The sequence below is a fragment of the Rhynchophorus ferrugineus genome, unplaced genomic scaffold (genome assembly GCF_030347505.1).
Source record: "Rhynchophorus ferrugineus isolate W39M unplaced genomic scaffold, kcgeb_rfMv2 rfM11, whole genome shotgun sequence".
Classification (NCBI taxonomy): Eukaryota; Metazoa; Arthropoda; class Insecta; order Coleoptera; family Curculionidae; genus Rhynchophorus; species Rhynchophorus ferrugineus.
Window position 1 is genome coordinate 19722185 of NW_027472590.1, and position 72089 is coordinate 19794273.

Genomic DNA, 72089 nt, shown 5'->3' on the forward strand with positions numbered 1-72089 from the left:
CGAAATCGCTAATTCATAAGACCATTTTACAATTTTGGCCCAAGTTAAAAGCAGAGCTCAAATTGTAAAATTTCGGTAGTCCATATCTCGGAAACTATAAGAGATAATGCAATTTGGCAATCGGCAATGCAATTAGCATGCCGAATATTACTTGGAATGTAAATTGGAACGAAATCGCCAATTCATAAGACCATTTTACAATTTTGGCCCAAATTAGAAGCAGAGCCAAAATTGTAAAATGTCGATAGTCCATATCTCGGAAACTATAAGAGATAATTAAATTTGGCAATCGGCAATGTAACTAGCATGCCGAATATTACTTGGAATGTGATTTAGAACGAATTCGCTAATTCATAAGACCATTTTACAATTTTGGCCCAAGTTAGAAACGGAGTCTAAGGTGTAAAATTTCGATTGCCCATATCTTGGAAACTACAAGAGATAATGCAATTTGGCAATCGGTAATGTAATTAGCATGCCGAATATTACTTGCAATGTGAATTAGAACGGAATCGTCAATTCATAAGGCCATTTTACAATTTTGGCCCAAGTTAGAAACAGAGCCAAAATTGTAAAATTTCGATAGTCCATATCTCGGAAACCATAAGGGATAATTCAATTTGGTAATAGACAACGTAATTAGCATGCCGAATATTACTTGGAATGTGGATTGGAACGAAATCGCTAATTCATTAAACCATTTTGCAATTTCGGCCCAAGTTAGAAGAAGAGCCAAATTGTAAAATGTCGATAGTCCATATCTATAGGAGATAATGCTATTTGGCGATCGGCAATGTAATTAACGTGTCGAATAATACTTGGAATTTGATTTAGAACGAAACTGATAATTCATTAGACCATTTTACAATTTTGGCCCAAGTTAGAAACAGAGTCTAAGGTTTAAAAATTCGATTGCCCATATCTCGGAAACTATAAGAGATAATGCAATTTGGCAATCGGCAATGTAATTAGCATGCCGAATATTACTTGGAATGTGAATTGGAACGGAATCGCCAATTCATAAGGACATTTTACAATTTTGGCCCAAGTTAGAAGCAGAGCCAAAATTGTAAAATGTCGATAGTCCATATCTCGGAAAGTATAAGAGATAATGCTATTTGGCCATCGGCAACGTAATTAGCGTGCCGAATATTACTTGGAATGTGATTTAGAACGAAGTCGCTAATTCATGAGACCATTTTACTATTTTGGCCCAAGTTAAAAGCAGAGCCCAAATTGTAAAATTTCGGTAGTTCATATCACGGAAACTATAAGAGATAATGCAATTTGGCAATCGGCAATGTAATTAGCATGCCGAATATTACTTGGAATGTGAATTGGAACGGAATCGCCAATTCATAAGGACATTTTACAATTTTGGGCCAAGTTAGAAGCAGAGCCAAAATTGTAAAATGTCGATAGTCCATATCTCGGAAAGTATAAGAGATAATGCTATTTGGCCATCGGCAACGTAATTAGCGTGCCGAATATTACTTGGAATGTGATTTAGAACGAAGTCGCTAATTCATGAGACCATTTTACTATTTTGGCCCAAGTTAAAAGCAGAGCCCAAATTGTAAAATTTCGGTAGTTCATATCACGGAAACTATAAGAGATAATGCAATTTGGCAATCGGCAATGTAATTAGCATGCCGAATATTACTTGGAATGTGAATTGGAACGGAATCGCCAATTCATAAGGACATTTTACAATTTTGGCCCAAGTTAGAAGCAGAGCCAAAATTGTAAAATTTCGATAGTCCATATCTCGGAAACTATAAGTGATAATGAAAATTGGTAATCGACAAAGTAATTAGCATGCCGAATATTACTTGGAATGTGAATTGTAACGAAATCGCTAATTCATAAGACCATTTTAAAATTTTGGCCCAAGTTAGAAGCAGAGCCAAAATTGTAAAATGTCGATAATCTATATCTCGGAAACTATAAGAGATAATACAATTTGGTAATCGACAACGTAATTAGCCTGCCGAATATTACATTGAAGGTGAATTGAAATGAATTCGCTAATTCATAAGACCATTTTACAATTTTTGACCCAAGTTAGAAACAGAGCCTTAGGTGTAAAATATCGATAGTCCATATCTTAGAAACTATAAGAGATAATGCAATTTGACAATCGGCAGCGTAATTAGCATGCTGAATATTACTTGGAATGTGAATTGAAACGAAATCGCTAATTCATAAGACCATTTTACAATTTTGGCCCAATTTAGAAGAAGAGCCAAAATTGTAAAATTTCGATAGTCCATATCTCGGAAACCATAAGAGATAATGCAATTTTTTAATAGACAACGTAATTAGCATGCCGAATATTACTTGGAATGTGAATTGGAACGAAATCGCTAATTCATAAGACCATTTTACAATTTTGGCCCAAGTTAGAAGCAGAGCCAAAATTGTAAAAGGTCGATAGTCCACATCTCTGAAACTATAAGAGATAATGCTATTTGGCGATCGGCAACGTAATTAGCATGCCGAATATTACTTGGAATGTGATTTAAAGCGAAATCGCTAATTCATAAGGCCATTTTACAATTTTGGTCTAAGAAGAAAAGCCAAATTGAAACATTTCGATTGGCCATATCTCCGAAACTACAAGAGATAATGCAATTTGGTAAGAGACAACATAATTAACATGCCGAATATTACTTGGAATGTAAATTGGAACGGAATCGCCAATTCATAAGTCCATTTTACAATTTTGGCCCAAGTTAGAAGCAGAGCCTAAGGTGTAAAATTTCGATAGTCCATATCTCGGAAACTATAAGGGATAATGAAAATTGGTAATCGACAAAGTAATTAGTATGCCGAATATTACTTGGAATGTGAATTGTAACGAAATCGCTAATTCATAAGACCATTTTAAAATTTTGGCCCAAGTTAGAAGCAGAGCCAAAATTGTAAAATGTCGATAATCCATATCTCGGAAACTATAAGAGATAATACAATTTGGTAATCGACAGCGTAATTAGCATGCCGAATATTACATTGAAGGTGAATTGAAATGAATTCGCTAATTCATAAGACCATTTTACAATTTTGGCCCCAGTTAGGAACAGAGCTTACGGTGTAAAATTTCGATTGCGCATACCTTGAAACTATAAGAGATAATGCATTTTACCAATCTTCAACGTAATTAGCATGCCGAATATTACTTGGAATGTAAACTGGAACGAAATCGCCAATTCATAAGGCCATTTTACAATTTTGGACCAAATTAGAAGCAGAGCCAAAATTGTAAAATGTCGATAGTCCATATCTCGAAAACAATAAGAGATAATGCAATTTGGCAATCGGCAATGCAATTAGCATGCCGAATATTACTTGGAATGTAAATTGGAACGAAATCGCCAATTCATAAGACCATTTTACAATTTTGGCCCAAATTAAAAGCAGAGCCAAAATTGTAAAATGTCGATAGTCCTTATCTCGGAAAGTATAAGAGATAATGCTATTTGGCCATCGGCAACGTAATTAGCATGCCGAATATTACTTGGAATGTGATTTAGAACGAAATCGCTAATTCATAAGACCATTTTACAATTTTGGCCCAAGTTAAAAGCAGAGCCCAAATTGTAAAATTTCGGTAGTCCATATCACGGAAACTATAAGAGATGATGCAATTTGGCAATCGGCAATGCAATTAGCATGCCGAATATTACTTGGAATGTAAATTGGAACGAAATCGCCAATTCATAAGACCATTTTACAATTTTGGCCCAAGTTAAAAGCAGAGCCCAAATTGTAAAATTTCGGTAGTCCATATCTCGGAAACTATAAGAGATAATGCAATTTGGCAATCGGCAATGCAATTAGCATGCCGAATATTACTTGGAATGTAAATTGGAACGAAATCGCTAATTCATAAGACCATTTTACAATTTTGGCAAAAGTTAAAAGCAGAGCCCAAATTGTAAAATTTCGGTAGTCCATATCTCGGAAACTATAAGAGATAATGCAATTTGGCAATCGGCAATGCAATTAGCATGCCGAATATTACTTGGAATGTAAATTGGAACGAAATCGCCAATTCATAAGACCATTTTACAATTTTGGCCCAAATTAGAAGCAGAGCCAAAATTGTAAAATGTCGATAGTCCATATCTCGGAAACTATAAGAGATAATTAAATTTGGCAATCGGCAATGTAATTAGCATGCCGAATATTACTTGGAATGTGATTTAGAACGAATTCGCTAATTCATAAGACCATTTTACAATTTTGGCCCAAGTTAGAAACGGAGTCTAAGGTGTAAAATGTCGATTGCCCATATCTTGGAAACTACAAGAGATAATGCAATTTGGCAATCGGTAATGTAATTAGCATGCCGAATATTACTTGCAATGTGAATTAGAACGGAATCGCCAATTCATAAGGCCATTTTACAATTTTGGCCCAAGTTAGAAACAGAGCCAAAATTGTAAAATTTCGATAGTCCATATCTCGGAAACCATAAGGGATAATTCAATTTGGTAATAGACAACGTAATTAGCATGCCGAATATTACTTGGAATGTGGATTGGAACGAAATCGCTAATTCATTAAACCATTTTGCAATTTCGGCCCAAGTTAGAAGAAGAGCCAAATTGTAAAATGTCGATAGTCCATATCTATAGGAGATAATGCTATTTGGCGATAGGCAATGTAATTAACGTGTCGAATAATACTTGGAATTTGATTTAGAACGAAACTGATAATTCATTAGACCATTTTACAATTTGTGCCCAAGTTAGAAACAGAGTCTAAGGTTTAAAAATTCGATTGCCCATATCTCGGAAACTATAAGAGATAATGCAATTTGGCAATCGGCAATGTAATTAGCATGCCGAATATTACTTGGAATGTGAATTGGAACGGAATCGCCAATTCATAAGGACATTTTACAATTTTGGCCCAAGTTAGAAGCAGAGCCAAAATTGTAAAATGTCGATAGTCCATATCTCGGAAAGTATAAGAGATAATGCTATTTGGCCATCGGCAACGTAATTAGCGTGCCGAATATTACTTGGAATGTGATTTAGAACGAAGTCGCTAATTCATGAGACCATTTTACTATTTTGGCCCAAGTTAAAAGCAGAGCCCAAATTGTAAAATTTCGGTAGTTCATATCACGGAAACTATAAGAGATAATGCAATTTGGCAATCGGCAATGTAATTAGCATGCCGAATATTACTTGGAATGTGAATTGGAACGGAATCGCCAATTCATAAGGACATTTTACAATTTTGGCCCAAGTTAGAAGCAGAGCCAAAATTGTAAAATTTCGATAGTCCATATCTCGGAAACTATAAGAGATAATGAAAATTGGTAATCGACAAAGTAATTAGCATGCCGAATATTACTTGGAATGTGAATTGTAACGAAATCGCTAATTCATTAGACCATTTTAAAATTTTGGCCCAAGTTAGAAGCAGAGCCAAAATTGTAAAATGTCGATAATCTATATCTCGGAAACTATAAGAGATAATACAATTTGGTAATCGACAACGTAATTAGCCTGCCGAATATTACACTGAAGGTGAATTGAAATGAATTCGCTAATTCATAAGACCATTTTACAATTTTTGCCCCAGTTAGAAACAGAGCTTACGGTGTAAAATTTCGATTGCCCATACCTTGGAAACTATAAGAGATAATGCAATTTGGCAATCTTCAACGTAATTAGCATGCCGAATATTACTTGGAATGTAAACTGGAACGAAATCGCCAATTCATAAGGCCATTTTACAATTTTGGACCAAATTAGAAGCAGAGCCAAAATTGTAAAATGTCGATAGTCCATATCTCGAAAACAATAAGAGATAATGCTATTTGGCAATCGGCAATGCAATTAGCATGCCGAATATTACTTGGAATGTAAATTGGAACGAAATCGCCAATTCATAAGACCATTTTACAATTTTGGCCCAAATTAAAAGCAGAGCCAAAATTGTAAAATGTCGATAGTCCTTATCTCGGAAAGTATAAGAGATAATGCTATTTGGCCATCGGCAACGTAATTAGCATGCCGAATATTACTTGGAATGTGATTTAGAACGAAATCGCTAATTCATAAGACCATTTTACAATTTTGGCCCAAGTTAAAAGCAGAGCCCAAATTGTAAAATTTCGGTAGTCCATATCTCGGAAACTATAAGAGATAATGCAATTTGGCAATCGGCAATGCAATTAGCATGCCGAATATTACTTGGAATGTAAATTGGAACGAAATCGCTAATTCATAAGACCATTTTACAATTTTGGCCCAAGTTAAAAGCAGAGCCCAAATTGTAAAATTTCGGTAGTCCATATCTCGGAAACTATAATAGATAATGCAATTTGGCAATCGGCAATGCAATTAGCATGCCGAATATTACTTGGAATGTAAATTGGAACGAAATCGCCAATTCATAAGACCATTTTACAATATTGGCCCAAGTTAGAAACGGACTCTAAGGTGTAAAATTTCGATTGCCCATATCTTGGAAACTACAAGAGATAATGCAATTTGGTAATCGGTAATGTAATTAGCATTCCGAATATTACTTGCAATGTGAATTAGAACGGAATAGCCAATTCATAAGGCCATTTTACAATTTTGGCCCAAGTTAGAAACAGAGCCTTAGGTGTAAAATATCGATAGTCCATATCTTATAAACTATAAGAGATAACACAATTTGACAATCGGCAACGTAATTAGCATGCCGAATATTACTTGGAATGTGGATTGGAACGAAATCGCTAATTCATTAAACCATTTTGCAATTTCGGCCCAAGTTAGAAGAAGAGCCAAATTATAAAATGTCGATAGTCCATATCTCGAAAACTATAGGAGATAATGCTATTTGGCGATCGGCAATGTAATTAACGTGTCGAATATTACTTGGAATTTGATTTAGAACGAAAATGATAATTCATTAGACCATTTTACAATTTTGGCCCAAGTTAGAAACAGAGTCTAAGGTGTAAAAATTCGATTGCCCATATCTCGGAAACTATAAGAGATAATGCAATTTGGCAATCGGCAATGTAATTAGCATGCCGAATATTACTTGGAATGTGAATTGGAACGGAATCGCCAATTCATAAGGACATTTTACAATTTTCGCCCAAGTTAGAAGCAGAGCCAAAATTGTAAAATGTCGATAGTCCATATCTCGGAAAGTATAAGAGATAATGCTGTTTGGCCATCGGCAACGTAATTAGCATGCCGAATATTACTTGGAATGTGATTTAGAACGAAGTCGCTAATTCATAAGACCACTTTACTATTTTGGCCCAAGTTAAAAGCAGAGTCCAAATTGTAAAATTTCGGTAGTCCATATCACGGAAACTATAAGAGATAATGCAATTTGGCAATCGGCAATGTAATTAGCATGCCGAATATTACTTGGAATGTAAATTGGAACGAAATCGCCAATTCATAAGACCATTTTACAATTTTGGACCAAATTAGAAGCAGAGCCAAAATTGTAAAATGTCGATAGTCCATATCTCGGAAACTATAAGAGATAATGCAATTTGGCAATCGGCAATGCAATTTTGGCCCCAGTTAGAAACAGAGCTTACGGTGTAAAATTTCGATTGCCCATATCTTGGAAACTATAAGAGATAATGCAATTTGGCAATCTTCAACGTAATTAGCATGCCGAATATTACTTGGAATGTAAATTGGAACGAAATCGCCAATTCATAAGGCCATTTTACAATTTTGGACCAAATTAGAAGCAGAGCCAAAATTGTAAAATGTCGATAGTCCATATCTCGAAAACTATAAGAGATAATGCAATTTGGCAATCGGCAATGCAATTAGCATGCCGAATATTACTTGGAATGTAAATTGGAACGAAATCGCCAATTCATAAGGCCATTTTACAATTTTGGACCAAATTAGAAGCAGAGCCAAAATTGTAAAATGTCGATAGTCCATATCTCGAAAACTATAAGAGATAATGCTATTTGGCCATCGGCAACGTAATTAGCATGCCGAATATTACTTGGAATGTAAATTGGAACGAAATCGCCAATTCATAAGGCCATTTTACAATTTTGGACCAAATTAGAAGCAGAGCCAAAATTGTAAAATGTCGATAGTCCATATCTCGAAAACTATAAGAGATAATGCTATTTGGCCATCGGCAACGTAATTAGCATGCCGAATATTACTTGGAATGTAAATTGGAACGAAATCGCCAATTCATAAGACCATTTTACAATTTTGGCCCAAATTAAAAGCAGAGCCAAAATTGTAAAATGTCGATAGTCATTATCTCGGAAAGTATAAGAGATAATGCTATTTGGCCATCGGCAACGTAATTAGCATGCCGAATATTACTTGGAATGTGATTTAGAACGAAATCGCTAATTCATAAGACCATTTTACAATTTTGGCCCAAGTTAAAAGCAGAGCCCAAATTGTAAAATTTCGGTAGTCCATATCACGGAAACTATAAGAGATAATGCAATTTGGCAATCGGCAATGCAATTAGCATGCCGAATATTACTTGGAATGTAAATTGGAACGAAATCGCCAATTCATAAGACCATTTTACAATTTTGGCCCAAGTTAAAAGCAGAGCCCAAATTGTAAAATTTCCGTAGTCCATATCTCGGAAACTATAAGAGATAATGCAATTTGGCAATCGGCAATGCAATTAGCATGCCGAATATTACTTAGAATGTAAATTGGAACGAAATCGCTAATTCATAAGACCATTTTACAATTTTGGCCCAAGTTAAAAGCAGAGCCCAAATTGTAAAATTTCGGTAGTCCATATCTCGGAAACTATAAGAGATAATGCAATTTGGTCATCGGCGATGCAATTAGCATGCCGAATATTACTTGGAATGTAAATTGGAACGAAATCGCCAATACATAAGACCATTTTACAATTTTGGCCCAAATTAGAAGCAGAGCCAAAATTGTAAAATGTCGATAGTCCATATCTCGGAAACTATAAGAGATAATGCAATTTGGCAATCGGCAATGTAATTAGCATGGCGAATATTACTTGGAATGTGATTTAGAACGAAATCGCTAATTCATAAGACCATTTTACAATTTTGGCCCAAGTTAGAAACGGAGTCTAAGGTGTAAAATTTCGATTGCCCATATCTTGGAAACTACAAGAGATAATGTAATTTGGCAATCGGTAATGTAATTAGCATGCCGAATATTACTTGCAATGTGAATTAGAACGGAATCGCCAATTCATAAGGCCATTTTACAATTTTGGCCCAAGTTAGAAACAGAGCCTTAGGTGTAAAATATCGATAGTCCATATCTTATAAACTATAAGAGATAACGCAATTTGACAATCGGCAACGTAATTAGCATGCTGAATATTACTTGGAATGTGAATTGGAACGAAATCCCTAATTCATAAGACCATTTTACAATTTTGGCCCAATTTAGAAGAAGAGCCAATATTGTAAAATTTCGATAGTCCATATCTCATAAACCATAAGAGATAATGCAATTTTTTAATAGACAACGTAATTAGCATGCCGAATATTACTTGGAATGTGAATTGGAACGAAATCGCTAATTCATAAGACCATTTTACAATTTTGGCCCAAGTTAGAAAAAGAGCCAAATTATAAAATTTCGATTGGCCATATCTCCGAAACTATAAGAGATTATGTAATTTGGCAATCGGAAACATAATTAGCATGCCGACTATTACTTGGAATGTGAATTGGAACGAAATCGCTAATTCATAAGACCATTTTACAATTTTGGCCCAAGTTTGAAACAGAGTCTATGGTGTAAAATTTCGATTGCCCATATCTAGGAAACTATAAGAGATAATGCAATTTGGCAATCGGCAATGTAATTAGCATGCCGCATATTACTTGGAATATGAATTGGAACGGTATCGTTAATTCACTAGACCATTTAACAATATTGGCCTTAGTTAAAAACAGACCTTAAAGTGTACCATTTTGATAGCCCATATCTTGGAAACTATAAGAGATAATTCAATTCGGCAATTGGCAATGCAATTCACCTGCCGAATGTTACATAGAATGTGATTTGAAACGAAATCCGTAATTCATAAGACCATTTTACATTTTTGGCCTAAATTAGAAACAGAGCCCAAAATATAAAATTTCAATAGCCCATATCTCGAAAACTATAAGAGATAATGATACAATGTAATGTGTTTACCCGTAATGGGGCAAAATTTTAACGCAATCCAACTTCTGAAGGCCGATTCCTCCAAGGTCTTCGCCGTAACAAACCCGTAAAAAGCCGAGCTTTTTGCTAATTCTTTCGAGAGCCAAACGAAATTCAATCCATCTCTTTTTCCTCCCCAAAAGGCGTTATCCATCATATCACTACCTGAAGAGGAGAAACTTCCAATCAGTGCCTCTTCTGAAGAGCATAGTCCCTTCTTAATAGAGTTTCAGCCTCGATAAGAGGTTTGTCTTTTAAAAACGTCCCGGGCGATATCACAGTAGATCATCTCTCCATTCAAAAACCTTACCAGCAGTCAATTATCTGAGCTTGCCAACATCATCAATTCTAGCTTAAGGTTAAAGTATTTCGCAAAGAATTGGAGACATGCGCTTCCAAAAAAAAAGTAATTCAATCATTCCGAAAAAGAAAGCCAAGTCCAACGCGTCTCACTGTAGGCCCATCAGCCTGATTAGTCCACTTTCCAAACCTGCTGAAAAAATACACTTGCGATGTTACACGCTTTAAACAGTTTCACAGACGCACACCACACAATACCGAACGAACAATTCGGTTTCCGTGCCAAACACTCAAACCTTCATGAAGAAATTTCGTAAAACTGGAGCCACCTTTTTATTTGTTTCCAAAGCTTTCGATCAAGTATGGCACAAAGGTATAATTTACAATTAAATCTGCTTCGTCTACCGAATTACCTAATCTTTCTGATAGATCTATACTTAGACGGTAGATCCTTTCAAGTGTGTATCGATGACGCAGTCTCTTCTCAAAAACAGGTCCCCGCAGAAGTCCCGCAATTTACTCCACTAGCTGTCGCCCTGTTTAGCCTTTATATGGCTGATTTTCCCTTCACCTTGCATTCTCAAACAACATTTCCTGCAAATAATATAGCTCTGTTTACCACCGATTACAATTCCGACGCCATCAACGACAGACTTTAAGTCCAACTCAATCAGGCAATTGCGTGGTACAAATTCTGGTGATTACAGATAAACCCGAGCAAAACTCAGGCTATTTTGTTCCACCACAAGAAAGAGTTCCGCGCCTATCGCCTCGAAATCGATAAAGTTCCTATCCCCTGACTCCAGAAGGTATTATACCTCCCTGGAGACCGCAGATCATTGGGTCAGTCCAAATGCAACACGCTATCTGCAAAGGCAATGGCGTGTACAGTCTACGCTTTCCACTTCTCTGCAGTAAGAGTAAATCAATTCTCCAGAAAGCAACTCTGTATAAAATGCTATTCCGTCCACTCTTCCTTTCCGGGGCACAGGTGTGGTACAGGTACGTCTTTGAGAGCCAACTTGAGCAACTCCAAGTTTTCCATTCCAAAAGGTTCGCACGTTGCTCAATGCTCCATGGTTTATAAGGAACGTGAACATACACCTCGAATCAGGCATCATGTTGGTGAAGAGTTTCATGAACATGCTCATTGTAAGGTTGTCTCTAGGCGCATTAGAAGTAATCTTGGTAAAATCCCTATCTATCCCCAAACCTCATTGGAAAACCAACGACAATCCCAGTCATAACCCAGGGTCTCTATCTCTCGCAAAACACTTCACTATTGCGAACCCGAAGTAACATCAGCGAAAGACCATGTGGTTCTCACTGGTCATTCTGGAATTTAAAAAAATGGACGGTCGCTTCTTTCTCCGGGCTCCCTCGAGCAGCTGTATAGTCAAGAGTAAATTGTCAATCATTCGAACAAACCATAAATAATCCCGGTAGTTTCTATCACTTCACCACGTGCCCATCCTCAATTCCCACATACACATAAGGCTATCATTTAAAATAAAACCTACAAAGACATACAAAGTCATTACAAATCAATTACTCACTGTCTGCACTTCGTTAATCAACAATTGAAACCAGCCCTGATGAACATTTTCGTAGACATCTTTAAAACTAATTGTTACACACTATTGATATCAGACAATCTAACAGAAGATATAGTCAATAAAAAATAGTAAGCGTAAATAATAGAGCCACACCATACCACAAGAACGGCACAAAAAGCACAAAAGGTATTAGAAAATATAAAAAATAATAAGCTAGTGTATGTTGGTGGCCAAGCTTGGAGCGAGATATTATTAACTACGTAAATTCTCTGAAAGGATTAAATGACCGTATTTCAAGAAACTCTCTCGAAGGTAAACCAGAACCGTTAAGATAACCATAAAACAATAAAAATCGATAAAACCTTAAAACCGAGATGCCAAAAGCTACAATATACGGGACAAAGGCATCTAAAAGATGTCAAGAAAATCTGTTAATCAATCTATAACTCAACATAATAGAAGACTTTATTGAATAGTTTATTAAAAAGTTACTAGAACTATTACATTTTTTTAAAATAGACCAATACTAAGAATAATTATTATTGTTAAAAATTTAGAAAATGTAAAGTCCGTCATAAAAACTTAAAGCTCAGAGAATTACCTAATTTCCTTCATCTTTGAGAGGGAAGAGTAATGTGACTGACAAAAAAACTATAACACAAACATTTCTAGTAATCTTATGCAAATAAGGTATCATAGGATTGTTAATATAAATTGATATTGCAGTGTTTGGGAAACTTTCATAAACTGGCCTGCGAGGTGAACAACAATTATAGTCTACTCAAAGTTTTTCAGTAATTCGTCATGGATATTTGTAACGTCGAAACATTGCAGAGTTGCCGCGTCAACTCTGAGTTTTAGTTCAGTTTGGCTTTGACATACAACAAAATTCTAATCTAAATAAAACAATTGAACGAAAATGTTATCAATTATAATTTATTTTAACATTACAGTATATCTATACATATATTATTGAAGGACTTAAAATGACAATTAAGAACACACCACTTCCACACCATTCATGAGGTAGTTATTTTAGGCCCGTTTAGTAGTGTTATGTAGTGTTATCCCCTTGGACGCCTAATCCACCTAATAAATAATTGTATAACTGAGTATTAACTAATATTTTACTTTTATTCGAGAGCATATTTACCTTTTTACGTTTAGTTCTTGTTTCCTTCGAAGATGTGTTTACTTGTCAAGTCATATTGGTATCACTGTATATTTTATTTCTTCTGCCACTATTTGTGTACACCATTCTTCATAAAATTAATCACTTAATTCTGTCTAATGCATTTACCATATCTAAACAATTACAATCATATAATGCACACAAATCTTTCACGCCCTACAATATAATTTTCTACAGTTATATTCAATTAATTATGTGCATACCTTTAGTTGTTTCCACTCTCATGACTCTGTCTCAGGAATTCCCAGTATTGCACAGCATTATCACATATCCTGAAAATGTCCTTCAGTCACTTCAACTTTTCGACTCAATGTCCAATTCAATCACTAAATTGTTAATTTCTAATCTGTCTAAAACATGTTCACGATTCCACCATTTTTCAATAACTTCCAGTGTATATCTTATCGAGTTCCCCCAAACTGAAGGTGTTACGATTGACAATGCTTCGTTCCACATATCCAAACAGTTTTTGATGGAATATCCTTTTCGACCAGCAATATATCTGCAATTATTAATAAATATAATGACCAACAAAACCTAATTGAATGATATTGTAACTTTTACCTCTTTTTTTATCGAGTTTTATTGTCTTTACACTTTTTTTGTAATTGTCTTGCCAAGAATGCCACGATGAACCATTTTGAAATATTCAAGTTTTGATCGAGATACACAAATTCAAATGGTTTATTTTCCTTGGTCTTATTTTAAGCCTTTAAAATTAAATTATTTTTAAGGTAATATGTAATAAGTAATGTGTAATGTGTAAGGTAATGTTTAAGTGTAAGTTCCATTAAACCTCTACAAGAGTTATCTTTACACCAGACACCTTTTTAGACCATATGCCCTGTAAGAGTGTGTGAAAGGATGTCTTACATCCTTCAAAAAGTCCCTAATTAATCCCTAATGTCCCTAATTAATTTATGTATACTTTCCAGAGAGACAATTTTATCTTAAATAATTTTATTAAATTATGTTTATATCGATAAAATAGTTTTTGTCCTTACTGTTCTTATACGTTTCGTATATTAGTTCTCGGACAGAGTCAAGAATAACATAGTCAAGACTCGTCACCCACTTTGTATGTAGAAGGGTTTTGTTGGGTGAATCTAGCGTATTATTCTTCATTTTGTAAGCGATGTTATTCACAGTATCCATACTAATATTTAGCACGGCATTAATCCGCTAAAACAACATTTTCAATAAACTTCTAGGGGCTTATATTATTTAATATCATCAATATTTACCTCTCTAATGGAATTTACCGACAAAAGGGGGCCTCCATTATCTCGTTCCTTTTCGAAATAACCTATTAATGCCGCAATCAATTTGAGGCCCTGAATATATATTATTTTCGGCACTTTCAAACAAAGTAATATGATATATTACGGAGCGGCTTATTTTTTTTTAAATATATTTTTAAAGTCTCCTTTTACCAACTAGGGGTTTATCTGGACTGGACCTACAGTTTAATGTAGGCTCCAAACCACGGCCCTCAGCATTAAGCCTGCCGACTGGCGAGTGACCATTATCATAATCTAACTTATGAAAAGAAATGAAAGTCGTTCTAAAATATGTCTATGTAAAGGTTAAAATTAGATTACACTCCGATTTACTTGAGGATCTTAATCAATTTGGGTGGATTCCTCAGAATTAGAACACAATAACAGGTGAATTGGCGATAGTCTGTTTAATTTTACTTGCAAATTTCTATTCCTTAAAGAGGTGGCAGTGAAAAACTTGGAGCAGGTTCCATTAAAGTTACACTAGGCTAGCTAACCTGCTATCTATAACTCCATCCTTATAACATAGAATATTTACAATTTGTTGACCATTTTCTATAGCGTTTTATATATGCCTTTGTGGCTAGGGATCCAGACTAATATGTGTTTACGAATATATGAATATGTAAATATGTTGCTTTGTCGAGATGTAACCTGATGTAACCTACAATTTAATGATCTCCACCACTAGTGGACGTGAGAAAACTTGAATATTGGCCATGTTTTAGCATGATTAAGAATTGATGATATATACAGAGTTTATTTTGTGAACTATGTTGTATTGCAGCAGCTACTCCAATAGCAGATTTAGAGCCATCTATAAAAACTACCTCACAATTTGGATACTCTGGCAAGATTTGAAGGCTCATGTGTGCAAACTACTGGCTGCTGTATAAGAGAAGGTATATCAATTGTTTCTGATATCTCTGTGATGACACATTTCCGTCCTTTGGATCAGGGATCATATAACTGTCTGTGACTGCAAAGCTGTCAGCAGTCCGGGCAATGACTATTATATTTTCTTTCACAGTCTGTCTCATTCTTGGACATTTATATGGTTTTGTAGAAGTTTGACATTGCATGCTAGTTATCGGATTAGATTTAAAAGATCCCAGTGCCATTGTCAAGGCGGCGTTTTATATTGTTTCAAGTCATCTTAAAAAATCGTAAAGGCTGGATTATATAACGAGCAGCCATAATCTAATCTGGAACTGATTATATTTTTATATATCTGCACCATTTTATAATAATTATGTAATAATCTGTAGTTAAGTTTGTAGGTAATTTTTTGTTTTAGTTTAGTTTGTAGTTTAATAAATATATTTTAATAAATACTCTCTTTGCGCATTACTTTAAGCAGACAAGAGAGAAATACATTTACTCCCCACACTTCAACAGGTCCCTTAAATTATACATTTTTATATCCCACTATATAAAATATAGGAAATTATTAACTATATAAAATAAAAGTATGACTGCAGATCTGGTGGAATATATTAAAGTTCGAAGAACACGACTGTTAAGAAAATGTATAATTTCACTAATTTTATTGCTATGTCATTATATGTTACTTTTCTGAAATAAAAATCCAAACCTACATAACAATTTGTGATATTAAATTTCCTCTTAAGCACGGCTTATATCATTGTAATCGATGACAGATAAACATAGTGCACTTGTTTCATAGGAATAGAAAATACTTTAATAATACAACTAGATATATAAGTGAACAATGTAGCATATAGCCTTCCAATAAATCGTACAATTTTTGTGATATAAGATGTATGAACCGAAGAAAGGAGAAATGTTTTACTCAACTTTGACTAGCTTACAGTGGTTTTATTTGTATCCATCTAAGAAGGACTCGGAAAATTGGAAATTATATGCAATTAAAGCAGTGATTGTTAGAATAATTACCAGCTTTGGTTTTATTGAATGTTGGCTACATTTAATAATGTCAATCATAGGTAGGCCCTATAAATTATAAAATATTTCTTAATATTACTTGTTAATAATTTTATGTTTATTGTATATTCCAATTATTTTAAAATCTATTTACAGCAATATGTAGGCTATTTAAGAAAAGGGAGATCTATGTTGCCAACCTCTCATAGTAATATTCTTTCTGCAACATTTATTTTGGCTATTGTTTATCTAACTAATAAACAATAACTTATTACAGCAAAATATACTATCGACGACTAACTACAAAATTTGTTGAAGGATTTTTATCTATTGCTGCATAAAATATGTGACACCACCACTAGTATTGGTTGAGATAGATTCTCCTCAAACACTGATTCTGAATAAATAATGATAAATTTTCAAAAATGGTTTCAGATTTCATTTATTACACCTAATTTTTGACCAGTTCTCGCCATGTTAATATCCGTCTTTACTAAATAAGGTTTCTGGTAAAACTTCATTCTACATAGTTTTACTAAAAAATATGAGTATCTTCACTTGACTAAGTACAAACTAACCAATGTACCTTTCGCTAAAACGTATCGGTAGAAATTTCAATGTTAATTTTTATGTCATTATATGTTACTTTTATCAAAGATAAAATATTTTAAAAAAACTTAATCGAGTTCATATAATAAATAAGGAACTCACGAAAGTAAAAATAAAAAATAAAAAATAATCATAGTTAGATTTAAAAAAAACCGTTTTATAATAAGATATGTATATAATAATCGATGTTGTCTGAATTTTTATATTCAAATCATCTATACCCTTAGTTTTGGCTGCTAGAGTCGCCCGATCGCTCAACCAAGTATAGTTTTTATACTTGTCACCATATATGGAACCATTTTTGGAAGTAATTCTTATTTTGACGTTATAAATTGAGAAAAAAAATTATGAAAACAAAATGAGGCCAGTGGAAGTGTCAACAAAAATGTTCCCCATACCAATAAATAATAATGTCTTTATGAACACTTCCTCTGATATGTTGTAACCCCACTTGCATATCCGTTGTGCACTTGAGATTTTTCATATGTTTTGTTTTTTTTACTTTCACATTTTTTAATTTTTTGAAACATTCTCCAACTAAATTTAAAAACGAAAATATTCAGTATAATATGTAAAACTATGACAAAAAAGGGAACCCTCACGGGGCTCAGCTGGGTATCCCCTCGGTCTCGAGTTCCTCAAGGGGTTATGCAGACGTGGGAGGGAACTACCCTGACAACGCCGCCAAAAAACCGCACTGACACTCCCGAGATCCCAGTTCTGTGCTGTCATGTGCTGCCCCATTTAGAATTAAATGCTACAAAAAATTCCTAGACAAAAAATAAGGAATGTGTTACGGTGCGGGGGGCCAGATCCCCAGTACCAAGTGGTGGTGGTGCCGGCCATGCATGCCCTTTCCGATCGTCTGCGCTGCATCTCCGGTGGGTACCTAGGCCAAGATGCTGTCTTCTGTTACTGGTACAAGTAATAGGTCTAAAAGTCTTCGGATTCGGTTTGCAAACCCTTCCATCATACGTTAATTGTAGTGAAAACCATTCCCCAAGGTATAGGGGATGCCCATTATATATTGAAGGATTCCTGATACAGAAGTTAAGAAAAATGGAAAGCAATTCTTACTATGGATCCAAACATAAAGCTACTATAATATCTAAACCAAATAACCTCAACTTTGCAATTGAAGTTAAAAGTACTGAAATAATTAGTTTAGCATCTACACAATGATATGAATCATATTTCCCAATATCCCAAACTTCTCCCTCGGTCAGCGTACAAAGTAGACGTACCTTCCAACTAATAACTGATTTAATAACTGTTTATTTTTTATACCTATATCCTATACAACAAGTCAACTGAAAAGTCCCCGGCCTACCATACTAAAACATATTTTTTGGCAAAATTAGTTTATTTTATTCAACATAATTCCCTTTAAGGGTGATACACTGATTATAGGGACCCTCCAACTTTTCGATAACATTTTTGTAGTACTATTTGTCCTATGCTTCAAAATAGGCCTCTCAGTTTAGGAACTCAGTTTCGGCGATCACCTTCTCATTCGTTTTCACTGACTTGTGACACGGTGCATTGCCTTTGTGAAGCAGCACTTTCTTTTTCTTCAAATGAGGCCAATTTTCGGCGATTTCGTCCCTCAAACGGTCCAATAACGCTGTGTCAGAGTCGCTGTTAGTGGTCCTTCCTTTGTCAAGGTAATCTATGGAAGTTATTCCATGCACATCCCAAAACTTATGACGCCATATACTTGCCAGCCGACTCTTACGTTTTCCCACGATTGGATTGGAGCGGATCCATCGTGTACAGTCCACTCGGATTACTGTCTATTGAACTTCGGAGTGAAATGATGGAACTATGTTTCATCCATTGTCACATGTCGAAAACTCGGGTTTATTACATTTGATCATCTTCAAACACTGCTCCGAAACATCAACTCGTCGTTGTTTTTGGTCAAAACTCGCGTGGCACCCACTTTGCACAGAGTTTGTCATACCGGAATATTTGTGAATGATATGATGTACGCGTTCAGCTAATATCTTTAGAGTCTGCTATTTCATTCAATTTCATATTTTCGTCGGTAACAACCTATTTTGGCCGTCCACTGCGTTAAACGTCTTCGATGCTTATTTCATCATCACCAGGTCTAAACTTAGCATTCCAATCCTTGATGGTTGATTTTCCTGGGGCAGTGTCTGGAAACTCGGCATCAATCCAAGTTTTTGCTTCATCTGTATTTTTTCCTTTCGAAAAGCAATATTTTATTAACACGCGAAATTCCTTTTTTTTCACAATAAAAGTTGCTTCACTCAAAATGCTATAAATCACAAACTAATGATCCGACAGCTGTTAAATGTATACACGCATCTTTTGAGGCATAACTAAAAACATACGGATTAATTGTAGTACCGCCATCTATGTGTCACGTCGGGAAATTTTCAATTGACCTGTTATATCTAAGTACCTAATAGATCTATATTTTATATATATTTTTCCAGAAAATGCTCCTGTTAATTTGGCCGAAGACATTGAAGGAATCACAGGATATGGAAATTCCGTCTTTGTTTGTTGCATGTTCCAGTACATGTGTACAGACTGGTCAACATTTTTTAAGGATCTTACTGATGTTATACGATTTGGAAAACCCCCAGAGTATGATAACGCCGTAAAAAAGACAAATCTGTTTTCTTCATTATATTACGTCTTCACCACAGTTTCGGTGATACTTTACGGCATAGTTTCCTTTTTCGATACAAGTAATAAAATCGTTTTAAAATCTAAATATAAATAAATTAGCTTTAATAATTAAATTATGAATTGAATCATTGTGCTATTTTTCAAAATTTGGTACTTTATTCAGAAATATTCTTGCAAATATCAATGTTCGGAATCATTATATTTCCCAACATAAAAGCAATTTACCTTAAATTAATAATAATATTTTAATATTTTAAATAATTTTTACAATTTACAAGTACTTGCCATGTATTGCGATATGTTTCACGGAATTTACCCGGAAAAGTGTTAATTGTTTCGGTTACAATAAAAAGTAAACTGGTGACGATTTGTTCCAAGTTGTTTATACAGAAGGTATTTTGTTGATTCTGATATATGTTAAGCAGAAAATTTTAATTATAGATATTCTAATTTCCTGCGATTCTGATTATTTGCTGAATGAACACATTTTTTCTCTATTAATTTACTCAAATAAGCTGCATGCCATTAATAAAAATATTCTCCATAACTGTCTGCAACCTTCTCCCGATGATGTTTCTCATTTTCTTACTTTATTGTTGGTCAAAATACATGCAAATACTCTACTATATAAGATAATTTCAAAAACGACAACATACAAATCTACACATGACTCAGTTAATAAATAATAAAAGTAAAATAGATTTCAATATTTTTAGCTGCAGATATGTCTTAAACAAAGAATTGTCCGTGAAAATTTTGTACATGTTTGTATGATAGAAATAATTTTCAACTGTTTTTATTCAAACAAAATGGTACATTGTATTTTATTCGGCAAGCGAGGAAGCGATATCCTTCATAAGGAGGGAAGTAATGCTTGGCTTGGCCACGAATCATTTTATGTCCACAAGAAGTAATAGTCGAAAGGGTCAAGGGCTTTTCATGCAAGCACATTACATTTCTTTAAATATCTGCATGAGTCAGAATCATTTGATTGGAACATAAAATTACTTCAAGGGCCACTGCACTTTTTTTCACTTATGCAAACAAATTCAATACTTCAGATAACTTAATACATCAAATCTTACACAAACCATATCTTCAAAACAAAAAATAATGCCACACAATTTCTTTAAAAATACGTGACGAATAAAATACCGTCTGTAAGATAAGTAGCGAAAAGGAGAAATATGAATAATAAGAAAAAGAAGAGATGTATGCCAGAGAAAGCAATACCAGTATACATTTGATTTGAAGCCCTAGAAAAAGAACAGTTGCGGGGTGTAAATATATCAAAAAAAACTTCCCCAGGCTAGTATTTATATTTGTGACAGTAGTGTAAGAGTAAATTCACTAGAAAAGACCTATGAAGCTTCATTATGTTCCATAACCAATCTCAGATCAGGTTATCTAATCAAAATAATATTCTAGGGCATACAAACATACAAGTGCATTAGGAAAAACTATATTTCCGGTAATACATCACAGTAAACGTATTAGTTAAAATTAAAATGTTCAAAATAGATTACTGAAATTGGACACGAGATCAGACCCGAGATTTACAAAGAACACTCCACCAATGTCTTACGTGAATTTAGGGCTGCAAAGTAACAATAAAATATATTTAATGTAAAAGCAGGTTGCAGGTAGCTTATTTTTAATTTGTGTTCTATGGCTTTCGCTAATATACTGCTACTCTATCTACATCATAGGTCCCATATGAAAACTAACAACTCATCAACAAATCAATAAATGAATTAAAAATTCTATTAATATGTTTTATATATGTTAATATTCTTCTCAAGATTCATTTTAACTCTGGATAGACAAATTAATATATTTATTACCTATTCTCAATATTCGGTTAGTGCCTTGATACAATATAATGAGATGGATATATCATTAACTCTAGTATAATAAAATAATTACCGTTGGCTACTATAGATTAAAAACAGTCGAAACACTCGATAGTCAAAAAACTAGCGATTCGACTATGTTTTTTTAATCGTGATGTCAGACGAAGATAAGAATTCTATGATGTATAAATTGTGAGAGAGAATAGGACATAGATAATTGCTTGGACCAGTTAAGTTTAAATATGCCTATATTTTCCAATGGTAGTATAAGCGAGACGGAGATGTACTTCACATACTAACTTTAAAAAAGAAAAGGAATAAAAATAATTACGGAATACTTTTATATGAATGTCCTGTGGACCTGTAAAAAGGAATGGAATAATAACCCCACAAATGTTTTATCGTATATTAATATGTTAACTGCTATCTTAAATAACATACTATAATAAATATAGATAATACAATAGAACTTAATGAAAACCTAAAAACTAAAGATGTACAATAACCATAAATAATAAATAAAAATTAAATTAATATACCTAATCATCGAAAAAAAGTAATCCATTACATAACTAAAAATGATCGATGAACTAAAGTTTTTTAAATAAAACAAATATTAAAATAAACGAAATATTTTAATCACTATTCAAAAATATAATATATATATATATATATATATATATATATATATATATATATATATATGAAAAAAAAATATTCCAAATGGATAGATGTTGCATAGCAGAATATTTTAAATGTAACTGACATAAATCAAGTAAAATCATTTTATGAGCATGTCAAAAACCTAATTGGTTTTCTAAACGCCCATTAATTGGCATTTCCAAATACTGCGTAATTTGTAAAGTTGTTGTAGCATCTGCTGTAATTATTTCTATCATTCTAAATAGTTGTTTATCCAAATTTCTTTAGAGTTTTGATTTACATTAGGGCTGTATTTGTATTTTTTACAACGATATGAAGTTAGAATGAAATATATCTTTTTGTAATAACTTCTTGTATCGCCTCAGGATTATTTGTAATGCCAAATACTGATTCTTCAAATCGAGGATTACGGATAACAGAAGTTGACGATTCCCTTTCAAAATATTGTCAAACCATAGAACGTTTAGCTGAATGCATCATTCTACTGAAAGGTCATAATAATAAAAATAGATTGTAAAAGCGGTTTCCCTGTCTTATCTGCTGATAAAATAAATCTTATATAAAAAGTGTCGCAACCATCATTATTTTCTTGTATTTTTCAATAGCCAAGAAAAGAAATTGTTGAATAGTAAAAAAGAATTTCCTAGCATAAAATGTATTTATTACAAAAAGTTAGTATAAATATTGAATATATTTTATTTCCTCTTTAGGGTTAATTTTTTTTTCGAAATTTAACTGCTACTATAAAAACTTACTCAAGGAGCTAACTTTCTTGTTAATTTCTGCGCCGGAAAGATAAAAAGATATATAAGTTATTTTATAATACACTTAGTTCTGAACCTTGAATTTGAACCATTTGGATGCAAGAATTGAATTTACGGATTTTTGGCAAACGCAATTTCGATTATATCTTGCTACAGCTAATAATGTTCTCAATGGTATTCGGGTGGTATATTTAATAATGGGAGTTCAACTTTTCGTGATTCACCTTTGTATTTAAATGCATAACAATGTTTGTATTTCTTCCATATTGTCCCTAATGACTTGTGCATTTGATGAATAGTCTCTTTCGGTGTCATATTTAAATGTGATGTGTTTCTCGTTGTCTCAGGCTATTAGCTCGAAGACGTTCACTATGTTGCTCTCGACATTCATTTTCGCGTGTGTTTACAACATTGTCTCTTAAATTTACATTATCCGTCAAATGTTTTGCTGTAGTTCTATTTAAGCGATAGTTACGGACCATTTCTGCATTATGTGTATATATATGGATAGCTATCCGTTAATCAATATTACCTGTTCGTCCTGGAAAACGTGACATTTTGTTTTGGTTGATTCTCAACAAATAAATATCAATAACTTTTTAAGTTATAATTAGTAGGTATGTGACGAAATTTCACTATCAATCAAACTGAGAGGAATATTCAAAAATGATACCACATATTGGTAATGTTATTTTTATTATTCAATATATAGTTCTGCAAATTAACACACTCTGTATAATATTACACCCATTATATCCAATGAAAGATCTAAGTGAACCTTTACTGTGAGGTATATATACTCTATAAACCTAGTTTCCCAATTAGTCGAGTCTCTTACGTATTTCTCACTATTTCAGACAATTACTTAATTCCTTATTTATTATTATAGTTTAGCCTCTTTTTTGATCACTAGGGCTTATAAGGACTAGATCTATTATTTTTCATAATTTCCGAAGAATGGACTTTGGTATTAAGCCAACAATTACCAATATAACCAATCATCGTCATCATCAATACATATTCTTTATTAAATATATCGTTTGTTGGTGTTCGATTGCATCAAAGTTGCTTGCTGTATCTTTCCTCCAAAGGGCGAATTTCGCCATAGAGGTATGTGAGGAATCCGTTCATCCGTCTTAATCCACCGTGTCCAAGTTAAAGTAATCTGCGTCTTAAAATGTGTTATTGAACTTTGCACTGATTGTCATATCTTAAACGAGTGAATTCACTTTTAATACAATCACAGACGCAAACTCGTAGAATTTGACTTAAACATCGCATTTCATAAACAATCACAAACTTAAATTAACAACCATGTTCAACCCCGAATCCGTTGCATCAGCGGGAGAATTGCTCTATCGCTTTAGCTAGTGCAGCTACCAAGGCGGCTGCTTTAATTGTGTTAGAATTACGAACACAATAAACTGGAAGTATATAATTATGACAAATTTTCATAGCAATCCGTATTTTACAAATACTGAAGCAATTAACACTAAATCGGGACATATCAGCATATAACAATACTTCCGTGATGTACCATATTCTCTGATATTTTGTTTAATATGAATATATATTCGGTTTCAGAGCAATGCAAGTTAATGAATGAACGTAAAGGTACCCATGAAATATGTGATGCAGTGACACCTCTATGGTGGCCTTCTGCCTATATGAATCCTTGGGTTAAAGCCTTTATTACTGCATATTTATTATTATCATGCGGTAATATATGAAGTTTCATTATATTCTAATTGATTTAAGGGAGAATGTTAATTTTAGAATACTATCTGCCTGCTTCAGGTGTAGTATCAGTTATAGTATGGGAATCAACAATATTAATAGAAGCGAAGATAAACCATTTGAAAGTATTATTTAAAGATTGTCTTAATGATGATGATCCTACAAGAAAACGTGAAAAATTAAATTTCTGTATCCGATATCACCTTGAAATATATAGGTAACGAACTAATCAAATATATCTTACTTTAGATATGCTTAGTAAATTAAGATTGTATAATTTACAAATAATATGTTTTCCCTGTTTCGTTGCGCATGCATCAATATCTAAGCAAGACGTGTATGATGTAAATAAATTAGTATGTATTTTCTAAAATAGAATTAAATTACACTAATTAAACTGAAGTTAATTATAATACTTATATATAATACAGATTTGTGTGGGTTTATTCGTTTCAATCTTCTGATTTCTTAAGTGTTGTCGAGTAGCTGTATTGCTTCCACATTGCTGTGATTTAGTAATCTTATTTCATCTTTTAAAGCTTAATCTTAGATAACCCCGTAAATCCGCTTTATTTCTCGATCATCTAGGTCAGCGTTTTTTTGGCAGCATTGGATTACTAGTTGATTTGATGTTTTTCTGAAAACCCTTATTTATACCTTACAGATAGAAATTAGGTATATTTTTGATTTTAGATCATGTTGAGAGTGTGTTTTGACTAACCAGTACAGTTACTTGATTTTGTGTCTGATCTATGATTTTATCTAATATGATCAATGATTACTAATCAAGTAATTACATTGGTCGGTCCAGTTAGGTCCAGCTTGCAAATACTCTGATGAGCAATATATATATTGGTAAAAATAAATAAAATATTAATGAACAACTTTAAACAACCAAACAGATAAAATCATTTTCCTTGTAGTCGACGTTTGACCCTCACAGTGTAAAGACGTGTTTGGAGAGACGGTCAGAGAAACGAATCAAAAGTTCAGCATCTGTGTCACAAATGCGGCGTTAAAAAAAGATGAAATGGAGACTGGTGAAAAAGTGAAAGTGCGATCGGAAAAAAAGTTCAGTACCGTAGAAAATAAATGCAAAATGCCATAAAACGTTAAGGGTCGAAAACTCAACATCTGGACCACAAACGCGGCCTAGGATAATTTGAAACTATAAAAATAATAGTATTATTTTAACAACATATAAAAAATATGGATAAGAACACTGCACAAAAAAAAACAGATAAAATGGAAACATCGACATCAGGCGTTACATATATTTCAGTTTTGAATATAGAGAACATAACTAGAACCCAAAACGAACAGGCACTCTACAATGCGTGAATGAACGAAAAGTCGGCGCGGGAGAGTCTTGAAATTGCATTAACCAATATGCAAAAACAAATAAATGCCCTCCAGCTACAACAAAATAAACAAAGCTTTGAGGGCAAGGACAAAACAATGATAAACCACCAAACTAACAAAAGCAGTCCAATTGTTATATACGAAACAGATGAAGAAGAATTGCAGAAAGAGGTATGCTGGATAACGGTTAAAAATAAAAAAAGGAAAGCAAATAATTCTCCAAGATCTTCACCACAGCAAATAAAAATAAAACAAAGTAATGGACAAAATAAAGAAATTAGAATGCCCAGGCCACCTCTAATTATCGTAAGTAATATTACCGACTTTGACTTGCTATACAAAACACTGAGGTCCAACTATAGAGTATTCAAAACAACGGCACTAAACAATGTACAAATAAAACTGAACGCCGAATATCGTACAACATTCACAAAAATAATAAATTGATGACAAACAAACCAGACATCAAAGTTATGGCAAGAGGGCTTCCATCAACAGCTAAAAGTGAGAAAATTATCGCAGAACTAAACCAAAATGGGCTTAAATGCTTAAATGCCACTAATATTTTAAAAAAAGAAGAGACCAAAAATAACAAAGAAGAAATTTTAGTCCACAAGAAGCCACTACCTATATTTATGTTAGCCTTTGAACATAAAATGGACAAAAAAACCATTTTTGGTATTAAAAGGATTTTAGGGGTCCAAATAAAAATCGAACCTCAAAAATAGAAAATGTAAAAGATGCCAATTGCATGGGCACACACAGAAATTCATACATCATCATACGCCAGTGATTCTGACGTTGAGCGAAAATATAATAAGAAAAGAAAGAAACCCAACGTTAACAAACAAGAGAACAGACCGGGAAGGATTTGCAGAAGAATTGAACAAACGAATTCAACTAAATGTATACCTCAAGACAACTGAACAATTAAATCTTGAAGCAGAATACGTAGTAGATATTCAACAAGCTGCTTGGAATAATACTCCAGAAATTAAGTGTACAACTGAAGGAATTAATTATCCAAAAGAAGTGAAGGAAATGGTAGCTGAAAAACGTAGATTACGAAAAAAATGACAACAAAACAGAACACCGGAAAATAAAAATAGTTTAAACAATATAACCCAAAGACTGAAAAGAGAAATACTGGAAATAAAAAAACAAAATCATAAATGACTATTTCAGAAATTTAACAGATGATAAAGAAACTCACTCTGAAAAGCCACAAAATATTTAAAGCGCTCATGTCTACACAGTCCACCTATAAGAGACCTATGTGGAAATTGGGCATGTGACAATCGCCAAAAAGCAGAAATATTTGCTGAATATCTAGAAAAAAATGTCAAACCAAACGAAACTAATACGGAACATAATTTGCCGGACATGGAAGCTGAAAATTCGATGATTGAATTAGTCACGCCGAAAGAGTTAAATAAAGTTATTAAAACTCACATTAACCCCAGGAAATCACCAAGCTACGATTTAATAACAGGAGAATTACTGCAAAAACTACCAAAAAAGGGAGTTATAAAACTCACCAATTTGATGAATACAGCATTTAGATTAAAACATGTCCCAGACATTTGGAAGATGGCGGAAACTATAATGATCCCAAAACCTGGGAAGTCAGCAAATGAAATAAAATGCTACTAATATAATGCTATATTGAAAAACTCCTGTTGAAAAGAATAAAACCGATCATAGAGAGTAAAAACCTCATACCAACACACCAGTTTGGGTTTATTAAAAAACACTCAACAATTGACCAAGTCCATAGAATAACAGATGTTATTGAAAAACCGTACGAAAAAATTATGCTCAGCTATATTCTTAGATGTAACACAAGCCTTCGATAAGGTTTGGCATGAAGGCCTTGTTCATAAACTACAGAAAATGCTACCAAAACAGCACACCGAACTATTAAAATCATACATTACAACTAGAATGTTTAGAGTCAAGCAAGAAGAAGCTTACTCTACAATAAAAGAAGTTAAAGCAGGTGTACCACAAGGAACTGTACTGGGACCAATGCTTTATCTACTTTACACTTGTGATATACCACAAATGGAAAATATCACGATGGCTACATTTGCTGATGATACTGCGATTAATGAAGCGAACAGTGAAGAAGCCTCACGAAAATTACAACAGGCAAGTAACAATATAAATAATTGGACACAAGCTTGGAAAATAAGAATTAATGAAAGTAAATCTGTACATGTGCAGTTCACCTATAAACAGACCGTACAAGCACCAATAACATTAAATAACACTATTATTCCATATAGCAACAACACTAAATATCTCGGAATGAATCTCGATGCAAAACTTCGCCGGAAGGAACATATAAAGAAGAAAAGAAAAGAACTGGAATTGAAATATAGGAAAATGTACCCGCTAATTGGAAGAAAATCACAATTATCAGTACATAATAAATTGCTATTATATAAGCAAATATTGAAATCTATATGGACATACGGAGTTCAATTATGGGGATGTTCTCCAAAGAGTAACATTAATAAAAAACAAATTTTTCAGAACAAAGTTCTGAGAGGCATTGTGGGTGCGCCCAAATACTATAGGACTGATTACCTACATCGAGACCTTCAGATACCCACAGTCAGTCAAGAAATCAAGAGAATTGCAAGGGGGCATGAGGAAAGACTCCATTCTCATACTAATATTGAAATATTGCAACTTTTGGATACCACCAGAACAGGACACAGACTCAAAAGAATCAAACCATCTGATCTTGTCTAGTGTTGTGTAGTGAGGTACATATATTTGAAAATTCAGCAGTGACATGTATAAACATTATTTCACCAGAGACTGAGTTAGGGCCGATGGGCCCTCCTAGTTATATACCTAGATTTAAGTCAGCATAAAGACAAATTGTAGGTTAGACGGAAACGACTAGTAGCAATATATTAATTAAATAATAAAAAATAAAATTTCCTTGTCAAATGATTTAGAAGTGGCGGTTTTGATGTCCAAGAAAAAAAACAACCAGAAGTAAAATATTACCAACGAACACACAGCTCAAACTTACAGAAATCTACTCTAAGTAATTACATGGGATAAAAATTATTCAAAATTATTGCAAATCGGCATCGCATATTTCAAACTAACTTGACAAAGTGGTCAAAAGAAGAAGAGTTTCCTGTAATGCACTGTGAGTGGTGGTTAAAAGTAAATATAACAAGACCATCTTAAGTACAAAATGTAATCGGTTATCCCGGAAGCGCCATCCGAATGGGTACCGAAGTAGAATATTCCGGGCTATAGCTTTTTGTTACGCATATGGTGGATTTAGGAAGGTATTCCTAACAGCTAAAATCTAATGAAATTTTCACTGCAGATGTCTACTGATTAGTTGAGAAAAATTGCAGAAATTTAATTATATTGGATTAATTATTTTAACAAAAGCCCTTTCAAAATGGCAAAATGATTAGAAGAGATACAAGCACCTAATAATTTAACTGCTTTGTTAATTTAAAAATTGAAGTTTCTTATAGATACCGCTAATTTGTATCCGCTTTATATTAACTTAACTATATACATTTTTTATATTAATTTTAGAAATAGCTGGAGGAGATTTTGGTTATGGAATAAACTTTACACGCCTTATCGTTTGCTTTATTAAATAATTTGTTGGTGGGTAGTACTGTATTCTAGCGTTTTCTCAGGCGCCATCTAACTTACCCATTCAGAGGTGCTAGATTATGCTCCTCCTTGATTAGCTCCCAGTTTCGTTTGATACTTAATAGGGTAATGGTGATGCAAGGTCCAGATTGTGGATCTAGCCACTATATTTTTCGTACAACAGTGCAATTGTAACTTCTAAAGGAGAGACGTGAATAAAAAAGCTCATCCCAAACACTTGAAGGTCGAGCGAAAGAGGTAAAATTATCAATGAAAACATTCAAAAAGCAATTGGAACCTTTGTAAAATCACATGATGAGCATCTGGAATGATGGGGGGGAATTCTTCGTGTAGCTCTACCATTATAACTTGTTAACGGATATAGCAAGTCCTCCAGCATTCCAGAAACTTCATTTTCCCAAAAATGGACGAATTTCGAACAGCAATAAAACCATTAAAGTGTGGTAAGGCCAGTCAACCAACTGACGAGAGAAATTATCAAGACCGATGGAGACGTTATACTCGCTCAAATTTGGCGAATAGAAGGAAGTGACGTCGACATAGAATAAAGCAATAATTGTTCTTATGCTGAAAAAGGACTAGTATTTTAAAAACTATTTATACTTATATTAATAGTTCGTTGTCATTTAGCTTACCTAATCAAGCTAATTGTCGGCAATATATCAAAATAATACAAATGAGACTTGAGAGAAAGAGTTTACGAAGAGACTAATCGAGAACAGCAGGCGGAATTTTTTCTTAATCACAGTTGTTTAGACAATATTTCCACACTCTAACAATTTATAGTGGAACATATTATATTTAAAGAGCAAGCGATTGTTATTTTTATTGATTTTCGACTATATACAGTGGACCTCACTTTGGGCATCATGTTTTATAATATAGTACTTAATGCAATTAAGTTTTTTGAGCTAGCCTTCTAATAGAAACTCGTCCGTAGTAAAACTGCCACTCCAGAGCCTTGGATTAATAATTAATGAAGAAAAGGTCAAACTATTCACAACTGACGGATAGCCTGCTATTATAAACCGGAACGCGATCCAGTTGGAGCAAGTATAGGAGCTCAAGTAATTGGGAGTAATAATAAAGGAGCTTCTAAGAAAAGAAGAAATATTACAGCCAGTCTAACTCTTCTGAATTATTTCAGATATTTGATATTTTGCTAGTTTTTATAAATATACCAGACAAATATTAGAAAATATTTGGGGATGTGGAAAAGACTGTATCTATATGTATATATAAGACTATGAATGAAGGAAATCTGATAAACTTGCATCAAATCAACAAATGTTTACAAAGTTGGTGGAGAATTCACAGAAGTCTGATATTCTGGGAGGAAATGTAACAATGGATTTCGGTGAAAATGTGGTTTTGTACAATATAAATAAACCTAAGAAGTAAGGAATTAAGTATTTCGCACTGGTTGACTCCCTAGTTTACTACTTATATAATTTTAAAGTATATGCAGGGTTACAACATCGCAACTCACCATCGGATGTTTTTCTGCGGCTGTTTATCATGCCGCATACAATGTAACTGCAGATAACTGGTTTACTAGTATTTCATTAATAGTTGATGTACCAAATAAAAATATTAATTAATAAAAATAAATATTTAATAAAAATTTAAATTTAATAAAGTCATTATTCAATCTCAGTTCTTGCCAAATTAAAATGGAGTTAGAATATAAAGTCAAAATGTATATTATGGCAATGATTAAAATATTATCACACATCCATTAGTTACCTCATATGGCTCAACAGAATTTACAGACATCTCGGATTCATATCGACCTTCAGAAATGCCTGAAAAAATTATGCCGGCATGAACAGAAAGGAGTACCCGAGAATATACAACAAAACGCAAATGTGTGTTATTTTTTCTTAAAACGCAGATACCCTTCAACGATTTATATCATCGTTTCGAATATTTATGGTCCTAGACTTCCGTCTGTTAATTCGATATTTTTAACCTTTCTTATTTTGGGACATTTGTGTAAGAAAGGTTTCAACGATATTGTGAAGTAAACTAAGCGGGGTTGCCGCCGCTGTCTATTTGTTCAGAGTCAGAGACTATTACCGTAAATGGCAACATTGTTGATACTTTTTGGCGGACTATTGTGACACCACTAAGGAACCAATTTGAATCACTAACTTGTTTTTTCTTTTGATTTTACTGTATTTTGTGCAGCTGATGAGTTGGTTTACAGAGTATACCAATTTTCTGTTATATTGTCTTTTATTTTATTATTTATTATTATATTTCCCATAATTCTTAATTAGTTGCTTACGATCTAAGGTTGGAGCTACAAAGTATACATTATAACTATTTTATGAGGAAGAATCTAATGCTAAAGTGGATAATCAGTAACTAATGTATAGTTACGGATTATTGTTATTTGCAAGCATTTATGTATGCTTTCAGCGAATGTATACATAAATGTATACATACAGCGAATACATATCATAGTCGGAATTGGAAGAATTGCTTGCACAATCATATTTATTAGTTTTATTCATGATTCGTACAATATGTGCACATGTACTTTATCCTAACATATTTATCATTGTTATCATTTATCGTAATCAGACATTGCCGGTAATTATTGTTATCTGTTAGGTTATTCCATCATTATTATTGACGATTGTTATTGATATGTCTGCGTATATGATAATAATGTTATGTTATATGATATTATTCAATACCATAATTTATCAGTACCATTACTTCTCACTATAATTATGTATTATTACCTCAGCACAATTAGTTACTTGTAATACAGCTGCCAGTAATCTTAACTATTAGTACCATAGTATTTCATTGCTACCTGAGATTAAATGTATATGTCGTGATTTTCACCGAATTTTGTTACATTTAATGTGTATTTTTACATCGTCATTGAAAATTGGTTTCTTTGGTCAAATATACTATCAGATTAATATAAATTGGAATTCCAATTTCAAGCAACTTTATTTTTGTGCAAATTTAATTGTGGAAAACTCGCTAAAATTATTTGTAAAATTAAACCCACTAACCTTTTGTTAGCTTATTTACTTAAGTTAGTATATCGATAAGCGTTTGAACTAAATTTTTATTGATTTCTTTGATTCTCATATGTAATTAATGTTTCAGACTTTGCGATGAAATAAATAGACTATCAAAGTGGATAATTGGTCAACTGTCCTTTGCAGCAGCCATTGTAATAGGCTGCATTGCGAATCAGATGATCAAGGTAATATATGAATTTTTAGATCGACTTAGATGTGCCCGTTAAAAAAAATGTAAAATGTTATATTTACCAGTTATGAGTTCAGTTATCGTTCTTGATATGGATGTGATATGAGATATATATAGTTCGTTTAGTAAAACAATAAACTCATGTCGTCCAAATTTATGATCTCAAAACGTAGCAAAGTTGCCGCATCATCTTTGAGTTTCAGTGAATTTTGATTTTGACCTATAACCACATTCTATTATAAATAAAACAATAAATCGATAATATTAAATATATTTTTTATATAGTGATATCCACTGGAAACCTACTCCACATAATTAACGATAGTATTTTATTTACAGTATTTAACTTTCTTCAGAGAGAATATTTACCTTTTTATTTTTGATTTTTGATTCCTTCGTTCCAGTATTTCCTTGTGAATTAATTTTTATATCATTGTTTTCCTTCTTAGTTTCTTCTGTTACTACCTGTGCATATATTTCTTAGCCACATTAGATTTTAGTAGTAGTAAATTTAATCACTGCATTCTCCCGAATTAATTTACCATATCTGAAAAACTACTCATGTACATTCTAAAAAATGATACACAAATCTTTCACACTCTACAATGCAATTTTCTATCGTTATTTCATGGTAACCTTAGACAATATATTGATGACGTGAGTTCACTATTATTTTAAATAGACTACAACTTGGTATACAATAGTTGGTCATAGCTATTCAATCAATCTCTATAAACGGACAGAACATTTGAATTCAATTTCAATGTATTTTTGAACGAGTTTTGTAATATATGAGCGAATTTTCTCATGCTGCAAAATCATTTGAACGTATTTTAATTAATACAAACACAATTATAGCTGACACAATATGTAAGTGCATATCTCTTGCATTGTCATTTTATTTGGTTATATTCTACTAAATTTCTGATCAAATAATATAGCAACTTATGCCATAAAATTATTAAAAATGAGTTATAAAAATCATTTATGTATAAAAAATGTAAATGTTCATTATATTAAAAACCGGCAATATTTTTTATATCTTTGAAACTGTAACTGGTAAAACTGCTCGTATGTTTCGATATTGTCGAATAATGGTTTTTATGGGTTGTATTAAATAATAGTGATTTAGAAGATATGTACTCATTTAACGAAAATATATTTTACTATCAGTGATTTCGAGATACGGATACGAATAATCTGCTATTCATGCCCCAGGATTTTGAACAGTCTTCGCCAAATTGTTGTACTGTTGATGAGCGTTCTAGCCTACGATATTGACCATATGTTTTTGGGGCAACTTTCCGCATCTTCTATAAAATTTGTATAAAAATATAATTTGTTTCTCATCATCTAAAAATATTCACATCTAAAACCAATTTTTAATAGCGCCTAGGAAAAAAACTTATAGATGTTGCCTTAATCATCGCATTTGAAAGACTTCATACTTGGGTCGTACGAATGTAACAGTGCCCAAATTCGGAAAGCAAAGAATATCTGCACCGATTTCATACTATTGTAGATTCTCAAATATTTCCTAATTTCCTGTGTTTCTATCCATCAAGTTAGTGTGTAGTGCCCACACGTTGTTATGAGGGTAATAGTTAGGTGGTATATTTTTGTTAATTTTATGTTTGTAATATTCTTGGTTTAGTTTAAGTAATTACTTATATGTTATTAGATAACAGAAAATATTATCACCAGTCGACATGGAAATACGCATGTAAATGCAAAATGTTGTAACTTAGTAACACAAGTATTACAGATTACTAAGGAACAAAAGTTTATTTATGTTAACTTATATAAAGATACTGAGAAATATGATGTGGTTTCAGTAAGTGAGACATGGGAAAAGAATTGCCGAGACAATTGTCAGTGCCCTGAAAATAATATCGAAGGTATAGTGTTACATATTTTATCAGAGAATCAGCCCTTCAGCAACTATAACAGTAAAAATTTAAATGGAATCACTGCATGGTAGTTTGGAGCCGTTCAAAATCATTAGTACGTGAAGAGCGACAGCCGAAAAAACTATATTTTAATCTTGATTATAAAATTTCCTATTTTCCGCGCATACCAACTTAAAGGAGCGAAAACTCCGGTGGCTTGACCGATTTGGTTTATTACAGCAGGTGCCACTTTATTCCCATTTGTTATTGAACTCATATATTTGAACTCAATATTTTAATCTTTCCTTCATGCAATTCTGATCCTGTAAGTATAGCGCTATCATCAGCAAACATTAGATCATTCAAGAAATATATAACATCATAGTAAAGCCCATATCTCTTTTTGAATTATTTTCGCTTCGCTACAATTTTTTTGTAAAATTAATACTTAATACTTTCTTAAGGTTAACATATAAAGTTAGCTAAATAATTAATTTTGACGAGAAATGTTCATTATTTTATTATTCGAAAGAAAATATTATATAAAAAAATTATTCCATATATTCGCGAGGTCCAGCCACGTATATGTTTTAAAAACAATGGACTAAATAGTATATTTAATTTTTTTTTTGGTATATATATTACTAGTAGTTCCGCCATACGTTGCTGTGGGTAAAATATACTTTAAAATATGTTATTCTAATGGTATTTTGTCGGCCTTGCTGATGATTTGGTAATTGTCATTTTGCAATTGTAGCGAAACTCTTTTAATCAATTGAAAGTGTCGATTCTGATTCTCTGAGAATATTTACGACAATATCGTAATTGCTTTTTCTTCTGCTTGTTTAATAAAGTTATACTGGCGCCGAGTTTCTACAGGTTCTTCACATAAAATAAGTTTGGAGAAACTTCGGTTTTTGGGCAAAACATTGGCATTAATTCTATGGTATACTGGCTTTGTATTTTGAATGTGGTTTCAAAATTACGTCCGTTCGATGCGAGGTCCTAAATTTTCAATAGCGCAAATGACTAATTTGGCAACAATGCATTGGTAAGAATTACATTTGCATATCGCTAGCAAAAAGCGATATAGTAAATATAAATAGTAATAAATATATATAGTGAGTAAATATTTCGGCGAAGTGGGTATAGGATCAAAACTTTTTCTAATGCGCAGCACATGTTTTACATAAGTATTTCACTACGAAATTTTAATGCCTGGCAATATTGACATACTTAATCCATGGCGCCGATAGCAATTTTTGACGCGCAGAGTAATTAATATCTGGTGTGTATTTGAACGCAAGACAAAAAAATGATATACGTGTTTTTGAGCGGCTGATCCACAGTCTCTATTGTTCTCGTGCTCATGCTGTAGCTGTGTGTTCTGCACGTGCCGTAATTGCTCTCGTAACAGTCTGCTGCAAAAGTTCGCCGCATTGTTCCTGAGATTCTTGTGCATAACTCTCTGCTGTTCTGGTTCTTTGATATATGTTTCTTGCTGTACCTCTCTGCTTCCTGTATTGTTAAGTTTAGATTTTTTGGTGGAATTTTATTGACAATAATAATTATTAACAAAATAAAATTGAATCAATAAAATGAGGAGAATGCGAATAAAACTTACACGTATTTAATTTTACTAGCGGGTTTTATAAATAAAATAATAAAGCACCAAAAATTTAAAAAGCAATAAAAATTTGGAATATATAATTTAACGCATACCTTAGCCACAGCAACGCCTGGCCAATTCTGCTAGTGTTGTTCATAGAGTAATAGAGATGCAACTCAATAGGGGACTTTGGCGCTAAGTTTTGCCCAACATCCAGACGCCGCCATAATTGGCCATTCACGTAATTTGATTGGTTAATTTAAATCTTCATTATAGGCACCTGTAAGAAAAATATTTTATTGTGAAGACATTTGATTGGCTCATTAGTAATATTTGGCACGTGGCAGCCTTGACGTCATATTTAATTGACCAATGAACTTTAAATAAAAAACATTTTTTTCCTGAAATAAATTTATTAAATAAAATTAAATTAAATATAAATAAAAATACAATCTGTAAAAATAAATAAATAAAAATATAATCTATAACAATAAATATGTATAAATATATCCATAAAATATAAAAATAAATAAATCAATAATATATAAATATTATGTACATATATATAAAGCCATAAATAAAAAACTTGCATTGCAAATTAAAATTATTTCTTCTGTCTTATTCCTTTTTGATATTTGTTTAGTGCCATCAATTTAATACGATCTATCAGAATTCTGTCTTTTCGTTTTCTTATACTAAAAATTTTGAGTCTTTCCCTCTTAAAATTCTGTTCACCTGTTTTACCCAAAAATATAAAGCACACGTAGTTATTACTTTTAATATTTTATATGAAGGATCATTATGATTCCATACAATTATAGAAATCCATACAATTATACCAATCTATAAAAGTACAATTGAAGGGTTTTGAATTTACTTTTTTAAGACATTTGACAAATATATTGTTATATTAACGATGTGGCAAAATCGCGGAATCTAATACAAGAGAAAGCTAAAAAATCTACTGACAGTATAATAAAACAATGTTGTTGGAGTCTGGGGCACGAGATATTGTTTTGCCTCTATAAAATCAGTCTCAATTTGTGGGTCCAGTGATTTATTCATAGTTGTATATAAACAAAAATCGCAATTTATTTCTTTTTTCAGAACTTTTACTATATAGCCTGAGGTGTAGACTACTTCACAACGTAAAACTTTGTTTGCTCTTACAGGATAATCGGGAACTAAAGTTATAGAGGCAAGTGGCAATATCTCAACTCCTGGTAATACATCCCCCGTTAGAAAAGAATGTAAGTTATCTAGAGCACCTTCATATTCATCCTCTTGGAAATTTCCTAATGGTGAATGAGATGAAAAGAAAGAATTTATAAATAGCGCTTTAAATGACTTCTCAAACATAGTAGACGAAGGATGTATATTCCTGAATCCATGAGCTCTAATAGATCCAGAGAGATAAAAAATTTTCAAAACTATATTGGTTAAGCTAATATATTCGGTTGGAAACTTACTCAAATGTTTTTTCTTTAACAAAATGAACCCCTTCAAGTTAGTTATTACATTTTCAATTACATTTTAATTATTAATAAACTCTAGCAAATTTATTTTTACTGGGGCAATAAAATTTTAAACTATTGAAATATTGAATCGCTTTGCACCAAAATTATTCGTGTATTGAACTTATAGTTAATCCTCCCTTAAAAGGTTTGTATTCAGGAGCTATTCTTTTACTGGAATTGCAACTATCAAATAGTTGATCTAAAAATAAAAGATTATCTCCTGTCTGCATAGTTTCTTTTGGAAGGAAATTAATATTTGAAATTAAAATAAATATTTCAATGATTATTGATATGAATAAACTTACCCCAACTTGCTATATTACACATAAGCGAGCCTGTCGTACGACTAAATACTTGAGTACAATTCTTAACTTTCCTCTTGGTAATTTTTTCAGGGACCACATGTTGATCTGTTAACTTTGGACACATTATAATTGGAGCATGTGTCCAAGTTATAAAACTGTAACATGTGGTCTCATTTCCCAAATTTGTATGCCATCAATTGTAATGTACAAATGTTTTGTTAACAAATTATTGCGAATTCCCTTAAATAAATGAGGAATATCATTAGGAGGAATATTTTTCCCCATTTACTTCGAATTCGTAAGGATTTGTTGACTGGGCCAACAGACTATTGATAGCAGCCTGGTTAGCAGATCCCTGGAAGCAAAGCTAGACATATACCATCTTTATATAACATCTTTATGTGACTGCTGTAGCTGCGAGAATCTGAAAAAAATACCTCTTAGTACTAATTATTAAACTAAAAGGTTCTGAAAAATGACAACACTCTGGTTGAGGGCCTGGGACGATGTAAATAGTAACTACAAATATAATAAGACAGCTTAGAAATTAATACTAACTATTATAAACAGATATATGCATATGTATTCGTATACATCATTCTTCTATATCGTTTTGCTTTGGATCCACCTCCAATTGTACATATTCGGGGGTACGGTATTATTTTCACCTTGACTAAATTGTTCACGAGTACTGCATTTACTTTCTAGAATAAATTCTCTCATTACATATATATATATATATATATATATATATATATATATATATATATATATATATATATATATATATATATATATATATTTGTAAGTTAAACACAATATCGGATAAGCAGACCCGTTAAAGATGGAACGGAAAGTTTAAATCTATCACAAAAATGTCTATGACACACGCGGTAACGATTATAAATCTTACAGGATTTTTTTCTTATAGGATTTTTAATGTTTTCTACCCATTTCTTAAAGATCGCCGTGTACTTTTTTAACGGAAAAAGGATGGTGTATTTCTTCACTATCAGTGCACCCGAGAACACAACACTTACTAGAACAAAAATGCATTTCTACTACCGACTTATATATACTAATAAAATAAAATAGTAAATTAATCTATAAATGTTATAAAAAGCTGACCACTATTCTCTATATAAGGCACATTGAAAATGGCGCACAAAATATATAAACAAACGACAAGACGAAGTGAACCCGTCTCGGCTCTTAGCGTAGCGATTAGAACAAGTAATGTGTTAAAAGTACATATTGTTACATCTACATGTTGGACGTCGCAAAATATTTCCCCAAAATATTCTATAAAGTTAAATCTCTATTTCTCAATGGTATTGTTCACATACAAATGAAACATTTTGACTTGTAACATAGCTCCATCTATTGGATACTTACTCAATCCAATCGACAAATTACCTTACACCGCCATCTGTAAGTATCTTATGGAATTCATATATAATTATAATCATTTATCGTAATATAAACAAATATATTGTAACAAAAAATGTTGCGACTGTAAATTGGTATATAACATATCTCTCAAACTGTATAAAACTGCACACAGTGTGCAAAATTTGATTAAAATCGGTTCAGTAGTTTAGGAGTTTATTGTGGGGAATTAACATAACTTTATATAGATATAATATAATAGATAGACTATAACATCACAAAAATATTTCACTTGTGTAACTAACTTCATAATATTGGCCCACATTATATTCTTAAAAAGTAATTTAAACATTTCAGCAATATGCTGTAGGATCGATGTTTCATCTAGTCGGATATACGATTGTAGTATTTCTCGCATGTCATACCGGTCAGATAATAAAAAATAAGGTAAAATGTGACATGAGCATAATTGTATCAAGTATATGATTATTTTTTATTTTAGACATATGATATACAAGACGCTCTTTATGAATCAAAATGGATTGATGTTGATAGAGAAATGGCCAGGGATGTACAGTTTGTGATATTAAGATGCCAGACACCGGCAGTGCTTAAAGCAATACCCCTAGGCACTTTCGATTATAGCGTTTGGATTGTGGTAATTTTCGATAACTTTTTGCCTTTTCGTTTGTACTAAATTCGAATTTATTTATAGATCCTTAAGACATCTTATTCATATGTTACTCTTTTAACTAAACAAGCATAAAATAGTAGAGAACACAAGTAAACACATATATTTGTGAATATTTTATTACACATATAATTACCTACATTTTTAACACTATAAAGTATACATGCTGTATTCTTATAATGCTATATATTCAGTAGAGTTAAGTAACATTTAAATACGGCGTTTCCGTTAAAGTCAAGTTGTTCACAAGGATTTGTTTGTAAGTTAATAATCATGCTCAGTTCAGTGTGAGTTAAAAAAATCATCACATTAATGCTTATAAAATGTAGAAATATCAAATTTTCAGAAAATTTTGCCGATTTTTTTATTATTAGGTACCTAATTGTAGTAATAATAATTCGTAGAATATAATTCGAAAGCTTCGAAAGACAAATTATCAATTGTTTTATTTTCAAAAGTCTAACCATTTGCTTTTTTAATGGCTTGAAAGCTGGCTACAACATATTATCAACGGAAAAATGATTGGGGTGTCAATGCTAAGAATATTACTAAAATATCTAGAAGTTTCATAAAGCTTCTTCTAAACACTATGTGTTATAATATAATTCTAAATAAAAGAGTGATTAATTCAACCCTATCTTTTATATTTATATTATTTCTTACCCCATCGCTTTATTACCAGCTTAATAAGAAGAAGAACGTTCTTGGATACAATAACAAATTATATTTCAAGTATGGCCAGTATGACCGTATAGAACTTTAAGACATTGCTTTTAAAAGAATACCATCTTTAAAAGCATATAATAAGACAAATAATGATTATTTATTTCAATTTATGTATCTACAATAAATACAGACTCCTTGATATATTTCTACTTGGAACAGATTATCTGCATATACTCTACCCTATGCTGATATAAGTGTCTCTAACCAAATCACCATTACCACTTCGGTATGGGTGCCACTAGGTCTGGATAGAGTCTCTATTTTGTCATGACTTAAAATTTTGTTTATTTTTAAACTGCATATACACTATTTAAACTCTTAGTCTCCCGTGTTTGTGTTATGCATTTTATTTTATTTATTGGTTTATATATACATAAGCGACAAACACTGTACAAGAATTAACAAAAATAAGGAATTCAAAAATACTTATTTATTATGGAAAGCTACGAGATCACAAGGCGCCATCAGTATAAACCACCTACTAAAAAAATTACAATGTATGGGCCAGAAGGAATAAAGCGAAAGCTGACATATTCAAATTACATCAAATTACCTTTAAAAGGCATTTAAATATTTCCCGTCTGAGATTTCCAAAAATGAAGAAAATAATATCACCTTCCTCAATTATTAGGTTCGTAATAAACCACTACGCTACTTGAAAAAATTACAATTAATGTAATTAAACAAACAATTATAAGAGAAATAAATTGTAAACCAGCTCCCGGATATAATTTAATAAGCGGAAGAATGTTACAAAAATTATCAAAGGAGTGCATAAATTTATATAATATATAGAATTATATAACATTTGTATTTAACGAAATACTACGAATCAATTATTTTCCCAGTATTTGGAAAGTAGCAAACATAATAAATTTAAAACCACGAAGATTTCACCCCCTACTCGCCTATCAGTTTACTATCGATAATATTTAAAGCTTTTGAGAAATTATACATAAAGATGCATAATGATATAATGGAAAAAAAATATTCCAGAATTCAGGAATAATTCAATTTGTGTTTCGTAACAAGCACGGGACTATAGAATAAGTGCATAAAAATGTAACAAAAATAGACATGGAGTTAAATGCCAAAACATATTTTTCGGCAGTATTCCTAGATGTATTCCAGACTATTGAGCAAGTTATATAAAATACACTCCTCCCTTATAAATAAATCATTTTACTATACAACAAGATCATGATCATAATGAACAAAACATCTTGATATGCCCTTACGAATTACCTAAAAGAAGCACATTGCCAAGGCTTGCCAAACTTGATATTAACTATATCAAATATATTTGCTTATCGGGCGTAAATCCAGATTATCATTAGGTAACAAGGTATCGCTATCTATATATTATCCGGCATAACGAAAAGTTTGTCTCCCTTTTTGAAAAAAACTGGGGCAGCTGTAGGCATCAAATCTGGCACGGTATATATTATAGCTTAAGAAATTTATGAAGAATTTTAGGCCTAATACATTTATGCCATATGCGCGACAAATAAATATATTCCAATAAAATCAAATATGTCCTAATCAAGCAACCTGGAAGTTTTTTTTAAGTTTCTAAAATAAAACAAAGGACACTATTCGTTAAAATTAAGTAAGTGTTTAATTTTTAAATTAGAAATTATTTGTTTATTTTATATTTAGTTGAAAGTTTGGTGTCGGCAAAAATTGGAACTGAATCGTGAACATTTTCGTGCGATGATTTTTTACAATTTTCGATGTGGGCAACAAGAGTGCATCAATTAACTTAATTTGACTTTAGGCGATGAAGCTCCATCAAAAACCATAGTGTATCGCTGGTTTACTGAATTCAATCGTGGTCGTAGTTCTCTGTCCGATGAGTTTCGTGAAAGTCGTCCAAAATCGGCTGTCGTGCCAGAAAACATCGATGCTGTGTGCGAAATGATTAAGCAAGATCGTCATATCACCTATTGTGAGATTGAGGAATCCCTAAGCATTAGTTCCATCAGCATATATGCGATTTTAGATGAAAACTTAGCTGTGTGAGATTTGTGTTCACGTTGGATCTCACACAATTTGAAAATCGCTCAAAAAAAGGCTCGTGTCGATCGATGCAAGGAAATGCTTAATAAATTCAATCGCGGTGCTTCGAAAGACGTTCATAAAATCGTAAAAAGTGACGAATCATGGATATATTCGTATGAGCCCAAAAGTAAGCAGCAATCGACTGTATGGGTGTTCCAAGAAGAACCAAATCCAACAAAAGTTGTTCGCGCACGAAGCACTTCAAAGAAAATGGTGGCCTGTTTCTACGGGCAAACTGGTCAAATTGCAACAGTGTCTCTAGAGGATCGTAGATGAGTAAATTCTGATTGGTACATAACCATTTGTTTGCCAGAAGTCTCGGTGAAATAAGGAAAATAAAAAAGAGACACCGGATTATTCTTCATCATGACAATAGGAGCTCTCACACATCGGCTCAAACAAGAGACTATTTGAATACTCAAAACATCGAATTAATGGGTCATCTGACGAACAGCCCTGATGGCACCCAATGACTTCTTTTAGTTCCCATCCGTGAATAATAAACTGCTTGGTCAACGATTTTCATCACCCGAAGAAGCTATTGAAGCGTTCAAAAATGATGTTTTGAAGATACCTCATTCGGAATGTAAAAAATACTTTGAAAATTGGTTTAAGCGTATGCAAAAGTATATCGAAGTTTAACTATTTGTTTGTTTTTTTTTTCCTACTTCCGAAACATAAATAGTGACCCTCGTATGTGAAAATTTATGCCAACATAGATTATCAAAATTCGAAAATAGAGGTCGAATTCGAGAATCGTTTGTTTTCATTACTTAAGATATTTAAATTTTCGAAATCAACTTTTACTTATGATACTTTGTTATAATGTTCAGTGGCTAAGTAATACACTACATATTACATTGTTAAATGTTGAAAGTTAATGGAAATTAGATTTAATTAAATGCAGTTTAATTTAGTGAGTGTTAGTTACTGAGACAATTTGCCTATATTTTAATACGTTTTAATACCCATTTATTATTTTAATTAGTGTTATTTATCAAATACATTTATGATCTCATATTAACATATCATTTTTAAATTAGTCATTTTACTCTATTATGAGGCAAACATGGTTAGTTTATGTTAATATAGAATACAGCATTGGTCATATAGAATCCAACTATAGGGTACTGCTAGCAAACATAATATATCAATAATACAATGGTTTCAAAACAAAGTGTGGCGTACCATTGTCGATGCTCCGTACTATGAAGTGATAGGTCGCGATATGCCTCTAGAAACAATAACGAGTGTAATTCAAAATATTTTAAGTGCTTTAAAAGAGTGCTAATGTACCCCAATATACTCGATAATTAACCAAATGTGTGATATGTTAGTGAAGCGCGTAGACCAAAACGTTTAACACCATCCGATCTGATTATAGGACATATATAGACTTTAGAATAATATTTACAATAATATTTAATTAATTCAGATAATATTTTATACAGCAGATCGCTTAATGGACTGATTTTTTACATGTCATAAATTGTATAATAAAAAGAAATACTTATTGCACACTAGACATATCACTGAACCACTAAGAATAATAATTATATAAAAATATAACTCTTAAAACAACAAGTTTATCTTGAAAATTAAGTTTACGGTGCATGTTCTGTAAAATGAAATACTTATTACATTATAATGCTTATCTTTTTGGGGAGGTAATGGGAAATACAGAAGGACGGCTATATTTACTGAAAATATTAATTAATGTTTGCAGTGTCATATATTAAGAAAGTGTACGAATTTTATATTAATAAAATAGTAAATTTAAAGAAATTACAAGAATGTGGTTTGGGTTTAACCCCATAGGGTTGCAGCAAAAAACTACTCCTTGCTTAAGAGTGTGTCAAAGTTTGTAATAATAATACTTCCTGAAAGTAACCAATGCATATTCTGTCGATCACATGTCCAGAGTTCATCCTTGGTATCAATCAAAATTCAATTAAATTCAATCCAATTCATCGAACTTGATAAAAGTAGTTGAAAGCAGCATATAAAAATTTCACGTACTGAAAAATTAATTAAAATAACTATTTTTTAACAGAGAAATATACACGCAATTTTTATTAAGCAATATATATTTACGGTAATCAGAGATTTTCGATTAACTTGAGTATTTAGTCCCACGTACAACGAAACATCATTTTGCATTTGAGCTGTGAGAAGATAATATATCTGCTTATTTTTTCGATCCCATAAATACCATGGCATATTAGCTAAGGCACAATAGATCAATTGAAACTGAAATAAAAATCAGGGAAGTATATAGAAAATCATAAATAGTTTCATAAACTCACTTGGTCTTCCAAATGTTGTCCAGTATTATATAGCTCATATGAAAAGGTAAGAACAACAGACGAAATTGAAACTGAAGCTAGCATAGCCTGCTTCTGTGGAAAAAATATGAGTTATATCATTGATAGCCCCATAGTTCTTTTTCTTTATCTGATCAATAATTCGTAGACATTTGGAGTAACGCAGGCTTTTAGGTATATATTTTGAAGTCGAAAAGATAGACGATATTTTTACTATCCACTATTTTACTAGATATTTATTAATTTTTAAAGAAAGCAAAGTAGTAAAAACTTTAAAAAAATTAAATACCCGAAAAATTAAATGGTAATGAAATGAGGAGTCTAAAAAAAAGTGCACCCTTGTTAACACGATTGCAACCTTCAAGTAAGGTGAACCGAGAAAAGAAAAAAAATATTAGTTTGAAGATGTGCTGCTTTCTTGCAAATCTAAAAGAGTCAAACAATTTTTTTTTCGATAATTTTACATTATACGGTAAATAATTCCGAGAAAATGGCGTTTAAAGTTTCGAATAAAGGTACGTGTTACGGTACGTTAGGTACGGTTATTACATGTTTTCAATCTACGATTCCTACTATGTACAAAGAGCATTCTTATAAATTGTTTCAAACGTGCGATTTTGGTCTCCCTTGAAGCATTAGAAGCTTGTATCCGAGCACTCAATCCATGTATTGTCACGTTATAATTTTTTACGACATAATTTTTTAAATTGAAATGGGACCTTCTTTAAAAATGCAAATTGCTATAAAAGTTGTGATTTCCAGCATATATACCAGCATAGGTTTATATACCATATAAATAAAATTGGAGATTCATTATTATTTTGATCAGACTGAAATGCGACACAATTTCAGTCAGTTAACTAACAAGTTAAAGTTAAGTTTAAGAAAATGAGCAATTCGTTCTTAAGAATTGCAAAATGGAACGCAAATGAGCTAAATCAGCAATTCCGGGAACCAGAACTATTTCTGAGAACAAATAGCATAGATATAGCTCCCAAGTCAGAGACTTATAATTCTAAAAGTAATACATTAAAATACGGGGTAATAATGCATATTGAACAGTACATCCCAGTGAACGTGCTCAAGGCGGAACAGCTTTAATAATAAAACAAAATATTTCCAACAAGACGAGATAAACCAAGATGAAATATAAGCTACGATAATTAGCAGCAAAAAAATGGCGCTGAGTTATACATAGGAGCACTATACTGTCCATCAAGATGTAAATTAATACAACAACAATATAGATATTTACTTTTAAAATTACTGACGATTAATAACACGTGGTAAAGGAAACGAATTACTCGCAGCAATAAATATTACTAATTGTAACTATGATTCAGGGCGTAACCCTCTTACTGGCCCACTGAAAATAATAAAGTACCAGACCTATTGGACATTTGCATTTAGAAAGGCATCTCTTGAAATCAAATAAAAATCAAGAGCTTGTGTGAACTATCATCTGACCACACTATAGTATTGTTAATACCAGGCGGGACCATTCTGAAAAAAAGAAGCTTAAATTTTACTAACAAATTTACTAACTAGGACACGTTTAGACTTATAATGCAGGAACAAATAAGTTTAAACATAAGACGATCTTGAACCAGAAATATAATTGAACAAATTCGGTCTGCTGCAAAAGAAGATACCCCGACAAGAGGCAAATCAGAATATGATGATAACAATAATAGAAAGACGAAAAGCTAGAAGAGTAAAATAGGACCAGAAATGCTTTAGATAAAACAATATCTAATAGAAATAGTAATCAGACGAATCAAAGATTACGGATTATAAACATATTTGCTTCTGAAAATATGTAAGTAAATTAAGCCAGGAAGCAGACAAAGATTACTCACTCTGAAAGGCAACTCATATATTTAAAAGTCCAGTTATTAGAGTACCGCCTATTAAAAATTAACTAAAAATAAATGAATAGTTCGACGCAATCATCAAAGAGTTTAATTATTCGCAGAACATTTAGGTAACTTATTCTAACCGAAAGCTATAGAACCTACAATAGATATAAATCTTGTTTATCAGCTTGATATAGCTGTAAATTTAATTTATCCAATGGAAGTTGCCACACATTTTGAGAACAACTTCAATCCTAAAAAGGCTCCTGGAATTGATGATATTTCATGTTCCGGAATGTCTTAAGATTGTTCAAATAATTATACTTAAAAAAACTGACAAACCGGTAGAACAAGTTTTATCTTACAAGCATATATAGCTGCAACCTGCAATATTAAAACTATTTGAGAAAATGTTATTAAAAACCTATTAAACCGTTTATAGAAATACCAGATTTTCATCCAGTTTGGATTTCGAAATCACCACCTGTACAAAGTAACAAAGGTTGTTGAAAAGGTATTCGAAGAAAATAAATATTGCCCTGCAATATTCCTGGACGTCTCACAAGCTTTTGACCCGGTATGGAATTTGGGATTAATATTCAAAATTGTCCAAGTGAGCACCGCGGAATACTGTCGACTGTTGGAATTATATCTTTTCGAGAGACAATTTAGAGCATCTTATGGTACGGCATTCTCAACACTTAAACCTATTTCAGCTGGAGTTACACAGGTTCTATATCTTCTCTATACTGCTCATATTCCAACAACAAAATAAACAGTACTTGGAACGACACAGTTATCATGGCAAAAGATATCTCTGTCAAAGGCTGTTAAAAAAATACAAGTAGCGGTCAACAAGATCTACAAATGGACTAGAGACTGTAAAATACGATCCAAATCTGTCCATGTTCATTTTGCGTTGCGGCGAAATAACAAAAGCCAAATACCTCGGAATACATTTCGATGTTATATTACATAAATATAGATATAAATCAAAGAGATTGATTTATTTATCAATCAGAAAGCCAATTTGGACCTATGGGTTGCAAATATATGGCTGCAATAAGACATCAAACCAACTAGTAATCCAACATACCAAAAACAAAGTTTATTAATTACCAATATTTGGCGCTACGTAACCAACGAGCAGCTGCGCGATATAAACCAAATGAATATATGAAGTGGTCCAAGATTTCGCCTTAAAACATAAAATAAGGCCACTAAATCGCAGCAATAAAGCTACTGGACAACACGCAGGAAATCAGATGATTGAAGAGAATCCAAACCATACGAACTTGTTTAATGTATAAATGTATTCTTAATATCAGCTTAAGTAGATAATTTTAATTTTAATTTAGAAAATACATAGTAGAGTAGTAATAAAGTAATTCGTAAATTAAGATTGCACTAACCACATCTAATGTAAGATGTACTTAATTAAAGAAAATATTATTTTAAGTTTTTGAACTTAATCGGCTTTATAATATTCAATACTATGTCACATGGTGGAGGGTTGTTAATTTGTTTATCTGGTAGATATACGACAGTTGAAATCAGGAATATTATCAAGAATTCCTGAGACCTTATCGCAGCTATCAACCGGGTCTAAATGTAACTATAAACAATAATCCAATCAACATATACACACATTTTTACTGGATCAAATTCTCAAAAACTCATATTCCATTTCAACTTAATAAACGCAATTATAAACGTGTCAAGGCAAATATGATTATATGAGACATTCAAAACTCTAAGTTGTGTGATGAGACTTAAAATCTACCTCTGGCACAACCATTTTGATTTTTTTCTGAAAACGTAGGTAATATAATGGCAACGGAACAATTTATTCAATACATTAAGGAAATTAGGAGATGGAAAAGCAATACCGATACCGCTGAAAGAATGATTACCTTTAGTCACTTCACGTCACACACACAGAGGTAAAGAAGTTATGCAGGAAATTTTAGAAAGGAAAGGAAACGATCTACAATAAACAATAAATAACCAATATTCACCTTTGATAATATAATATGATTTTGTATGACCAAATATAATAAAAAAGAACACCTTTTGTAGCACATATTAATGTAGGTATCTTTCATTTTTTTCTGTCTCTACTCATTCTTCTTGGTTCGACCGAAGTATTTCCTCTCGTCTGAAATATTTATTTGATATATTAATCCCTGATAGGTCATACCCTAATTTTTTTCATCTCCGTCCTTGCGTCTTATTTTCTCTTTACCCGTTTTATGTCATCCATGTGCTATGAGGACTCTACTTGTCTCCTTTCTATGTACTCTTCCACTTATTTAATATTAAAGTATTTCCTTATTTAATTACATCCCATCCCATCGTTGATCTTTGGTACACCTCTGACTCTTCCGAGGTATATAATTTTTGCTGCTTGTATAACATATGTTATATTATAGTTATTAGTATTATAGGTCATTGACAATACCCACGTCTCGCAACCCAGTGTTAACGTTGGTATGTAAATTACCTTGTACATTTCTGTTTTAGTTTCTCTTGAGAGCTGCTTTTTATTAATGAATTTGTTACTTCTGACAAAGCACAAAATCATGGTTTTCCCAGTTTCGATACCTAGATCCTCCAATATATTTCGATGTTCTATTTCTACACGTAGAATTTGGTTGTTACTTGGAATTAGCTATTACTGGTTCTTATTTCTAGCTCTCCCATCACAATGACTTTCGTTTTGCTTTTCTTAATACTATATTTTTTATAATTTGCTCGTTTGTCTTCATGAGTATGCACAGAAAAATAGCATTTCTATATTTATTATAGTATATTTTGTCTTCTTTATTATAAGGTCTTCTTATTTTTAATTTATTAATGTAAGTAAAACTTTAATTTTAAACTGTAATTTGTCAAATTTTAATCAATTTTTCCATACTTTTTAGATATATCATCGATATAATATTTAAAAAAGAAAACTTCTATCAAATATCACCTTATAAAAAAACTAGGCTAATTGATTTAAATGTAAAAATTATTCAACTTTTTTTCTATTAGCATGTGCAGTAAACATTCTCAGAATGATACAGCTAATTATTATCTCCAACCACAGCAACCATTTTTGACCATTTTGCCTGAGCAACTATTTCTGGGGCTATTACCAACTGGATTCTTTTTCATGCAAATGTTTTCTTGATTAAAATATAACCTCATACTAGTTTAGTTAATCTAATCACTGAAGTTAGTTAACCACTAAGATACTTACTAACTGAAAATACTTGAAGAAGTATACCACCATAAGGCTCAACACTACGCCTAGTGACATAAATGTTCCTCCAATTAATTTTGTGGAAAAACGAGATGAATAATTTTGAGATTGACTGAAAACATAAAGAAAAATTAAAATGCATCATTGCGTACAAATGCAATATATATTTACCGTAAAAGTTGCAAGTGGCGTTTATATATTTTACATAGTTCATTGAAATCTAGCTCTTGGTAGTCTGGACAGTAGTTAGTTGATAATTTTAAAGCGTCATTATTAAAATTCAATATTTCGTTGGATATTATTCCTTCAATAAATGTGTCTACCTAAAAATAATGTTCTAAATGTATATATAAAAAATATTTGTATGTAAATAACGCATATTTTAAACCGAAATGGTACAAAGGGAATTTGTAAGGCCATTTAGCGATATCTACTTGACAACAGTTGATTATTAATTGTTATCAAGCATAATACCAGCTTGACGATATTCATCATAGTTACTAGTAACTGCATATCTTAAGAAGGCGGTACCGTTGGTACTCATTGTTTCGAAGACAGCGTTGATGAGACCTTTGCCATCAACAACAGGCACCACAAAACGATGTTAAGTGAATTATTTTAGCCAAAAGTGAACACGAATGGATAGGGAAGAAGGCACCATCCAGGTTAAGCAGCACGACATATATAGACCGTTCAATAAAACAGTAAACTAACGTCATGAGAATTGATGACGTCAAAATTTCGCAATGTTGCCGCATCAATTCTTCGAGTTTTAATTCATTTTGGCTTTGACAAACATCAAAATTCGAATCTAAATAAACAAAGACTGTTATCAAATATCATTTATTTTAAAATTATAATACATCATGCATATATTATCATAGGACTTAAAACTACAATTAACTACACAATTATAATAATGTATAGGTTAGGGTTTTATTATATTTACATAGAACTCTTTTTGATACCACCTATGAGTTAGAGTTATAGGCGCGTTTTTTTGTGTAGTGGTATCCCCTAGAGGCCTAATCTACCTAATTAACAATTATATATCCCAGTAAAATATTTTACTTTCATTAGAGAACATATTTACTTTTTACGCTTAGTTCTTTTTTCTCTCTTAACATCATTCTTAAGAAAACTAGAGTAAACTGATGTAATCACTGAAGTCGCTCTAATGCATTTACCATATCTGCGAAACAGTTAGTACTTTTTCTCTCCTCACACATTTGCTCACAAATGTTCATCTACATTCTGAGTAATTACACACATATCTGTACACACAAATATTTCATACTAAAAACTCGAAATATGCTCATCACTCAGCATTGAATAATAATCCCTTCTTCAGAAAGTTTTGTTCAAGTGAAAAGCTAAGCTGTTAATTTTCAATCTATCTAAAATTTGTTGAGTCCATCCATTCGGAAATGATAAGTACTAAATAGGTTCATATTGGAAAAAATACTCATTATTTTTACACGTTTCATATGGTTTATCTCTAATGGAAGTAATATCAAGCTGATTTTGATTCGTTACCCATTTCGTATGAGGACTGTTTCTTTTTGGTGGATCCATGATTTATATTTATAACGTTTTGAGATATTTCTATGGCCGTATCTATACTAACACTCAGTGCAGCTATTACATGCTAAACATGTTAAAGAATATTTTTAACAAAGCAGCAGAAACTAAATATTTAACAGTCAAAATTCTTACCTTTCTGACTAATTTTACTAACAACACGGAGCCTCCATTATATCGTCCCTATTCGAAGTAACTAAAATCACATTAATAATTAGAAGCGGTTTGAAATGTATCAAAAGAAGCAAAGCGTTAAAACAACGTTTGCCGGTTTATAACCTGTAGTTATTATAATTAATATTTTGAAGAATTTTGCAGACGTTTGACAACCGGACAACTTTGCCGGCTGATTCGGTTAGATGTTCGAACCTTACAGACAGCATTATGTCTCTTTTTAACTAAAATAAAATGAAGCGGAAATATTGTGGATACTCTACGAATTTACAATTTGCGGCAAGTAATATATTAAAACTTATTGATGCCGTAACTCCACCGTTATTTTGATTAGACTATATAACACAGTACGGACTCTACTACAGACATTAAGCATGAATTTGGAGGTATAATCACTGTCAGTCTGATAACCGCAAAGATTTACATTTAAACACTAACACTCACTTAAAAAGGCCATGAAAAGATCGTGATAAAACTTACCGGAAGCTTTAAATAACATCTTAATTTTACATATATGAGGATGGGCAAAAGAGAATACAGTTTATATGCACCATATTGATTTTTTTATGTGATAGATGTTAGATGATGATCCACCGTTTGATTTTAGGAAGGCGGCAATCTTTGGTGGAGTAGGTTCGTGTCTGAATAACAACTAGCAGTGTAATATTAAAACTGAAAATCTACTCCTTACTGTTTGCTGTAAAACTTCCGATAACTTTTCAATTCTGCTGGTATTTGTCGATTTTATTGACCATTGAAAATATTTGATCGTATTCTGAGCTGCTTAATTCAAGAAAAGCATTTTGGGTGTATGTATGGGCACATGATTACCTTGGAATACGGTGGTGTTTAGCAGACATATGCTAATCGTAGTAATTACTGCATCGGTGTGTAATATTTTCTTTTCCATGAGCGCCAGCTTTGTGGAGCTTCTGCAGTACTGTATTTGCAGATACAGTATTACTAAAATGAATTCTGTTGTTACTGCTTCCGTGATGGTCTTGATGGTTAATGTTCGTTTATCTCTGACAGTTTGCTTTGGGTATTGATCCTTTACTCTGCTGCTCGGATCTCCTCGGAACTATTAGCGAGGCAGAGCACGTTGATACAGTTCCTGCTCGCCTTAGCTTACCTTTCCCCTTGTCACATTTACAATTTTGCAATTCTACCGCCTTTACCGCATTTGCAATCTACAATCTATTCAAAGTTTTTAGTAATACGTCGTGGATATTTGTGACGCTGAAACATTACCATATTGCCGCATCAACTCTGAGTTTTAATTCAGTTTTGGCTTTGACATACAAAAAAATTTTAATCTAAATGAAATAATTGAACAAAAATGTTATCAAATGTAATATACTCTAACATTATTCTATATCCAAAAACTACAGATAATTATACAGCCCAATAATTTATAGGTAAGTGTTAATACCTCTTATCACTATTGCTTTCAAGAATTTTACATACGTCTGAGAGTTGGTCGCCGTCAGGTTGTCAGATGTACGCTAAATTATTCGTTAATTAAAATATTTGTTATAATTATTACAGGTTATAACCGGCAAACATTATTTAGCTCTTTATTTTGATAAATTTAAGTCGCTCCGTAATATATCATATTACTTTGTTTGAAAATGTCGAAAACAGTGGGTATTTAGGGTCACAAATTGATTGCGGATAACAGACGCCCCGTTTTGCCGGTAAATTCCGTTAGTGAGATAATTATTGATAACATTAAATAATGCAAGTCTCTACCATTTTATTGAAAATGTTTTTAGCGGGTTCCTGCCGTGCTAAATATTACTGTGGGTACTGTGAATAACATCGCTTACAAAATGAAGAATAGTGCGTTATATTCACCCAAGAAAACCCGTCTATATACAAAGTGGGCGATGAATCTTGACCATCTTGTTATTGGCTCTATTCGAGACCAAATATAATAAATGTATAAGAACAGTAAGTACACAAACTATTTTATCGATATAAACATAATTTTTATAAAATTATACTAGAGAAAACCGTCTTCCGAGATAAAAAAATTAAGTACATGCAGCTTTTTGAGTGAGATAAGACATCCTTTCATACACTCTTACAGAGCATAGGGTTTAAATGGTATAAAGATAACCCTCGGAAAGCTTTAAAGGAACTTCCAAACATTACCTTAAAAAGAATTAAACTAAAGGCACAAAATAATATAATAAACTTGAATATTTCAAAACGGTTAATTGTAGCACTCTTGGCAAGACAGTAACAAAGATAGTGTAAAGACAATAAGAATTGATGGAAAAAGGTAAAAGTTACAATAGCATTAAATTGGGTTTTGTTGGTTATTATATCTATTAATAGTTAATTACAGATATATTGCTTGTTGAGAAGAATATTCCATCAAAAACAGTTTGGATATGTGGAAGGAAGTATTGTCAACCATAACACCATCGGTTTAGATGCACTCGATAAGACATACAAAGGAAGTAATTGATACATGGTGGAATCGCGAACATGTTTTAGACAGATTAGAAATTAACACTTTAGTGACTGAATTGGACAGTGAGTCGTAAAGTGAAAGTGACTGAAGGAAACTTTCAGGATATGTGATAATGCTGTGCATTGCTGGAAATTCCTGAGACAGAGTGTTGAGAGTGGAAACAATTAAAGGTATGCATATAATTAATCGAATATAACTATAGAAAATGATATTGTAGGGCGTGAAAGATTAATGTGCACAGATGTGATTATAATTGTTCAAAATTAAACATAAGCATTAGGTTAGAACGTATCAGGAGAGAATGAATACTAACTGTTTTGTAGATATGGTAAATACATTAGACAGAATGCAGTGATTAATTTTATAAAAAATGGTGTACCCAGGTAGTAGCAGAAGAATACAGCAATACAGTAGCAAATACAGTGATACCAAGATGACTTACCAAGTAAACACACCATCGAAGGAAACAAGAACTAAACGTCAAAAGTAAATCCGTTCTCGAATGAAAGTTAGGAATAGGTTTCTCAGATATACAATTGTTAATTAAGTGGGTTAGGCCTCCAGAGGGATAACGCTTTATAAAAAACGCGCCTAGAATCTCTACTTCATGGATTGTGTGGAAAAGAGTTCAATGTAAACAAAACAAATCTAACCTACAAACTATTATACCTGTATTCTTAATTGTAGTTTTAAGACCTTCGATAATATATGCATTAGATGTACTATAACGTTAAAATAAATTATATTTGATAACATTTTTGATCAATTATTTTATTTAGATTAAAATTTTCTTGTATGTCAAAGCCAAACTCAACTAAAACTCAGAGTTGATGCGGCAATATTGTAATCAAATAAATTGTCTCAAATATCCACGACGCATTACTAAAAAAACTTTGAATAGACTATTGGTAAGCTCCCTGCTTGTCATACCCCCCTGTCTTACGACTCATTACCCTAGCAGATGTTCGGCCAAGTGTCTCCCTCGCAAGATTATACTGCTGCTACCCAAATATTCTCTACCTCGTCTGCTTTCCCTCGCTCATTCCTTCCAACGAACGTCCCTAAGGATGCTCCCCAATTCTCTTTAAGCGACCTTGACAGTCAACTAGGTGTTTCTTCATCATCTACTACTTGAATTGATCACCGCTCGATTATTTGCCTGAGATTAGATACCTGATGGTGATTACCGCTTTCTGTCCTAATGGACAGGTTTTTCCCTCGAAGCTAGCAAGCTAGCTTATTTCCAGTTTACTAGGACTGAGGTTTGTTCCTCGCGTGCAATCGCATGTAATAGATACCCTTATCCCACTCCTCGACTTCTTTAGGCCATTTCTGCATTAAAATTTTATTTCAATTAATATTATTATTACAATTTATTATTTGTGATCTCTATTTACTTTATCTACTACTAAATAAAGACCCCTCTCCAAAATGACTGTTGTCCTTAATTTAGTGCGGTTTTTTACATAACTTTCTGGTGCATCTAGTATCCCGCTAGCATTCCATCATGCAGATAGATAGCGATATCTGTTTTTAAATATTTTCAAAACGACTATACGATGACAAGATTTCCTTTTATAAGTCTTGGTATAATTTAGAAAATGAACAGGTAGTATTGTAGTTAAAAGCTCGATGGATCGATCCATACATGAACATTTCATTGTTCTTCAAATACAATTATTTTAGTAAAATGAAATAGTTCTTGATTATTACACTAATTTTATGTATATTTATTATTTACTATATTTATTGTTCTGTTATTATTATTAAGTTATATTTTCTAAATTTTATATATCAGAGTGCTAGAAAATTATTTCAATAGTGAATAATTCATTACAATTATCAGGACTCCTAACTTAATTAAAATTCTCAATCATATTTTGTTAATAAACGTTAACACTAATACAATTAACTGCCAGCTGCATCCTCAAATGGGTACTGTAGTATAGCAAAATAAAACTGCTACTTGTTTTACTAGATAAGAGAACTCAATGTAATTATAAAAGGCAAAAATAAAAAATCTTGCATAACCAAATCTAAGTATAACATGGATTATTCAGTATATTATTATTTCAAGTGACAATGCAAGATTTTTCATATTTATTAATCTTATCAATTATCACTCGAGATAGTCTTTGATATATTTTTACGATATTTCAATAAAATTAAAACTAGTACATAAATTAAAGAAAGTCGCCCTTTTTAATTTCAATTTTCAGCTATGCCTCAAGCTACTCAGGCTTTCTAGTAGCTGAAACGCGGAAAGCTTATATAATAGGATATGTTTTCTTTCAAGTAAGTACTTACAGTTTAACGTGAGCTCTCCTACCGACTGGCCAGTGACCAACTTAGAGAACATCTCAGAAGAGCTCCGGTATCAGCTAGCCTGGTTACTGGGTTCACTGGGATGGTTATTCCTTGTCTGATTTTCAGCAAGATTCGAACCCTTGACTATCGCACAATAAGAGGATCGTCCTGTCGTCTTGACCACTGTACCAACGGAGTACTATTTTGATTATAAAATTATTGCACTGCATTGCAATGATCACGCAGAACATTAATGTATCATCTTATATATATAACCCCTTATTATTATCATTGATATTTAAACTGCTGGTTATGCAGCCCTTCATATATTTTAGAACATTTCGGCCAGTGGCGACTTTAATGCTAACGAGAAAGAGCAACCTGTATGGCCATTAAAAGACAATGAAGAAACTTAGAAACAACTGTTTCCATATATTTGCACACCGAGAAAAATATGGAAAGGAGAAAAAATAGCAACCACACGATTTGTCCAATAACATCATACCTTAATTCAACTATTACAAAACATTACTATTAAAATAGATATTTTAAGCTGTTATGTTAGCGGATAATCTAATCGTTCATAATAATTACCTCACAACAAAAGGAATGGAATAATGTAATATATTATAGAAAATTAAAAATACCTGCAAAACTAGCTTCATAACACAATAAATTGTTAACTGTGTAAATGTCTCTGATACTATGATGCCACATTGATACCATATTATGTGGTAAATAAAAACTATTATATAAATAGTTGAATAGTTTTTGTGTAAATACCATAGTAATATAGTACAATTATGTCCATCTGAAAACATTTTTAATATGTTTTGCGTGATAAAATATATTTATTTTAAATAAAACTTACATGTCACATGCCAAATTAAATTTAACATGATTTTGTTAGTATATATTAACCAACACCACTTTTGAAACAGTTTCCCTTTGATAACAAAATATTTACTTGTAGAAGTTAATTTACTTATAGGAATAAAAATATCTGAGTCATGCTGACACTCATTTTCCAACGCAGGCTGAGCAAAAATGAAGCATACTATTAACCAAACAAACTAAAACCAATAAAATACAATAAAATATGTAGAAATATCCAATATACATATACACTAGATGTTAATAATCAGGTTATTAAATTAATTGTTGAAGGGCTTTGAAATAAATTTCTAGTGCAAATATGGAATCATCGACATCATCATAAATCCACAACGGATACTCGAGGACCTTCTTCTCAACTAACACACTTCTGTTAGTTTGTGAGAACCTCAAATATTTTTCACCAAACTGTTTGCAGTATCTTCCAACATAAAGGTCAATTTTGCTACAGAAGTATGAGAAATTTGTTCACATTTCATTTAACAAACATAAACAATATTACAATGATTTACGTAATCTACGTCTCTGGATTAATTCGTTAATTGTGCATTAGTTGTTGTATTTTAATCAAATAACTTTATAAATAATACCAATTTGGAGAGAGGCATCAAATTTGTCTTGCGCATGGCAAGAAACTCAAACTCTTCTAGGCTTGTTTCTTCGCGAGCTCCTTGAAGTCTCATTTGTATAATTTTAATACACTCTTCATTATAATAACTTCAGAATTAACTGGAGCTCGAGAACATTCCCCGACAATTCTGGAGAATGTATACATCCTCCATTTTCAATATAAGGAAAACAATTATTCCTTACCCTCATGCTGACCATGAAGGGAAAATTAAAACAAATCCATACAAAATATAATAAATAATACTTGCCGTAACTTGCATATAAAGTAACGGTATACGATCTGAATGATCCTCTTCATCGTCAATTATGTATATCCAGATTTCAAGCACAATCCATATGATTCCTATGCCACAGAGTATTTTTAATGGATTGTTAAAATAACATAAATATTTAAAAATAAGTTCAGATTTCTCTAAGACCTTTACAGTTGAAGTCATAATGCAAACATCCAACAATATTAATTCAACATAAACGAATATTTATACTTGACTAACTTATATATTATTTACCTATGTAGTGTAATATTAATATCATTAAGAGCCATGGTAAAGACTGTATATATAGATAGCTATAGCAGTAGTTTTTAGCATCCTTTGATATTAAGCTATTAATGCTCTTATATTATTCATTTAAAGATGCTACAATTCACATAATTACACTTAAGCTTAACAATATTTCCTGATCAAAAAGCCATAGTTGGTTTTGGCAAAGTGTGATTATTTATGGATATTGTATAGATCATTTACTGCTTACATATTAGTTTTTTATTCTTAATTATTATTATAATCGTAAATAGTCCAATAGTAAATAGTAATAGTAAAAAGTTATTATTTAAACTTTGTTACAATCGATTATAACAAAATTAAAACAAATATTAGAAATAATGTTTCCCATTTCACAATAATTTATTGATATAAGGTAACAAAAACATTAACTTATAATTTAATGGACTATTGATGAATTGAAATTCCACTTTTAGTCCTGTAGAAAAAATTTAAACGAGACCCTTGTTAATCTTATTTAATTATTGATTATTAATTATTATTAAATTAAATTACATGTCAGGTAACATTACCACACATAATGCCGATTTATTAGAATTTCTAATGAAGCATCTATACCTCCCTTTTAAAAAACCAAAGGACGTTGGTTTGGAGAGACGACAGTAAAAAACCTATCTATCCATGCCTATACAAGTTTCTATTGGCTAGTGTTGCATGTAACTTGTTCTAATCTAGCCTGAGAGTTTACACAACCCGCGTCCTTTTCTACCACACAGTCTCAGTTTTGGTTAGATATCATTTTTAGGTTAATTTTATATTTATATTTTGTTGATGTAATATAATTACTTCATAGGCAAAATTAGCCACAGATAATGTAAGAATAAGTGTATAAGGTATGAATTATTTTTTTTTATTACTCTTCGTGAGTCCACAATCTGCCCTATTGGCAATAAGTATTTCTTCTGTTTATATTATATATACATAGCATGTAGAAAATCACTTCATTAAGCAATCTTCTGTATAAAATATTATCTTAATTAATTAGTCTTATTCTAATGCTTATTCTAAACTCTACATATGTCCAGTAATCAGATCAGGTGGTGTTAAACGTTTTAGTCTACGCACTTCACTATCACGTCGCATATTTAGCTGATTAGCGGGTACATTGGGATGCACTGACACTCTTTCGAAGTACTTCACACAAACACGTTGGATTACACTCGTTATAGGTTCTAGAGGAATATCGCGTTGTATCACTTTATTTGAAATATAGTACGGAGCATCAACAATGGCACGCAACACCTTATTTTGGAACCGTTGAATGATGGATATATTAGATTTGCTAGCGGTACCCCATAGTTGAATTCCATATGTCCAAATGGGCTTGAGTATAGACTCATACAGCAATACCTTGTTATCTAATGATAACTTGGATTTGCGCCCAATGAGCCAATACATTTGATATAATTTTAGTCCTAGTTGTTTCCGTTTAGAGAGTATGTGCTTCTTCCAGGTTAGGCGTCGATCTAAATGCATACCAAGATATTTAACATGCTCTTCTTGGGGGAGTTGACGATGATTGATATTTACTGGTGGACATGTTCTTCTACGCAGGGTAAACGTTATATGCGTGGATTTTGATTCATTGGCTTTAATGCGCCATGTCTTCAACCATAATTGTATTTGCTCCAGGTGGGTTTGTAGGTTTATTGATGCTGTTACTGGATCTTCATGGGATGCTAAGATTGCTGTATCGTTTGCATATGTTGCCACAGTAGTTATTTTTGTGGTGGGCAGATCAGCCGTATACAGAAGATACAGTACTGGACCCAGTACACTACCTTGCGGAACTCCTGAAAATATGGGATTTAATTCGGTATGTTCATCGCCTTGATTTAGAATAAAATGTCTGTCAGTGAGGTACGATTTTAGTAGCTGATAGTCCGGATGAGGGAGAAGTTTCTTTAGTTTAACCTGCAAGCCCGTATGCCATACTTTGTCAAAAGCCTGAGATATGTCTAGGAAAGCAGCCGAACAATATCTTTTGGCATTTAGGTCAGCGTTTATTTGGTTTACAAGTCTATGCACTTGTTCTATAGTCCCATGCTTATTGCGAAAGCCAAACTGATGTTCTGGAATAATTTTTCTTTTTTCTATTATATAGTTTAGTTTTTTTATGTATAATTTCTCGAAAACTTTCGAGATTATTGGTAATAAACTTATAGGTCGGTAGGAGGTCACATCTTCTGGTATTTTTCCTGGTTTAAGTATCATTAATATTTTAGCTACTTTCCAGATACTAGGGAAGTAATTAATTCGTAGCACAGCATTAAATATATATGTTAATAGTTTTATAGCCTTTTCTGATAGTTCTTTTAAAATTTTGCCAGTAATTAAGTTATAACCAGGAGCTTTTTTAATATTAATCTCTCTTATTATTGTTTGTTTAACTTTTTTGACCGTTAATTTCTCGTGCGGTAAATCCATTTGAAATGGCGAATCTAGAAAGCTAGTAATTTTATTTTCGTCATCTTTATGTAGCTGAGACTGGAAAGGTTTAAAAACATTTTTTAAGTGTTTTGAGAAAATGTCGGCCTTCTCTTTATTGCTTCTCGCCCAATTATTTTCGCTTGTTTTAATAGGTGGGTTATGCTGCTGGGATCTCCTAAGCTTTTTTGTTGCTTTCCACAACGAATAGTCTGTAGCCTCAGTTGATGTCAAGTTTTCTAGGTATTCTTGAATGCCTTGGTTTTGTTCAATTTGGATTAGATCTCTCAGCTCTTTTATGGCCCTATTAAATTTTCTTTTATTCTCTTCAGTCCTTTGCTGTTGCCAATTTCGTCGTAGCTTTCTTTTTTCTGCTATCTTTTTCTGTATTGTACATGATATATGTGTATTTTTTCTTGGAAATGTTTCACTGTTGGGAGTCGCGGAATATGCTGCCTCCTGTATATTTTTTGTAAGATTTATTGCTGCTATTTCTATATCCATTTAAGTTTGTAACGGTAAGTTTAGAGATATATTTTGGTCTAAGTTTTCTCTAAATGAGAGCCAGTTAGTTCTATTATTGCACAGAGAAGGGGGTTTATCTTTGATGGTAATTTTTGAAGAAATTGTTACTATTATTGGTGAATGATCAGAAGACAGGTCGAAACATGATTCTGCCTGACACTTTTTTGGATCAATATTTTTTGTAATACAGAAATCTATTGTATCGGGTTTTTTATTTCTGTCTGAAGGCCAATATGTTGGTTCACCAGTAGAGATATGTTGTAAGTTATCTTTCCTTATGGCTTTGAGCAGTTCTCTACATTTTGAGGTTATTATTCTTGAACCCCACATTAAATGTTTTGCATTATAATCTCCTCCTGCTATAAATCTATTACCTAGCGTACTGAAGAATTCTTGAAATTGTTCTGCCTTGTTGTTATGTTTGGGTGGGCAATAAATCGCAGAAATTGTTAATGGTCCATGGGCTTCCTCTATGGTTATACTGGTGGCTTGCAGGTAGTCTTTGCGGAATTTTTCTTTTTCGAAATGCTTTATATCATCTCGAATTATTATGGCTGTACCTCCATGTGCTTTATCATCAGGGTGATTTGTATGATAAATCTTATATTTAGGAACTTTCAGATAATTCTTGTCCGTAAAGTGTGTTTCGGAAACCATCATAACGTCAATATTTTGTTCATTTACGAACATTTTTAGTTCCCTGGCGTGTTGTTGGAGCCCATTGGCATTCCAGATGGCGATTTTGTAGCTATTGGTTTCAGGCATTAGGCAAGTTTGCTTACGACGGTTGTGAGTAGACCAAGCATCGTACTCATTTGATCCATTAGTTTGGCCATCATATTTTCTAATTTTGAGATGTTGCTAGTTTCAGTAGGTTGAGATATTGTCTCTCGCTTTTGTGCTGAACCATTTTCAACTATTTGGGCATAAGTTATGTCTGGTTGACTTGTTCTGGTGGGTAGTGGTAGATTGGTAGTAGTGGATTGTTTTTGTTGATGCCTTTTTTCCCTTAACGCAGGATAGAGTTTCTGCTGTAGTTGCTTGTGAACTGCGCAACCCTTGTAGTTCGCTGGATGATTTCCGTTACAGTTAACACATTTCACTTTTTCATCGCGAACTTTACGAGTACAATCTCCTGTCTTATGTTCTCCTGCACATTTTACGCATCTATATGATTTGCGACAGTAAGTCTTTGTGTGCCCGTGCGCTTGACACCTTGTGCATTGTGGTATAATTCTTTTTATATGTGGTGGTTCGCATTTAATAATATTATTTTCCAATTTGGTGATTTCATACACCGCCTTATTATTTCCATTAGGTTTTATGTCTATATAAAACATAGGCAGAGGTTTTTTTGTCGTGTGATGTCGTATATTGTGAATATTTACGACCTCGTGGCCTTTTTCAGCTAGTGCTACCTTGATGGTGTTAAAGTCCGTCCCGTGATGTAATCCTTTTAATACGAATTTAAATGTTCTCTCGGATTTTGGCCTGAATGTATGGTATTGGGTGTTTCTTTCATCTAATTCTTTTATAAGAACTTTAAAGTGATCCGCTTCGAACAATTGGTTTTTAATTGTTTCATAGCTCACTGTTTTAATTGTGTAGTTCGTAGTAATGGTTTTCAATAAGTCATGGATGTTTTTTATTATTCCTACCTTATAGACTGTTATTGGTGGTGGTTTGGGAACAACTTTTTCAGGGCTTGGTTGCTAAAACTGTTTTTTGTCTCTATCGGTTTCTGCAACCAATAGTCACTGATTCTTGTTTGTTTCCTCGCGATTTCTTCTTCTGGACTTCTCAATCGTTTTTTGTTAATGATTGTAGTCCATTCTGATGGTGGAGTTTGCGTTATTGCTGCTTGTTCTAATCTTATATCAAAGTGTGCAGGTGATTTGGTTGAATCGCTATGGTTTGCCATTTTTTAATTTTTAATATTTTATTTAATTTACTTCCAGAGGATAAAAAAAATAAAATAAATACATTGTTTATTTCACGCACTTCATTTTTCACTTACGTTATTTTAGCACTAGTTTTTGACTATAAATACTATAAATGAATTTCAAAAGGACTGTTGTAAAATAAGATGAAATAATTTTAAACAGTAGTAAAAATGAGATGCAGTGCTTTTGTCTGGTCACGTAAATACGTATTCACTACACTTTAGGTCCACTGAGAGACGGATAGCCGCATCTGTTATGCGTTTTTAACACTCAATTAAATAACCGTAATAAAATACTGGGTTTTTTTAAAGAAAGGTATCTTTTTATAGCTTGGACCGTATTGAAAATACGTCTTCAGCCTACGAAGGTTGGAACTGAACTAAGGTATGAATTATTAGTAAAATATTATTATTTTATAACACTAATTTTGTAGATTGTTATGGAACAAAGAATATATTTTTATATTAAATAATATACCAAACCTATATATAGTTCAACAAAATTCAGGCAAATTTGAAGTCGTGCATTACAACAAAATATACAATGTAAATATCATTCAGATCTATGAGAATAGTTGTAAATCATTGTAGAGTGTGTAATATTTGTGTATAAAGGTATGTGTCCAAAGTCTGTAGCTGTCCAAAGTATACGATAAAGAATTCGCTCTGCAATGATGTGCATTTGGTATATATGTATGAAAAGGTAATGAGCACTAATTATTTTGCAGATAATGTAGCTAGTGCTCGGCAAGAGAAGACACTGATTAAATTGCGAGACAAGAAATTAAACAAATGATACCAAAAAAACACAGTGAGAGCAGGACCAAATGAGGAAAATGACACCGATATCAGAATAGACAATATATCTACAGATTCGAAATCAGTCAATCAAGAATCTGAAATCGAAATTATTAATAATATAGAAGTGGTGCTTATTAATTATACAATAATAATAATATAGTGCTTATTATTTATATGGTTTGTATGTATGTTTCAAAATGTGCATTGTTTAGCTTACATTTTCTTTGTTTATTTTATTCCATTTATTGCAATAAAATTTGTTAAATAATGTAATGTTTCGATATTATTTATCTGCTGTGAGGTGTTATATAAACCTAAAGAAACAGCAAATAATAAAGCTTCAAATATATCCTAGCCTATATTATCAACTTACTCCAATTACTTTCTATTAAGTACATCTTATATTACACTATGCTGTATGTTTAAATATATAGCTTTTTTCTTCTTTTGAAATACCTGTAAAATATATATAAAGATATAAGTATAATAATAAATAGACAGAAAAGGTATACAAACATGACCATATTTCATTCTTATCTTTACCATAATCTTCAAGTTTCCATATTATTTAACATAAAAATAGATCCTTTGTTGCATAACAATTTACAAAATTAGTGTTATAAAATTATAATATTTTACTAAGAACCCATACCTTATACAGTTATTTTCGCATTATCTGTTGCTAATTTTGCCTATAAAATAATTATATTACCTCAACAAACTGTAAATACAAAATTAGGTTAGATTAAATCAAGCGCGCATGTGCTCTAATCTATCGAGACTTGTATAGACATGGCTGTATAGGTGTTTTACTAACAGTCCTTTAAAATATTTGACACAATTATTATGAATTATACTCGTTCGGGCAATGTATTGACAATGAGACGAAACACGTTGTTTTGAAACCGTTTTATGATGAATATATTAAACTTACTATAAGCTAGTAGCAATTATGTGCTTCCTCCAAGATGTTTAACATCCTCAGCTTGGGCAAATTCGCAATTATTGATATTCATTGACGGGCTTGTTCTACGCAGAGTAAATGTTACATGGGTTGATTTTATTTTATTTGCTTTAATACTTAAATGTGTTAAGACACAGTTGTATTTTGTCAAAGTGTGTTTGGAAATTATTTGATATTGGATCGACTGTAAACAGGACATAAAATCGGACCTACTATACTGCCTTGTGGAACTTCTGAAAATGTTGGATGTAATTTAGTGAGATCACCGTATTATTTTATAGTAAAATGTCAATCTCTGAGGTAAGGTTTTAATAACAGAAAATGTGGAAGAACAAGGAGTTTATATAATTTAGCCTACAACCTTGTAACCTATTTAACCTAACTTATTTTAATATCTATCCTAACTTATACGAAAGACTGTTCCAACTTATTCTAGATTATTAAATCTCACTCTATGTGTCTATTAATCAGTTAGTATGATAGTTTGTGTTTGATCGCGCCTTTAACTGTTTGGCGAGTGCATTGAGATGCACTAATAGTCTTTCAGAGTATTTCGCACTAACATTTCGAATCACACTCGTTATGGATTCTCCGGGGATATCGCCCTGAATCAGTTTATTGGAAACTGATATGGTCTTGGATAATATGGGGCATCGACGATGACTCGCAACACTTTATTCTAGAACCTCTCGAGGATAGCTATGTTAGATTTGCTAATTGTACCCCACAGTTCAATACCGTAGGTCCAAATGGGCCTAAGTATTGACTTATTCAGCAAAACCTTGTTTTCGGCCTATCAGCCAATATATTTGGTTTAGTTTTGTCTCAAGCTATTTGCGTTTTGTCACTATATATTTTTCCATGTCAGACGTCAATCAAAATACATTACCAGATATTTAGCATTGTTTGCTTGCATAAGTTCATGATTCATATTCATATTCAATTTTACTGAGGGACAAGTTCTTCTATAACCTTGCCAGAAATTTATTAAAGTTAACTAATTGTTAAGGTTGTAAGGCAAAAATTCTCTATCGGGAAAGAGATTCTGATACAGAATTTATTAAAGCTCGCCAGTATGACAAATTTTGTCTTACGATACCAGAAATTTATTTCAACTCCTATCGTTTTGAAGCTATATCTAGAATTTTTGATGTATTTCCCAAAGTATGTACCAAAGAAAATTTAAAGGACATTCTTGATAAAATGTTACGCTAGCAAATGTCACTCATTTCTTAAAACTATTAATTGTGTTCAATATCGAGAAGGGGAAAATATAATAAGAAAAGTAATCATTGTAAAAATTAGTGTTACTTCAGGTGGATGAAAAAAGTAAACAGGATTGCAAAGCGAATAAATGAAAATTTTTTGCATATCTACATATGTTATGAATTAAATTAAGCACCTATAAAAATATATAAAAAAGACAAGGAGGTTTCGCATTCAAGATTGTAACATGTAACTAGTACCCTGGACTTATTTTATATATTTTTTTGTTATAATGTTTACGTCAATAATTAATGTACAATTAGAAAATAAGTTATTAGTTGTCATTTTTCATGATGTTTTTTTTGTATTTAGAAAATATTTTCAACAAATGTTAACTAGTATTTATATAAAATATGTTAAATAAATTTTATTCCTATGTTTTACTCCCTCAGTATTAAATAAAACCGCTTTTCGCGACAATTCAATACAACCTTTTATTTTTACTTTTTTTTTTGATAATATGCCAAATTATTACATTTTTATTTTATTTAAAAATCTGTAATAATATTTTAACTTAAATTTAGAAGAAATTAGTTATTAGCACTTACAGACAAGTAAATGGTTACAGAGTAAATATAATTACATAAAATTACCTTCTGTACATTTACTGAACGACAATACCATATAAAGCAGTAGTTTGGCATCATTCTAGCAAGCCTATATTTAATTATAATTAAGTTTGTAATTCAATATTCGACAATTATGTTATACTGCATTATTATATGCGGTAATATTATATTCCAAATAGATAAAATATTCTAAATGTTGACTTCGATATTTACGCTAGCCTACAAAATACATTAATCATAAAATATTATTTGTAATATTATATTTATCGCTTTTAATTTAATTATAAATATTCGGTTTAGTAAAACACTTAAACATTTTAATATTTATTTGGCTAGTAGAGAATTTCTAAAACTATTTATAATATTAAGGATTTATCTATTAAATGAGAAGTCATTATTATGTGTTGATGTAATTTTAATAAGTATATTTAAACAAAGCGGTTTCGTAGAATGTCGATGAATCAAAACACGTGGCATGTCTACCAGTAGGTGCCATGTCTGATGACGATATTATAGCTGTCAGATGACATTCGATGTCAGATGTCAGTTGGCAATTTGGTCTTAAATAACTAAATCGTTGTTCTAATGAAGAAGCGTTTGTAGTTCGTTAACCAGAGTTCTCACCACAATTGGATTGTGAACCCGATGCCTGTGAATTTCCGCAGCCAAATTGCCCATAAAATAAATTTATCATAATTAATGTTCTGAATCTGATATCATTTCCCTACTAAGTGATAAGTGTGTCCTTATCCCTGCGATTATTTATAATTTTTTAACTAATTTCTAAAACAAATTTGAATGTTACCAAAAAACGTGTATGATATCTCAGAATTGATCATGAAATGTCATGGAACTGTAGACTATGTGTTTTTCCAAACAATACCATTTCGAAACAACTATAATATTTTTGAATTTTGACCAAGAAGTGGTTAGAATCATTTCTGATCCCAAAAATAAAATTTATTTTTATTTATTTTTTTTTTTCGTTGTTGCATCACAGAAGCACTGCGTCTGCAGAATCACAAAATGTCATTGTGTCGTGCTCGCCGTTTTTGTAGTTCTAAGCTTACCCGGTGCATTCCCTATCACTCTTGAACGCAACATACCAATAAGTCTATTATATTTTGGTCAAAATTCTTCAGAGCGAGTATGCATTATTTTATGGAATTTTTGCAACCCTTGATGCCATGCTCCTCTGGGTGTAAGAAATGATGGAGATAGTGCTGGTGGTGGTTTTGGTCTCTATTGTCTGAAGTTTCTTGGATTAGTTTATGTTCTAAGTGAGCAAAGGACATTGGTGGATTGTTTGAGAACAGAGAAATGATCTCTACCACAGATATCCTCAGCGGTGGTCCATAGAATATTAAGGAAAGGATAGGTAGAGCATAAAGTAAGGTCAATGTTGGTAATAGGACATGATGAGAAGCATAAATATAGGCTAGAATTTATAAAGATGAGGTCTCGATAATATTCTTTGTTAGAGTACCTCTGTGGTTTATCTGTAAGGAATCTCATCTAGAACAATAGACATTCATGAAAAATCCAACACAGCAAAATCATAGAGTACCAATTTTTTAATTTAGAGTACTTACCATCCCTTAAGTGAAACATGTGCCAAATACTGCCAGCGATGTTACTACCAAAGGAAAAACCAGCACGTTGATAAGATTCTTTGGAAACTTCAATGATCCATCATGCAGCGCAGACATCCCAAGTTGAATCATTCAAGCTACTCTACTTTACTTTCATCATAGTTTCATTTAACTTTTATTTATTTAACATTATTCGTTGAGTCAACACGAAATAATTTACATACCATTTGCACAATTTTGATCATAATAAGTACGAACACATATTGAGTAAATTTGATGAATATGATTGCAATAAGCAAATTATAATTATTAATATTATTGCCATAAATAGAACATATCTAAGTATGATAGTGTATTATCGGCAAAGTTCGAAATGCTATAAATGTCTTGGTAATAATCTATAAAATTCATTTCGATTAATTTGCCAGTTCCATTTTCAAAATGATTCCAAGGGAAATTGGCATACTAACGATCCCCAAAATATTAATGCAGATTTTAGGTATGTGGAAGTTTCCTGTTACTCAGTCCAAATTGTTTCAAATGCTGTACGTGATATATTCATACTTGGCAATGTTTTACTTCAGTTTATGTCCTGCCTGCTTCGTATTAAATTTATTATGGTGTATCCGAGAAAAAAACCTTCAAAGTATTACTGAAGTATTTTGTTTCTTATTTATTTCGTTACTTATAATGTGGAAAGTATTAATAGGCCAGTCTCATAATATGACACGACTTATATCCGTTTGTATAGAAGAAGAAGAGCGAATCATATCAAACCCATCAAAAATTGTAAAGGATATATACGAGAGTTATGTTAAGGTTAAAGAGACTAATTATGAGCATTATCAATTATTTTCATGCATTTAATTTTTTAGTATACTTGCAATTTAAATAGAGTTGTGGCCTTCTTATTGTTGCTTATTTATTTCACGTTTGGTTGCACCAAAGCGCCTATATACCTGGAATATCGAAAATATAATTCTTCTGTGGATAAACCTCTGATACTACCTATTTCAATGTTGTATGATACGAATAATTATTATGGTCTCACATGGGCTATAGGTAAGACATAACAGGTCAATTAAAAAGACCCCGGCCTACCATAGTAAAACACATTATTTTAGCATAATTTTTTTATTCAACATAATTTCCTTCAAGGGTGATACACTGATTATAACGACCCTCCAAATTTCCGATACCATTTTTGCAGTACGATTTGTCCTTTGCTCCAAAATAGGACTCAGCTTCGGCGATCACCTGTTCATTCTTCGAGTTTTGCCACCGTTTTCACTGACTTGTGACACGGTGCATTTTTTTGTGAAGCTGCACATTCTTTTTCTACAAATGCGGACGTTGTTCAGCGATTTCGTCCTTCCAACGGTCCAATAATGCTATGTAATAGTCGCTGTTGATAGTCCTTCCTTTTTCAAGGTAGCTAATGAAAATTATTTCATGCGCATCCCAAAATACAGACGCCATAACCTCGCCAGCCGATTTTGTTTCCACTCTGATGACTCTCGATTGGACTTCGGAGTTAACTAACTAATGATCCGGCAGCTGTCAAATTTATACACGCTTCTTTTGAGGGTTAGGGCTAAAAAAACTAAAATAAATAACATATGTATTAAATTCTAGTAGCGCCATCTATGTGTCATGCCGGGGACTTTTAAATTGACCTATTATATATTAACAGAAAATTGAAGTATATGAAAAATAGCTTGACCACAATTTAGCACTATATTAAGATACTACTAGCACTTAGAGCTTAAAGGCATATTTATCTGAAAAAACTGTGTGACATTTCGTATGTTTACAGAATCGTTCGTTAAAAACTAAATCTTATACCTTCTTTACACCCTAGCACATATTTCTACAACTAGCACAGTTTCAACGCAGGCAAACGTTAAAAAAACGACATAACATTTTACATTTCTTTAGTGCCCTTAATTTAATAAATTCAATAGATCTAGAAAACCTTACATTCATCAAATAATGAGTTTTCACACACACAGTATTTTGTAAAGTTTTCTGTTTTAAACTTCATATATTCTATTTGTTCCAATTATAATTCCTTTATTTTATTATTTACTTTTATCGTTCCCAATATATTTATATAAGTTTAATTTAAACATAATAGTGTTTTATTGTCGTACCTATAACAATTTTATAAGCCAAAACCTGATACAAAAATGGATATTAGTGCATCAGAATGATTTTATTTAAAAAGGTATTGAATAAAACGAAATAAATATTTCTATATGCCTTTCTATTTTTATAAAAACACCATATTTAAATTAATTTACATATTTGAAAAATTGACAAGAACTCCAAGAACCAAATACACGTACCATAAAAAAGGCTGTATGAAAGCAATGAAATTATTCAAATATGATCAACTATGAGCGCTACTATTCTTCATCCATAAACCCCATTAAAGAATTGGCTACTTCGATATTTCGATTAACATATTGTGCATTTACTAGCCTAAAATGAATTTATTATCGTACTTTTAAGTCACCTTTTTTAAGCTGATAGAAATCTCAGTCTATACATCATAATTTTTGCAAAACAATAATTTATTTACCTACACACTTAAATAATAATGCATTAAATTTTCCTTGTCATTAGATCATTAGGGTGTCGTAAAGAATTTTATTTTTGCTTATTTGATCCAAGTCTACTTTTGTTAGGAAATTTTATATATTTTAATTATTTCATAGTATCGCTGTATACTGTTCTTAAATCTTAGTAGAATGCTATCTAATTTATTCTTCTCTGATTCTCTGAAT

At 32.1% G+C, this 72089-nt stretch overlaps 2 protein-coding genes across 2 annotated transcripts in view; both read left to right on the forward strand.

Annotated features, from left to right (window-relative positions):
* The first annotated feature begins 16276 nt into the window (after positions 1-16276).
* On the forward strand, positions 16277-40759 carry LOC143204621 (odorant receptor 49b). The gene is made up of 8 exons (XM_076417301.1): positions 16277-16479; positions 19492-19749; positions 24555-24689; positions 24747-24924; positions 32865-32964; positions 40036-40125; positions 40181-40336; positions 40394-40759. Exons 1-8 carry the CDS (start codon positions 16293-16295, stop codon positions 40442-40444), a joined length of 1155 nt encoding a protein of 384 aa, XP_076273416.1. The 5' UTR covers positions 16277-16292; the 3' UTR covers positions 40445-40759.
* A 28978-nt stretch (positions 40760-69737) lies between these two features.
* LOC143204560 (uncharacterized) overlaps positions 69738-72089 on the forward strand; it is a 19157-nt gene continuing 16805 nt past the window's right edge. The window contains exons 1-2 of the mRNA XM_076417149.1: positions 69738-70119; positions 70176-70362. Coding sequence (XP_076273264.1) covers positions 69742-70119; positions 70176-70362 — 565 coding nt within the window. The 5' untranslated portion in view covers positions 69738-69741. The remainder of the gene's footprint in view (positions 70120-70175; positions 70363-72089) is intronic.

What these genes read in the sequence shown, in the direction of transcription:
- LOC143204621 (XM_076417301.1), top strand. Translation starts at nt 16,293, where the DNA reads ATGTATGAACCGAAGAAAGGAGAAATGTTTTACTCAACTTTGACTAGC. An exon ending in TATCACCTTGAAATATATAG is followed by an intron (nt 24,925 to 32,864) that starts GTAACGAACTAA and finishes TTAATGTTTCAG; the next exon opens with ACTTTGCGATGAAATAAATA. An exon ending in ATTATAGCGTTTGGATTGTG is followed by an intron (nt 40,337 to 40,393) that starts GTAATTTTCGAT and finishes ATTTATTTATAG; the next exon opens with ATCCTTAAGACATCTTATTC.